Raw genomic sequence first — 54,397 nt, 5'->3', positions numbered from 1 at the left:
ATAAAATTCTGAAGTTATTATTACTTGAGCTGCTTCCTAGAAATGTAGTGGAATCAAAAGTGCAAGATTGATCTTTGAAATGTAACGGAGTGAGTTCAGTAATACGTTTCCCAGACGAATACTCATGTAAAGGTTGGCAAGGAATGTCACTTCAAACACTACACTAGCTATGTTTTGTATGGAGAATATAGGTTGCTGCCTTCAGGAAGGAGATACAGTGTTCCAGCATACAATAAGGTCAGACTGAAGAAGAGGTCGATTCTTTGTCCATCAGTCGACTTTGAGGCTTAACCAGGGGTAGGCTGAGCGGTGGACATTGCTCTTGTCTTTATGTTTTTATGCATGTCATTTAGTTTTTGTTTTCTGTGTTATGTGAAGTGTGTGTATATGTGTTACATACAGGGCTGCTGGGTCGCAAGACAAATTTCAGTGTGAGCTGACAATAAAGTATTATGGTATCGTATTGTAAAGTACAGATACTAAAAAAGATTTACTGAAGTAAATGTACTTAATTACTGTCCACCACCACTGCAAGTTACTTAAAGCCATCATTTGTCACTGTGATGCTCTTATCCAGCTTACATTTAATTTTCACATACCTGGAGGCTCGGACCTTTCAGTTCTCTTCATTTTCTACTTGGGCCATACACTGTTTGTTATGAAATAACATGGAGATTTTTTTTGTTTTTGACGGATTCCTAAGCCAATATTTGATGACCGGCGGTCTCTTCGGTAGGAGACTCAAAGAGACTTCTTTGAGTCTCCTACCGGATACATTGGCATCTTTCCGCTGGTAATCAAATTATTGGCTTAGGAATGCGACAAGAACTAAAAATCTCAATGAATTCAATGCTTCATGGGGCGTGTAATTGATAGAAAATAAGTCATTTTTTGGGTGAACTACTCCTTAACACTCAGGATTTTACAGTGTAGATTGGGGTCCCATATGATTTATTTCTAATCAAATGGGGGTCCATGGCCAAAGTATATTGTATGGTGGTCCTTGAAATATAAAAGGTTGAGAATCACTGGAATAGATCAAAAAGAGGACAAATAGTCAATGCACAGTTCCTTTATTTCTGTTGAGTCTAACTTAAAAGTGTACAATGTGCTGATCCTTTGTTCGTTAACCTGTTGAACTGTAATATATGCTCAATAAATAAACCACTGAATGTATGGCCTTGCTTTTGATAAATCAACAATTTGAAATCTGACTGCACAAATGACCACATGCATTTACATTACATTACATTACAGTCATTTAGCAGACGCTTTTATCCAAAGCGACTTACAGTAAGTGCATTCAACATACAGTAGGTAGGCAAGAAAACTACTAATCACCAGAAGTCTTAAGTGCTCTTAAGAGTCTTCTAAAACAAGCAACTAAGAGCATACTTAGCGCTAAGGTAAAAGTGCAATATATCAGATACCTACTTTCTTGACAGATGAGAAACAGATGAGACAGGAAAATCAAATGGGCAAGAGCTAGAACAAATACAAATAATTGACAACAAGTAGGCAAGGCTAAAAGGAAGGGTCAGGGTAGTGTTTCCTGAAGAGGTGGGTTTTCAGCCTGCGGCGAAAGAATGGCAGTGACATGCATGGTCACAAAGACAAAACAATTGAGTCTTGACTGTGTTTGATTTCAGGCCTGTAGCAAGAAGCATTCCATGTTAGCGCCTCGGGTCCTTTGAGGACAGACCAGCCACTGCCGACTACATTAGCAGTCATTGAGATTAGATGAAATAACTGAGGTTTACAGATTAATGACGTCCGATGCAGGATGTAGTCTTACTCTTTTTGCTTTCCTTTAACCCTACAATTCCCCATTGAACCGCACCGCTTCCAATTTGTGCAGCTGTTTTCAGTTATTTCCATACCTCAGTACCATGAATAATGTGCGTCCCGTACCGGTAATGCCTGGTTTACATGAGTACAGCTCATCTGAAAGATGAGGGATCATCCACTACCATCTCACCATACATAATCAACATTCTCCACAATATACTAGAACCGCTTTTCACCACCAACCAGCAGCACTGCTTTGCACCGCGGGGCCAGAGAAAACACACAGTCTAAAATAATCTACCGTGCATGGAAATGTGTTCTGCAGCTGAAACACTTGTCTCACATCTGGTCTACCATGCATGAACATCCATGAGTAGTGATTTAGGCCCGAGTAGGGATCGAATCCCAGTCTCCCACTCGGCAAACCGAAGCACAACCCACCGCAGAGGGCATGTACCTGTCTAAATACTTCAGAAACGTAAATGAAGTCCACAATCACAACACCAGAGGCAGTTCCACTGATCATGTCCAACCCAGATTTGGCACAAACAAGGGAATGAACTCTTTCTCATGCTATGCAACAAAGATGTGGAGGAATGCCCTACCAAAAGGAGTAAAGGAGTGTAAAACCCTACTCACTTTCAAAACTGCCCTAAAAGAACACCTTCAGGAGGCTGCAATTCCAAACTGGCCCCTGTGAAAGTCTTAACCAAGACTAATACAATTAGGCCAGGATAATATCACTGCAGTGGACATTTTCTTTTTGCAATGGCACATTGGTCTGGTTTCCTGGCTAGTTGTGGCTGGGTCTTGTCTGGGGCACTACATGGATCAGAATCCGTTTTATTGTCACATCACTGGTTACATGTGTAAATCTGTGGGTGAAATTCATTTTTGTGCAAGTCTCCATCATTTAGTTTTTAGGAAAGAAAGAAAAGGGGGGAGAGCAGAAAACAAACAGAAAAAGAAACATGTCAAAGATATGAAATGAGCGATACATTTGGAACTGGAACGCTATAAAGTTACAGTTGGTAGCCTAATGGGTACTCTCTCCTGATTGGCTGAAATTGACAACCCATCTGAAAATGTATTTTCTGTTTATTAAAGATCTGGAGAGACAGGGAGACCTCTGTGATTGAACAAACACTATCAGAATAACATTGCTTCCACCTTTTAACATAATAATACATTTAAAGAGAGTAGCTCTTTCTTTCTTTCTTTCTTTCTTTCTTTCTTTCTTTCTTTCTTTCTTTCTTTCTTTTCTTTCTTTCTTTCTTTCTTTCTTTCTTTCTTTCTTTCTTTCTTCATGAATGAAAACAGAGCCACATGTTACGACTCCGCCTTAAAACGTATTTCAACCAATCGCATGCCAGAAGTAACCCAATGTCACACCGAAGTTGGCAGTCTATCGAATGATATGACTAAACGTCAGACAAATTCATTTTCTCATTGCCTGCACTCCAACAGCGATCGCCTGAGTCACAGGATTCGATAGGTTGTCTATTTCGGTATGACACGAGGCAGGGCAAAACCCCGCCCAGTGTGTAAGAAGTGGAGCAGCTGCAGACATGGCCAGCGTTGCCATGTCCGCTTATTATAAGCGACCTTGGGCTTGTTTTTCTGTAAAGTTGCTTGTAAATATTGGTCGTTACTTTTTAGATTTTGATTACTATTACAAAACATACATTAACCACGCCAGCCCTATATACATTGTGAGCTTGTAGATCTTCTATTTTCAAAATATTTTTAATACATTTCACAAAAACTTGTGAAATGGGACATTCTGAAAAATGAAGCACTTTCTACTTTTGTAGGCCTACTTTAAGTACATTTTGATACCAATACTTTTATACTTTTATTCTCTTCATTACCGGACTTTTAATTGTAACAGAGTATTTCTACATTGCAGTATTGAAACTTTTACTGAAGTTGAAAAAATGTAATACACTTTTTACACCACTGCTTGTTTCTCTCGCAAAACCTGGCAACGCTGTCAGACATGGCTGCCCACAGTGACACAGAGATGGATTCTACAGCAGCATCTCTCCTGGACCTAATGAATGAAGACGCGTTGTGTCCTCGTCATGTTCAGGTGTTGAAGTCCTTCAGAACCTCTCTAAGGGACCAGGAATACAGGTTATTATGTTATTATTTATGAACCATGTTTACTGTCCTTTATCATCCTCCTGGAGCCTGCTGTTAGCGCGTTAGCTCAGCTAGCTTTGGCCGACTAACAACTAACACTATGGTGATGACTAACAACTAACACTACACTATAGTGATGACATATTGCATTTTTCTTCTTTCTTTTTCTTTTTTTATATTAATATTTTTATTATGGAATACCAACAATTTATTTCATATTGTATAATATTTAACATTTTAATAATTTAATATTTGATTTCTTTTCTATTAATATTTGTATTAGGGAATACCAAATATGTATTTAATGTTTTATAACTTTTTATATTTTAATTATTTATTTAATACATTTTACCCCCTTTTTTAATAGATATTTTTTAGGGGAATACCAATGTATTTAATATTTTACAACACGTAATATTTAATATTTAAATTGTATTTTTCTGTTAATATTTTTTATTAGGGAATACGAAAAATGTATTTGATATTTTATAGGAATACCAAATATTTATTTAATATCTTATAAAATGTAATATTTAGTATTTTAAGAATTGACATTTTCTTTTTCTTTTAACCATCATAAACAGTGTTTCGCAGCATACCTTATTAAACATGTTTTGCAAGGTATTTATCTAATCACGTGACAAGAGCTTTGGATTCATTGGTATGGTATCATCTCATCATGTACATGGTGACTTAATGTCATGCAGTGGTGGGAAAAGTACTCCATTTTTTCCTTAAGTAAAAGTATCAATACTGCAATGTAGAAGCACTGTTACTGTACAAGTAAAAGTCCGGAATTCAACATTTTACTTGAGTAAAAGTACAAAAGTATTGGTGTCAAAATGTACTTGAAAAGTAGAAAGTAGTCATTATGCAGAATATCCCCTTTCACAAGTTTAAAAATGTATAACATGTATAGAATGTATAAAAATATATTAGATCGGCTAGTTTCAAATGGCCGAAATATACATGTAGGGAAGTGGTTAATGTATGTTTTGTAATAATAATCAAAATCTACAAAGTAACTAGTAACTAACTTATACGTGTATTTAATATTTAATATGTAGGGAAGTGGTTAATGTATGTGTTGTAATAATAATCAAAATCTACAAAGTAACTAGTAACTAAAGTTTTCAAATAATTGTAGTGGAGTAAAAGTATAATATTTGCCTCTGAGATGTAGTGGAGTAGAAGTAAAAGTACTGAAAATTGGAAATACCCCACTACAGTAAAACATACCTCAACATTGTACTTAAGTACAGTACTTGAGTAAATGTACTCAGTTACTTTACACCACTAGACTAACGTATGGTGGTGACAGTTGGCTGGGCTCATTGCCATGGTGCTTTATTTTTTCTTATCTAATCACGTGACAACAGCTTTAGATTCATTGGTATCATGTCATCATGGTGGCTTAATGTCACCAAACACTATAAACGGCAAATATGTCTTCTTGTAATGCCATTGAAAAGTGTGCGCTTGTTTTACAGTACCGTCTGAAGTTTCAGTACTTTAAAGTACATTATCTTTGTAGCTTTATTGTGATATAATACAAGCACAGTAGCTACAAAGTATGTCATCAATGCTGCTGTGCATATGTCCTCGTATGATAGCCTATACCAGGGGTCTTCAACGTTTTCAGGCCAAGGACCCCCTAGCTGAGAGAGAGATGAAGCAGGGACCCCCTATATCGTATAAAATTGTGTTTCAGATTCAACATGTTTTGTTTACGTGGTCTGCTATTTCTTCCCCTCTACACCTATGCCTTTTTGCCAAAAATAGCAGATCTACAAGCTCACAACGCCTCGCAGCGCGAGGCGTTGTGAGCTTGTAGATCTGCTATTTTTGGCTAAAGTTCTCCTCAGAAAAGGGATGCTAGGTTTCAAGTGGTTAAGGTAAAATAAAAAATCCTACCACAAAAAGATTTGGCGGACCCCTTGTAGTAACTCTGAGGACCCCCTAGGGGTCCCGGACCCCCTGGTGAAGACCCCTGGCCTATACAATAATAACTCTAATATGAATTTGTCTTTTGTTCATTAGTAGTTATATAATTGTCAGACATATCTGTAATATTACGTTTGTTCTCAATAACCTGCATGGTTACTGTGTAACGTTTTCAGTTAAACAAAAGCTGTTTTTTGATATGATCTTTCACTGGCATATTGTTCATAACAACCAACTGGACAACTTCTCTAAACGCAATTCTTTGTCACAAGTGAAGTGTCTGCCCGACACAATGATGCCAAAAATGAGGAAGGTACCTTAAAGGTAATACATTCTGTACCGTTTCTGAAAACGTTGCTGCTTCCCAAAGTATCCTAGACACTAACTATAGGACATTGGTTCAACTTCTCAAAGTGGGGTCCAGCAGATATACAAGCTCATAGCGCGGCACTCGGTGCCTTGCTATGTATGAGCTTGTAGATCTGCTATATTTGAAAAATCGTGAAAACTTGTGAAAATCTTTGAACATATATATGTATGTATGTATGTATATATTTTTTAAAGCGAACATTTGTAACTCAAATCTTCTGGGGGTCCCTGGAACAAAAATATTTTAAGATGGGGGTCCGCGGCTAAATGCATATCATTTTGGGGGTCCTTGACATGAAAACGTTTTGCAGCGGTACTTGGTTTATTTGATCCTTTTTAAATTTTTAACTGAATTCTGTTGCGAAAAGACTCAAAAAATGGATGTCATGTTACACTAAGACTTTAACCCATTGATACCTGGAACGCATCGGTGTCACTTTGATGTCTTTGGCTATTCAAAAATAGCAGATCTACAAGCTCATAGCGCGGCACCGAGTGCCGCGCTAAAAATCGTGAAAATTATTTTTTTATATTTTTTTCTGAAAAATTGTTAGGATTTTGTTTTTTTTTAGACGCTGCCTCAGGTCTTAATGGGTTAAGATGAATAACGTAACACATGTGTGCATGTTTTCAGGGATAAAGTGGATGAGGAGGTGTTTGGCACTCTGTTGAAGATCTTGTCCAGGTTGGACGAGGAGCTCCAGGGTCCAGATGACCAGTCCGTTGTGTTGGTCATTCAGCTCACTGCAGAGTGTTTCAGAGCCCTGAGGAACGCCTGTGTCCAAAGCCAGCGGAACCAAGACCTGCTCCGGTAACGCACTTTACACACAGGCTACACAGTAGATGAAACCCACAGTGTTAATTAAATAACCCATTAAGACCTGAGGCGATTCTTAAAAATGTTTTCTAAATCCTAACAGTTTTTTGAAAAAAAATCTAAAAATATATATTTTTCAAGATTTTTCAAAAATAGCAGATCGACAAGCTCATAGCGCGGCACTCGGTGCCGCGCTATGAGCTTGTATATCTGCTATTTTTGAATAGCCAAAGAAATCTAAAGTGACACAGATGCGTTCCAGGTCTTAACTCATTCAGTGCCCAGCTTATTTATGGAATTTTGGCTCTGAGTGCCACAGCCAAAATTCATTGTAAAAAAAAAGTGCTTAGGAACTGAGATACAGCCTTTTTCAGTAAGAAGTTAAAGGAGACATCCGGGCATTTTAAGTGTTGTCTTTGATGTGTCGCAAAGCACTCACCACGATAGGAAAGCCCATTGAGTTATTCCCAGATTGTCCCCTTCGTCCCGTCTAACGACCCCCACCGTTGGCATAATGGGAGCCCGTGGAAAGAAGAAATTCGCCTATTTTAACAAATGCAAAGTCTGTTTTTTTTCTCCTAGTACTCATTGTGGAGTCTCATGATACCCTAACAGGCGCTGAAAGTCCCGACGAAAGTCCCGAGGAGAAAAAAAACAGACTTTGCATTTGTTAAAATAGGCGAATTTCTGCTTTCCACGGGCTCCCATTATGCCAACGGTGGGGGTCGTTAGACGGGACGAAGGGGACAATCTGGGAATAACTCAATGGGCTTTCCTATCGTGGTGAGTGCTTTGCGACACATCAAAGACAACACTTAAAATGCCCGGATGTCTCCTTTAAACAAAGAGTGAATGGAGCAGCAAATCTTCAAATCATCATATCTTGGGTTCTTTTCTTTTTTTTTGGTGTCTTAGACGTCCAGTGGCACTCAGGGCTTATACGTCCAGTGGCACTGAATGAGTTAATGGGTTAAATAACCCATTTAGACCTGAGGCTAAAAACGCTTTCTAAATCCTGACCCAAGTTTCAAAACTTCAAATATTTATTCAAAAATTACAAAAAAATGATGTTGCTATATACTGTACATACAGTAGCAACAACAACCAGAAAAGGGGTTCCCGGATTGAAAGGTGTAGTTACAGCAGTGGTGGAAAGTAAGTACTGTACTTAAAGGTAGGGTAAGTGATTTGCAGTATTGATACTTTTACTTAAGTAAGAAATGTGACTACTTTTTCCACCACTGAGTTACAGTACGCATAGTGCGAGCCAACGTCTCGTGACCACGGGTGTGGGGGGGGGCGTAGTAGCTGCAGACATACTTGTGGGGGGCAATGTTAAGTCAACCTGTTTTTACCCCACAAAGATGTCCGCCGCTACCAAATTACACTTGTTGACGCCCCCTTCAGGATTTTTGGCACGCTCTATAGGGGTTCCTGGTGTAAATGGGCTAAAATCTGCAAGTGTACAAAGAACATAACCACACGGACCCGTAGGGCTAACACTGACTTTAGTTCAATTAATACTGTAGACTTTACTGGATGGTGAATGCAAAGGATGATGCTGTGCTATTAACCCTTGTAAGACCTGGAACTGTGCCATTTTTAGATTTGAGCTAAAAAGCATTATTTTACACTTTGGGCTATTCAAAAATAGCAGATCTACAAGCTCGTAGCGCGGCACCGAGTGCCGCGCTACGAGCTTGCAGATCTGCTATTTTTGAAAAATCGTGAAAATGTGTGCAAATCTTTGAATATATATATTTTTAAAGCGAACATTTTTAACTCAAATCTTTTGCTTCTAGGGGGTCCCTGGAACAAAATATTTTGATGGGGGTCCGCGGCCAAATACATATAGTTTTGCGGGTCCTTCACATGAAAATGTTTGAGAACCACTGATATAGAAACATACGTTTTTCAGAAAACTGTTGGGATTTAGGAGACATGTAGAATCGGCTTCAGGTCTCAATGGGTTAATAGTCTCTATAGGTTTAGGTCATTTGCACATTCAAATTATGAAGCAATGTTAAGCGAGGGGACAAACTGCGAAAGGTGAAAGAAACGGCAACGGCCCTTATATCTGTATCAGAATGACATCCCAACTCAACCAGATCCTACAGTAAATATGTAAAATGACTTATGTTATGAATGATTCACTGAAGCCATGTCTTGCATTCGGCTTTATACACAGAGTGTTTTCACAATGGTAAAATGTTTGTTCATTTCTATGTATTTTATTAGGGAATACCAAATATTTATTTAATATTTGATCAAATTTGATATTTAGTATTTAAATAATTTAATATTTTCTTTTTTATTGATATTTTATTATGGAATACAAATTTCTATTTAAATATTGTATCAAATTTAATATTCTTTATTTTAATAATTTCAATTATAAAATATCTGAATCTGAATGACATTCCCAACTCGACCAGATCCTACAATAAATGTGTAAAATGACCTTATGTTATGAATGATTCACTGAAGCCATTTCTTGCGTTCCACTTTATTCCTCAGTGTTTTCAGATTATGGCAAAATGTAGCTCTAGCGAATGTCTGGGATGTAAACAAACTAACATGAGAAAACATGTGTCTTTGGTTACAGGGAGCTGGGTTTCATCGAGGCGACCCTTAAAATCCTGAACCTGCTTCTGACCCAGGAGAGCAGCGACGGCCTGTTTGAAAGTGAGTCCTTAATTAGCCTGTGTCTAGCCCTAATAAAAATAGCCGACCTGCATAGACGGCCTATTTTAATGTTTTGGGTTGAATTCTACTCGTCCCGTTCAGCTATTGGTTGTGGAATCCAGTTGCTGGGAAACCTGTCGGTGGGGAACCAGGCGTCCAAAGACCACATCTGGCTGCAGACCTTCCCAGCGGTCCTCCAGTAAGTGCTCCAGTGTTTTTGTGCCATGTTCAGATCAGCAACCTGAATTTATGACTTTATGTACATAAAAAAAAGTTTAATTCAAATCTTGCCCTGATTAATCCATTCAGACCGGAAACGCATCTGTGTAACCACTTAACTCATTGAGTGCCAGAATTTTTTTATTTTTTTAAAAATGTTTGGCAATTCTGGCACTCAATTTTACTACCTATGAGTATGTAAAAGAACAAAAACGAATAAACAAAAAATATTTCTATATTATGTTGTCCCAGTGCCAGAGTTTTTTTCACAGAAAACAAAAAGTGCTTAGGAAGCGAGATACAGCCTTTTTCATTTCTAAGTTAAACAAGGAGTGGATGGAGCTGCAAATCTTCAGATGATGATATCTTGGGTTCTGGACATGTTTTTCAAAAACACGTCAAACACGTCATTGGCACGTTGAGCCATAGCGGTAAAAACACGTGAAACACGTGAATGGCACTCAATGAGTTAAACCATTATTTTATTATACTTTGGCTACTAAAAAAATAGCAGATCTACAAGCTCATAGCGCGGCACCAAGTTCCGCGCTCCCCTTGACTGTTAAGATTTAGAAGACATTTGTAGAATCCCCAGAAGCAAAGATTTGAGTTAAATATATTCACTTTACATCTTATATTCAAAGATGTGCCCACATTTTCACGATTTCCCCCCAAAATAGCAGATCTACAAGCTCATAGCGCGGCACTCGGTGCCGCGCTATGAGCTTGTATATCTTCTATTTTTGAATAGCCCAAAGAAATCTTAAAATGACACACGACATGCGTTCCCTTCCCGATCTTAATGGGTTAACCACTTTCACCCTGGACTCCCTATTGTGGGCATGCAATTATAGGTGATTTTCCTTCCAAAATAGCAGATCTACAAGTTCACGTGTCCACATCATGATACATTGTGAGGTTGTAGGTGGCTATTTGTAAAGTACAGCTCAAGCGGTTAAAGGGCAACCAGTGGTTTGCCTTCATTGTCTTTACAGCGTAGTTCTGCAGGAGTCTATAGCCATCTAGAAATGTGTCTGTGTGTGTCGTTGTGTCTGGAACTAATCTCACAAACCACAGGACTACATTTCCACTCTTATTTCATTTTATTTTAGTCTGAGATCCACATTGGTTATTTTGTTGGTTTTCGTTAATTATAATAACCCTGGTCTTTAAAAATACATATGTATATATTAGTCTGTATGCGTTTTTTATAAGACATGACAAACATCAACAAGACATAACAATAAGACAAACAAACAACAGACTATAATGCATGTTATTGTTAACCCTTTAAGACCGGGAACTCATCTGTGTAATCTTTTAATTTCTTTGGCCATTAAAACAATATCAGATCATACAAGCTCATAGTGAGTGTCGCCCTATGAGCTTGTAGATCTGCTATTTTTTAAGAAAATCGTGAAAATGTGTGCACATTTTTGAATATAATCTTTTTAAAGCAAACATTTGTAACTCAAATGTTTTGCTTCCGGGGGGTTCCCCTGGAAACACAATACTTTACAAATCGGTGCCGCGCTATGAGCTTGTGTATCTGCTATTTTTGAAAGAAATCTTAAAATGACACAGATGGATGTACTGTATAAGTAACAGTTGGACACGTTAACATTGAACCTGTGGTGCACGCATACATGCTATGTGCCCCAAGTTCTCCCACACAACTATCCTTCTTCGTTCTCTACACTGGCTCCCCGTTGCGGCTCGCATTCAGTTTAAAACCCTGGTGCTGGCCTTTCTGGCCCGAGTGCCGCGCTACGAGCTTGTAGATCTGCTATTTTTGAAAATTCGTGAAAATGTGTGCAAATCTTTGAATATATATATTTTTAAAGCGAACATTTTTAACTCAAATCTTTGCTTCTGGTGGTCCCTGGAACAACATATTTTGATGGGGGTCCGCGGCCAAATACATATCATTTTGGGGGTCTTTGACGTGAAAAAGATTGAGCACCACTGATATAGAAACATAGGTTTTTCAGAAAACTGCTGAGATTCAGGAGACATGTAGAATCGGCTTCAGGTCTCAATGGGTTAAGACTTCTGGTGATTAGTAGTTTCGTTCCCTACCTATGTTGAATGCACTTACTGTAAGTCGCTTTGGATAAAAGCGTCTGCTAAATCAGGGGTTCTCAACCTTTTCAGGCCGCGACCCCCAAAATAATGATATTATTTCCCGCGACCCCCCGCGTGCACGCGCGCGGTCCCGTTCGCGCGCGCGAAGGTTATTTAATTATAATAGGTTATTTCATAATTGTTTATTTTCAAAACATTTTTACAAAAAGTGGGTAAATTGAGTAAATTAACTGATAAAACATGAATTAATGATAACATAAAAAAAAATTTTGTAAAAAAAAAAAAAAAAAAAAAAAATTTTTTTTTTTCAAATTCACCCAAAAATCTGGCGACCCCCCCAAATTATTTGGCGACCCCCCTGGGGGTCGCGACCCCCAGGTTGAGAACCACTGTGCTAAATGACTGTAATGTAATGTAATGTGTGTGCAGACAGCTGCTGGGCGTGGCTGATGAGAAGGCGGTGGGCTTCGCCTCCATGGTCATCCACACCTGTCTGGACGAGGCCAAGGTGGAGGAACTCACCCAGACCCACCACCTCCCCCTGGCCCTCAGGGTGATGGAGCTGTGCAGGACCCAACCCGACCTGGACTGGCCGTAAGAGAGAGTGTGTGTGTGTGTGTGTGTGTGTGTGTGTGTGTGTGTGTGTGTGTGTGTGTGTGCGTAAAAAAAAAAGTAAAAGTATCAATACTGCAATGTGGAAATACTCTACAAGTGAAAGGCCTGTGTTCAAAATGTTACTTGAGTAAAAGTACAAAAGTATTGGCATCAAAGTATGCTAAAGTGTTTGAAAATAGCCGATCTACAAGCTCACAACGGGTCGAGATGCGACCCGTTGTGAGCTTGTAGATCGTCTATTTTCAAATAGCCTGAAATTAGGGCTAAAGTGGTTGATGTATGTTTTATACTATAATATTTTTTTGTTTGCAAAGTAACTAATTACTAAAGTTTTCAAATAATTGTAGTGTAGTAAGAGTACTATATTTGCCTCTGAGATGTAGTGGAGTGGAAGTAAAAGTATTAAACATTGGAAATACTCCAGTGAAGTAAAAGTACCTCAAAATTGTAGCAATTGAGTAAATATAACAAATAGCAGATCTACAAGCTCACAGAGTAAAATAGGGCTTGAGTGGGAGAATGTGACTGACTGATTGAACATCGTGTGGTTGCCAGGGTTCTCATCGCTACGCAGCACTTCCTGAAGTCCTCCGCTCTGGTGGAGAGCATGTACACAGGGATGTCCCCTCTGGAGAGGTATGTCCTAATCATGTCCCCCCCCCCACACACACACACACACACACACACCAAATCACAACCAAGAATTTTTGGTTATTATTTTTAACCTTGGGTTTTATGTCTCGTTCTTTCCTTTTGGATGTCATCTCTTCTCTGTGTGTTTTCCATCATCTTGTCAGAGCACCGGGCCAATGCATTTAATGTTAACTCATTCCATGCCTAGAACGTAAAAAAACGTAATTATTTCCAATTACCAATCCTGCCTAGAACGTAAAAAACGTAATTTTTGAAAAAACTTTGATTTTAACCCACTGAGACCTGAAGCCGATTCTACATGTCTCCTAAATCCCAACAGTTTTCTGAAAAACGTATGTTTCTATATCAGTGGTGCTCAATCTTTTTCATGTCAAGGACCCCCAAAATTATATGTGTTTGGCCGCGGGACCCCCATCAAAATATGTTGTTCCAGGGACCCCCCAGAAGCAACGATTTGAGTTAAAAATGTTCGCTTTAGAAATATATTATGTTCAAAGATTTGCACACATGTTCACGATTTTTCAAAAATGCCGCGCTATGAGCTTGTAGATCTGCTATTTTTGAATAGCCAAAAGTGTAAAATAATGCTTTTTAGCTCAAATCTAAAAATGACACAGTTCCAGGTCTCAATGGGTTAAAAGATCTCACCGTCCTTCATCTCTCGCAGTGACACATTTCATTGTAGCACACACCCGGATACGGAAATGACGTCAATCGAAGATTTTCGTTTTCCCGCCTGCTTCCTGTTTAAGTCCCCCTCTAAAACGGCATTATCTCGGCTTTGTATTTCTCCGCCGTGGAACGCTGTTTAGAAACGCTGTTTAGAAACTGCTACTACTGCAAAATGGAATGTCGCCGATTGAAAAATGTCTTCTCTGGGCGGCCACTCACACAACTACCCTGTGTGTCTACAAACAGTTGAACACGCGATCATAAGGGATTTAGCGAGGTCTGTGGCGAGGTGAAAAAAGTAAGTACGTTTTCCGTTCACATGGCGAAACATGGGGACAGAGACTCCGCCCCGATCGGAATGTTTGTTGTCTGAGCGGCGTGCACGGATTGCCGGTGTGTTTAGAAACGATTGGACTTGCGATCGTAATGGGAAAAAAAATTGTGAACATTTTAAAGTTATAAAAAACACTAAATTGCTGGCAGTGGGCAAACACAGCCAGAAATAAGTCTGGCAGAGAATGAGTTAAATTATGAGTTTAGCCTCATTCTACTTGCGTTGTAAATTCTGTTCCAGATAATGGCACGAGCATATAAATGCATTAATCATGTAATAATAATGTTAACAATGTTCTACTCATTTTTTTCGTTTTTTCTTCCATTTGTATGCCTCTCTTTTGTGTTTTTAGCAGTGGTGGAAAACAATAAACCGAAGTAAAAGTATCACTACTGCAACGTATAAATACTCTGTTACAAGGAAAAGTCCGGAATTCAAAATGTACTTGAGTACAAGTGCAAAAGTATTGGTATCAAAATGTACTTAAAGTACCAAAAGGGGAAAGTACTCATTATGCAGAAGATCCCATTTCACAAGTTTTCAAATATACAAATCTTTTGAAAATAGCAGATCTACAAGCTCACAATGCGTCGCATCCTGTACTCTTTAAATTTAATATTTTTCTATGTCAGGGTTACTCTGCTTGAACTGCTGTCGGCCCAGCTAGGAGAGGAGGACACGGAGGAGTGCGGTATCCCCCCTGACGTGGCTCGATTCCTGGCCTGTTGCTTCCAGAAAGGCTGCGGAGCCGTGCTCACACTCGCCTGCGACTCTGCCACCAGTGATGAGGTACTGTATGCTTAAAGGGCTATTTCACCCAAAAGATGACTTATTTTCTATCAATTACACCATTGGTACTCAAAGTGGGGTCCGGGGACCGACCCCCCCCAGGGGTCCTTGGGGAAGGGGGTTCCAGGGGTCCCCAGCAAAAAGTGTTTTAGTGTAACATCACAATAATTTTTTCCTTTTTATACTTGGGCTATTCAAAAATAGCAGATCTACAAGCTACGAGCTTGCAGATCTGCTATTTTTTTTTTTAAATTGAAAATGTGTTCAAACCTTTGAATATATGTATTTTTAAGCGAACATTTGTAACTCAAAACTTTGCTTCTGTGGGTCCCTGGAACAAAATATTTGAGATGGGGGGTCCGCGACCAAATACATAACATTTAGGTGGTCCTTGACATGAAAAAGCTTGAGAACCACTGGCATTCCTAAGACAATAATTTGATGACCCACAAATGTTAGGTCACGGTTAGGCGTAGTTATAATGGGGGGCCGTCGGACCAATAGACCATATTCACACGGCGGCCATATTGCCATCAAGTCAATGAAATGCCACCCCAGTTGCCACAGCAACGCGATGTTAAATTCCAAAATGGCCGCCGTGTGAATATGGACTATTGTACTTTGGACCAATGAATTGTGGGACTAATGGCATGGCATTGGTCAGAGGCAGGGTTTCGCGCACAAATGTAGGCTAAATGTTTCCATTGTACTTCCATTCGTGCTCTGCACTAGAAAATGTACCAGAACACTTTCAAAGAGTTTTTGTACCTCCAGTTAGGCACAGTTTAATACAGCAACACATTTTGCTGTCTTTGAAATCTACCTGCTTGTGTGTCAAAGTGTACTTTACTTTATTTGTTTGTATCGACGGGACGGGGCATATTAATGAACAGTACATAATAGAGAACCGAAGTCTGACGTAATTTACACATCCACCCCCGTTCTGAATCCCCATAGACGTATTTAATATCGCGTCAAATAAGAACTGTGTTCCAAAAATAAACAAATGACCCCGGCGGTTTGACTCTTATGGATATGAAGCATCAACTGACGGTGAAAAAGCGCTAATGTTACTTCTGCCGAATCTATATATACAATTTGAATCCTGCGCCATGTCGGTTGTCAGTATGTACGTACGTTGTATGTGGCCAGTGTGACGTAATCTGACATCACGCCAGTGTGACGTAATCTGACATCACGATGAGACGGTATATGACATCACATCCTACCTATAAATTCTAGGATGCCGTCAGATCGCACCAGTTCGACGGCTTCCATAGTGGGTTTTGGTCATTGGAGAGGTGATGCACGTCACCTCTTTCTGAAGTGGGTACTTTCAAAGCCTGCCGTGGATTTAGGAGAGCACAAAACTCTCTCTCACACTGTGAGGTGCCTGTAAGGTGGCACTGCAAAGTGAACGACGCGTCACGCTAGACGTTCGGGCCGCGTAGCGGCCCGAACGTCTAGTTAGTTACATTTTCGCCAGAAACAGACTGTATCAAATATAAGTACGACCGGGGGGTGAACGAGTGACGTCAGGACTTCTGTACTCTATGTAGCTTAAGTAAAAGTATCCATACTGCAATGTAGAAATACTCTGTTACAAGTAAAAGTCCGGAATAAAAAATGTACTTGAGTAAAAGTACAGAAGTATTGGTATCAAAATGTACTTAAAGCACCAAAAGTAACGGTACTAAAATGTTTGAAAATAGCAGATCTACAAGCTCACAACGCGTCGCGATTCATACATTTTCAAATAGCCTAGGTATAAAATAGGGCTAAAGTGGTTGATGTATGTTTTAAAATGTATTAATTTATACCTGCAAAGTAACTAGTTACTAAAGTTTTCAAATAATTGTAGTGGAGTAAAAGTACGATATTTGCCTCTGAGATGTAGTGGAGTAAAAGTACTGAAAATTGGAAATACTCCAGTAAAGTAAAAGTTACTTACTGTAAGTACAGTACTTGAGTAAGTGAGGATGCTGAAACAGATGTTTAATCATTGGCCTGGGGTTCAGGTCAGCTTCACCCTCCATAGTTTTGACAACCAAGGTTTATTTCGCCTTATTATACACATTGGCTATTCAAAAATAGCAGATCTACAAGCTCATAGCGCGGCACCGAGTGCCGCGCTACGAGCTTGTAGATCTATTTTTGAAAAATGATGAAAATGCATGCAACACGGCTGTGACTGAGTGGTAATGCCCCCATGTGTCCTGCAGGAGGCACTGACGGTGATCAGCCTGTTGGACGTGCTGTGTGAGATGACCTCTGACCGCAGACAGTTCATGTTCCTGCAGGAGCACCCTGACCTGTTGCAGTCCACCGTCGGTATAACGCGCACACACACACACACACACACACACACACACACACACACACACACACACACACACACACACACACACACACTCTGTTTTACATGCACTGCCAGCAGTGTTGATTTTGACAGCAAACTTTGATTTAGTTTTAGTCATAGTCTTTTGAATAAAATTCCATTTAGTTTTAGTCATATTTTAGTCATCTGAAATGTTTTAGTTTTTGTCTAGTTTTAGTCGACTAAATATCATAAGATTAGAGTCGACTAAATCTACAGTCGACTAAAATGTATGCAGGCGGTGCCTTGATGGCGTCTTAATGGCTGATTTTACAGTTGGTTGCGTGCTGAAAATAGCCGATCTACAAGCTCACAATGCGTCGCGAGCTTGTAGATCTGCTATTTTCAGAGCGCAACACCCGAGCGCAAGTCTAGTTTTTATTTGTTGACAAAATTGTCAATATATTTAGTCTTAGTTTTAGTCGTCGTAGCTTCGTTTTATTTTGTTTTTGTTTCGTCAGTGAAAAAAGGTAGTCGACCAACATTTTTCGTCATAGTTTTAGTCGACACTGACTGACAGTAACGTACTGTACTGCACCAAACCATATTGTTGGTTATTGAACGGTTTGTAATGCTTTCTAGCCAGAGATGCGTATGAGTTGTGAACGCTCCTGCCTGTGAACACCATGTGTGTGGATGATGTCCTGTACGGTATAAAGACACCAGCATTAGACTGGTCACTGAATTGTTTTTTTATCCAATCCATAGTTTTCAACCGCTATAAACAACTGGAATGCCTGTGGAGACTTGTGTGAAGAAGTGAAAAGTTCTAAAAAGAAAACCTGGGAAGATTGTAATGCAAGCTCCACTGTGTATCGAAACATCACGCACACACACACACACACACACGCACACGCACACACACACGCACACACACACGCACATCAAAAGTAAATGGTCTCTGTCGGGTGGAAACCTCATATGTCCAAAACTGTTACTTTTCAGGATTCTAATTTAAAAAATGGCAAAAGTAGCAGATCTACAAGCTCAAAACGTGTCGCTTCACACCGCGTTTAGAGCTTGTCGATCTCCTGCTTTTGATGCTTCTGTGTGACGCTGTAGCGCGTACAGTATGATCAAGTAGGGCGAATTCACGAAAAGAAACACAAAGTTAAAATACGGAGATAATGAGAGGTTTCTCCATTCAGCGTGTTTGAGCGTCTCTTCCATCGTGCGGTTCCTTCCAGAGCTCCTGCAGCAGGTCCACGCCTTGGGAAAGGCCAGCAAGAATGTCTTCAGCGCCGCCCAGAACTTCTCCTCCTTCAGCGGCCTGGGCGGAGGAGACGCCGAGTCCTCCCCCATCGTCAGCTTCAAGGCTCACCTCATCAGACTGATCGGAAACCTCTGCCACGGAAACACCGGCAACCAGGACAAGGTCTGTTTCATTTAAGCTCTGAAGAGAAAAGCACTGCATCTCACCAAACTGAAGTCTTTCCACTCTATAATGCCAAAACAGATTCCAAAATGCTGTTGTTTTGAGGAAGGGTGGTCTGCTGTTTAGACTGCTCCACTAATAGGAAAATCACAGCCTTGATTGCCATTTTAATTAATGTGTCCATCATTTTTTTGGAGGGTCCTTGGGCAAGAGCACATCATAAGCCACTCAAGATGAAAGTATTGGCTAAAATCTTTAACCGATTAAGACCCATCATTTCAAGATTTCTTTGGCTATTAAAAAATAGCAGATCTACAAGCTCGTAGCACGGCACTCGATCTGCTTTTTTTTTTTTATCGTGAAAAGTTGTGCAAATCTTGAATATGATTTTTTTTTTTTTTTTAAGCGAAAATCTTTTACCTCAAATATTTGCTTCTGGGAGGTCCCTGGAACAACATATTTTGAGATTGGGGGTCCGCACCCAAGTACATGTCATTTTGGGGGCCCTTGACATGAAAAAGTTTGAGAACAACTGGTTATAGCAACATACGTTTTTCCCCTAGAAGCAAAGATTTGAGTTGAAAATTTTCGCTTTAAAAAAAATACATGATATATTAGAATAAGATTTGCACACATTTTCATGACTAGCAGATCTACAAGCTCGCAGCGTGGCCCTCGGTGCCGCGCTACGAGCTTGTAGATCTGCTATTTTTTCAATAGCCAAAGAAATTGGATAGAGCTTTTTGGGACTGATGCAAATACTGATATTTGAGATTTGGCATATTTGGGATGTTTGGGAATAATGAATAAAGAAAGTATGCTGAAACATTGGCCAATATTCACACACATTTTCAGAAAGATATGTAGCTGTGTGTGATGAGCGTGATTGTCAGGGTTCTATTGGAAACAGAACATGATGTGGCCATTGTTGTTTGTTGGCTTTCCAGCCATGTGTTTCACAAACTATTTGGCAGCTTAGCATGAAGTCAACACTGGACCGCTGTTTGTTCAGCTGTGATGTGCTACTCTGTTAACCCATTAACACCGGGAACGCAACTGTGTGCAACCACTTCAACCATTGTTTTATACTTTGGCTATTCAAAAATGGCAGATCTACAAGCTCATAGTGCGCCATCTGCTATTTTTTTTAAATCGTGAACATTTTTGCAATTCTTTGAATATATACATTTTTGAAGCGATTTTTTTTTTTTACTCAAATCTTTGCTTCTGGGGGGGGGTCCCTGAAACAACATGTTTTGAGATGGGGGTCCGCGGCCAAATACATGTCATTTTGGGGGGCCTTGACATACTTTAAAAAAAAAAACTTTTACGATTTAGAAGACATTTGTAGAATCCCCCAGAAGCAAAGATTTGAGTTACAAATGTTCGCTTTAAAAAATATATGTATCCATAGATTTGCAACAAAAAAAATAGCAGATCTATAAGCTCATAGCGCGGCACCGAGTGCCGCGCTATGAGCTTGTACATCTGCTATTTTTGAATAGATAGATAATGGTTGAAGTGGTCAAAATCTAAAATGAACGATGCTTTCCCGCTCTTCGTGGGTTAAGGTTTTGTGGGGAGGATTGTAAACAGTGGATGCAGAGCGTACTGTGTGCTTGACAAACTATATGATGACAGTGTTCCTTCTTCTTCTCTACCTCCCAAATATTGTGAAATTGAAGCCGTGGGTGTGGCGCGTTTCCTGATGTGGACATATTGTCAGCGGTATTCAGTACAGGCAGGTTTTGATTAATGATGGCAATATCGCATAATCCACAATATCACAACACATGAGCGTGTATATCTCCCATTTTTCGCCGCGGGACGCCGTTGGTGCATAAAATGAGGCATACGATCAAAACCAGTGTTTTTTTTGTGCTGGACTGTCCCTTTTCATTAGGCCCCCAACGTTTTAGTGCGCCGGCGTTACCAGCACCACGGCTTGTGTCGAACTTGCGAACCCCGTCGACTTGTGCTGCTGAAAAACATGAACACATACTGTACCACTCTTAACCCTTTAAGACCGGGAAGACATCGGTGTCATTTTAAGATTTATTTGGCTATTCAAAAATAGCACATCTACAAGCTCATAGCGCGGCACCGAGTGCCGCGCTATGAGCTTGTAGATCTGCTATTTTGCAATATATTGGCAAATATTTGAATATATATATATATATATATATATATATATATATATATATATATATATATATATATATATATATATATATATATGTTATTATTATTATTTTAATTTTTTTAAGAGAACATTTTGAACTCATGTTACAACTTCTGGGGGTCCCTGGAACAAAATGTTTTGCTATGGGGGTCCACGGCCAAATACATATCATTTTGGGTGGTCCTTGACATGAAAACGTTTTTGAACCACTGATATATAGCAACATAGTTTTTTCGGCGATTAAGGAGACATTTGTAGAATCCCCCAGAAGCAAAGATATGAGTTATAAATGTTCGCTTAAAAAATACATATATGACAAGATATTCCGTTGGGGTCCTTGAATTAATGTCATAGACATATATAGTAGCAACCAAACAGTTCAAAAATCAACATAAAAATACAGAGGAAAAAAAAAGCTTGAAAAAATGAATACAAAAAAAGAGGGGGGGGGGACAGTTTCCCTGTCTGTCTACAGGGAAACTGGTACTAGCTCCAATTACCATACTATTAGTATGGGTCTGGCTCTAGTTGTATGTGAAACCCTGAGGGACGTCTAGGAAGACTACAGAACCTGGGTGACCCCCCCCCCCCCCGCAAATTCCAGTCGGTCTCACCTCCAGCAGGCCGCTTCAAACCTTCCCTCTCCTTAATCCGTTGGGATGGCTCCTATAATTAGACATAGTGTAGTGTGTAGTGTGTGTGTGTGTGTGTGTGTGTGTGTGTGTGTGTTTTTGTTGGTGTAGGTTCTTTGCTTTGCGTGCGTTGCATGCATGCTCGCCCCCCCCTGCCTTGCAACACAGAACTTGTGGCTTCTCCAATCGACAGGCGGGGGGGGGTTGGTTATTTGATTTCCCAGCTCACTTCGTCAGCCATTTTAACCCATTTAGACCGGGGAAAGAATCTGTGTCATTTTTAAGATTTCTTTGGGCTAATAAAAAAAATAGCAGATCTACAAGCTCGTAGCGTGGCACTCGTTGTAGATCTGCTATTTTTTTGAAAAATCACTTTTGCACTTTTGCAAATGACTTTCTCATGTCAAAGACCCGCAAAATTCTATCTATTTGACCGCGGACCCCCATCTCATAATATGTTGTTCCAGGGACCCTATTTTTGAATAGCCCAAAGATCTACAAGCTCACAATGCGTCGCATTGTGAGCTTGTAGATCTGCTATTTTCAAATAGCCGAAAAGTGGTTAATTTATGTTTTGTAATAATAATAAAAAATCTACAAAGTAGTTACTTTGTAGATTTTTGACTGACGCGTTCCCCGGCGTTCCCCGGCGTTCCCCGGCTTGAGCGGGTTAAATTCCCTCCAATCACCGGGCCATATTATCAGGAGTTCCTTCTCTTTCACCATCTATCATCGCCTCTCACTGTAACATAAAGCAACCCATTAGATAATAAGCAGGGATGAGAGTGAGACAGCAGGAGACAGCGCGCATCACTGCCTTTCCGCGCAGACCCCAATCCCACTTAATAAAAACAGATCTGAGGAATGCTTGTGGGACGGCCACCCCGGGCTGGCCCTCTCATAATATTTACGGACGCTGATCTGCGGTCTGCCGGTGGTCAGCAATCACCCCCGGATCCGCTTTCAACCATCGAGGATCTCTTCCCGTAAACCCATGTCGTTTTCTGCTGTTCACCTTCGGGACACGTTTGAAATTTAAGACGCGCACGTGTGTGTGTGTGTATATACGATTTGAATTCAGTGTGCCCGTGCCTCCCCCCATACGTGTACACACACACACACACACACACACACACACACACACACACACACACACACACACACACACACACACACACACACACACACTCTGTTATTCATCTCGCTATGGGGTTGGAAGTAATGCAAGCAACTTCAGACAAACAATAATTTTAAACAGCGGAAAAAATGCAGGCTTGGTTGCTTTGCACTCTTTTGAGTGTCTCTCTCTCTCTCTCTCTCTCTCTCTCTCTCTCTCTCTCTCTCTCTCTCTCTCTCTTTCTCTCTCTCTCTCTCTCTAAGGTCCTCTTACCAATACATTCGGTGGGTTAACCACCACATGCAGAGCCGGGGTCCAGACAATAATTAAACCTATAGAATTAGACTTAGGATATAGAGCAGAGCACCCTGTTGTGACGGCCATAAGTACAGTACCAACCAACCCCTAAAAAAAAATCACTGCTGCTTTTCCATGGTGAGGCTGAACCCTGGACAGGGGGCAGCCATCTTTAATTGTTGTCCATGTTGTCGTATTTCAGACCCTCTGGTTGAGGTCCAAAAGTAGAAAGTACTCTTTGAGCCGAATGTCCCATTTCACAAGTTTTCAAATGTATAAATTATTTTGACACTCAGCATCTCTCAGCATCTTTTGCTCACAATGCGTCGCGATGCGACGCATTGTGAGCTTGTAGATCTGCTATTTTCAAATGGCCGAAAAGTGGTTAATTTATGATTTGTAATAATAATAAAAATCTTGTATAAGTGAGTAGAACTGAAAGTACTGAAAATTGGAAATACTCCAGTAAAGAAAAAAAGACCTCAGAATTGTACAGTACGGTACTTGAGTTAATGTACTTAGTTACTTTACACCACTGCTAATTTGGCGGATGCCTGAAAATGCTCACAAATGTTCAAAAATGTAAAAAGAGAACCATCATAATATAGCAAAAATAGCAGATCTTTGCTCGCTCACAACGCGTCCATGTGTTGTGAGCTTGAAGATTTGCTACCTTTTGAAATGTTTTCAAAGTATGATTTAGGCTCAAGTGGTTGAATATATATATTCCCCCCGCTGAGTTCCCCTTAGATCTACAAACCCACCTAAACCTCCTCCAGCATAGTTTCATGTTCTCAGCCTCGTATAACGTACGTGTGATGTGGTTGACGTAGCGTTGCACGGTCCCTGGTCGTAAAGGCATGTCGTATAGTTTAAAGTACCCCCCCATTTCACCACTGGATCATATTCAGGCCCTGTGGTCTCAGGGTGCCGTGAGTGGGCAGTTCTGTGGTTTTGGCCAGCTGAGAGAGCGAATGCTGAGAGTGTCCGCAAGCAGCGTAATGACCCCCCCCCCCCCGTTCCTTATGGATTTAGGTTACATAAGACTGTTAAACTGTATTTACACTGAAGCATTTAGTGGACGGCATTATTCAGCGTGATTCACCCATGAGTGAGCAGGTAGGAGCTGAACATGTTGCTGAAGGAGTTGGGCATGTTGTGAGGTGAGGGGTTGTCTAAGGGTGGTGATTCTCAAACTTTCATGTCAAGGACCCCCCAAAATGATATGTTTTTGGCCGCGGACCCCCTTCTCAAATATTTTGTTCCAGGGACCCCCCCCCCAGAAGCAAAGATTTGAGTTATAAATATTACTTAAACAAGAAGTGAATGGAGCAGCAAATCTTCGGATCACGATATCTTAGGTTCTGAAAATTATTTAAAAAAATATATATATATATATATATATATATATATTTTTTTTAATTTTTAAAAAATAACTCGGGATAACTCGTTCTTGGCGGTATGAAAGTGGTATCTCAGTGGTATTGAAATTAAACGTTTTAGCTGTTTTTCTTAAATGCCCACAAAGGACTGATGCAAATCAAGTTAGTAAATGTAAAGATAATTTATATAACTGTTTGTATAGCTTTATATATTGCAGTAATGGTTGTCACAAAACCCCAAGGCACACTGGACCTTTCTCACGGCACACCAGTGTAAGTGGGGGGTCACTTGTCGTGTCATTTAGAAAGATAATGATCAATGAGTGTTAATTTAACTCAGAGTGTACACATGGATTAAAGTCCTCCGCCACCACCACTGGTTTCTGTCATTTGGATTCCAAGTCAGCATGTCTTCTATGGCAGTAGTTCTCAAACCTTTCCGTGGCCAAGGACCACCACATTGATATATATTTGGCCGCGGACCCCCGTCTGAAAACGTTTTGTGCCAAGGAGGACCCCCAGAAGAGAATATTTGTGTTTAAAATTGTGACACAAAACATTTTCAAACATTTTCAGAAATAGCAGATGTACAAAACTCTGACGCACTGTGAGCTTGTAGATCTGCGCTCAACAACTTTATTTTTCAGTGGTGAGATTGTGTTTAGCTTTAATCCATGTGTACAAGGTAAGGCACACTTTGATGGGAGGATGGTCTTACTATCCAAAGTGCATTAAAACAATACCCAGATTCAGGGTACAGTAGATTATGGCTTATTAGGCCGTCTATGTAGAGATGTCAAAACTCATGATGTGTTTTCTTTGTGTGTGTTTTTTTTGTCCTCAGGTGAGAGAGCTGGAAGGGATAGCACTCATCCTGGACAACTGCAGCATAGACAGCAATAATCCCTGTATCCTTTTTTTGGTCACTGAGCCTGGGGGTGGCGCTCTAACACGAGAGTCTGCTCATGTGAAGAACCTTCACTTCAGAAACAGATATTCCCAAAGGATTTGCAAGGAAGCCTTTTGGATTCCATTCATTTCGGTGCAAAGATCAACTTGCAGAGTCTTGAAACTTGTTTAACCCCTTAAGACCGGGAACGCATCTGTGTCATTTGTAGATTTCTCTGGCTATTGAAAAATAGCAGATCTACAAGCTCTTGTAGATCTGCGATTTTTTGAAAAATCGTGAAAATCTTTGAATATATATATATATATATATATATATTATTTTTTTTAAGCGAACATTTGTAACTCAAATCTTTGCTTCTGGGGGTCCCTGGGCTGGAACTAAATATTTTGACATGGGGGGGTCCGCTGCCAAATGCATATCATTATGGGGGTCCTTGACATGAAAAAGTTGTCAAGAACCACTGATAAAGCAACATGTACTTGTTGTGAGCACATTATTATAGTACTTGGAGGCCAGTCTATGACGTCGGTACTATGACCTCATGTTGATGACAACCGGGATCTCCATATATGGGCATACAAGAGACATACAGACAGGCGGACATATATGGAGATTTATAGATGGTGCCGGACAACTGTAAACATGCATGAAATCTATGAAACTAAGTTGTTTATTTGTTGTTTGTATGTTTATGTACAATATATGACTATGAGAGTAGCGTGTTTGGACATCGGTGTAGTCCTTTAACCACATTCAACCTGGAGTCCCTATTTTGGCCATGTCATTATAGGGGAAAAAATAATAAAATAGGCCTTAAAGGGATAGTTCACCCCCCAAAATGACTTTTTTTTCCTATCAATTAGTCACCCCATGGAGACTTGAATTCATGGATATTTTTTATTTTTTGTCGCGTTCTTAACACATTGATGGCCAAGATCGCATTGATGCGTTCTTTCATTTTTTTTCACAAAAGTTCCACAAGGGGCGACCTAACACGGCTTTGGAATGATCGATCGTCGCTCAGAGAAGTAGAATGTGGATGTGATGTCGTTCCAAAAAAACAGGAAGCCATCCGCTTCCTGTTTGGGATTTTCAGAAAAACAGCTGTAACTCAGTTTCTTTTTTGAACCACTAGTTTTCAGCGGGCCGAAGCCCCAAAATGGCGGATCGCGGTTGGAACGTTGTCGTTCCTATGGATACACAGATCTCTCCGCTAACCCACAGGGACTATTTTGTTTGTGTTTTTGGGACACAATGTCGGTTCCACGGCGTTCCAAATATCATCGGATTTAGGTAATTATACGCTGGCAAAGGGGATAGAAAACTATGTTTAATATCTTGGCAATCAATGTGTTAAGCCAATAATTTGATGACCGGCAGTGGGTCCGGTAGGAGACTCAAAGAGTCTCCTTTGTGTCTCCTACCGGAACCGCTGCCTACCTGTCGGCTGGTCATCAAAATTATTGGCTTAGGAATGTGACAAAAACAAAAAAAATATCTATGAACCACGTCTCCATGGGGTGACTTTATTTTGGGTGAACTATCCCTTTAAGTGGTTAAGGCTTGCTCGCATACTGTATTGGCACAACTACCATTCTAGATTAGCCCCCCTCCCCTCCGCTGTGCCTCTCAGGCCCATCCACCCAACCCACACACACACACACACACACACACACACACACACACACACACACACACACACACACACACACACACACACACACACACACACACACACACACACACGACGAACCCCCCCCCTCCACCCCAGCCCCCTAACCGGGGATCCAACTGCCGGTCTGTATTAGCTAGCTGAGACGAGGGCATCGTGCCAGCCTGTCTTTTCACAGGGAGGATGAGCCATTAATCTGAGCCTGCCTGTGTCCCCATGACCCCCCACCACACACACACACACACACACACACACACACACACACACACACACACACACACACACACACACACACACACACACACACACACACACACACACACACACACACACTCTCTCTGTCTCTCTCAGGAAGTTGTCAGCATCCGTTCCTGTTTGGGAGAAAAGGTGGGAATGAGGATAGAAAAGAAAATAGGCATTCTACAAAATGTCTTCTAAATCAGTTTTTGGAAAAAACATATGTTTCTATGTCGGTGGTTCTCAAACGTTTTCATGTCAAGGACAGCAAAATGTATATGTGTTTGGCCTACGGACCCCCATCTCAAAATGTTTTGTTCCAGGGACCCCACAGAAGCAAAGATTTGAGTTACAAATGTTCGCTTTAAAACAATATATATTCAAAGATTTGCGCACATTTTCACGATTTCTCAAAAACAAAATACACACACACACACACACACACACACTATTTTATCTCTGGCACCCAAAATATAAAAAAAAAAATGCTTTTTAGCTCAAATAAAAAATTCTGAATGTTATTCGGAATTGTACTTAGTTGTATGACGGTTTTCCGTGCCGAAATGAAGCGTGCCGCGCTGTGAGCTATGAGCTCCCAAGACATTTGGCGCTTGATCGTTCGGGCAGTTTGTGAAATTAGCTCCAGACGCACTGACCCGACCCTCTTATAGACGTCTTGACTGCTGCTGACCCCCCCCCCCCCCCCCCCCCCACACACACACACACACACACACAAAACCCAGTTCAAGATAATATCATTGGGCTCGGACCGCTGGGGTAGCGTTCCGGGCACCTAGGCCCTGACAGCGCGTTGTGGGTTCGAGTCCCGATCTTGTCACTCCCCATCTCTCTCTCCAGTTCCTGTCAACTTACTATCCTATCAATAAAGGCATAAAAAAGCCCAAAAATTTATCTTAAAATAAATAAATATATATATACAGTATATATATATATATATATAATTTGAAAGCCAACACATTTGAAACCTTATTTCTTAACACACGCCTCCTCCCCAGTCATCAGCCAGTGGGCCATATTCGCCATCCGGAACCTCCTGGAACAGAACCCCGAGAACCAGCAGCTGGTGTCGGGGCTGGAGCGACGGGGCACGGCCGACTACTCCGCCCTGCTGGACCTGGGCTTCCGGGTGGAGGAGCGGGACGGCGCCCTGCTGCTCAAACCCGTGAAAAAAGACTCCTGAGGAAGCCGTGTCTGGAGCGAACAGGAGAGACCAGGCCCGCTACACGAGCAGGTTCTCTTGGTTAGCGTTAGCTTAGCCTTATGCACTAGTCCCCCTTTCTTTGGTGCCGTGCCCAACTGTCAAATACAGAAGGTCAATTTAGTGCGTTGAATAAACCTTCAGAGCAAGCAAGAAGAGTTGCGAGCCCTACTTTATAGCAGTGGTCTCAAACATGTCACCCCCAAAATGATATGTATTTGGCCACGGACCCCCTTCTCAAATATTTATTTCCAGGCACCCCCAGAAGCAAAGATTTGAGTTACAAATGTCTGCTTAAAAAATACATATATTCAATGGTTTGCACAAATTTTCACGATTTTTCAAAACTAGCAGATCTGCAAGCTCATAGCGCAGCACTCGGTGCCGCACTATGAGCTTGTAGATCTGCTATTTTTGAATAGCCAAAGTGTAAAAGGTTAAAGTTATTGTCACGCTATATTAACTCATTTAGCTGGGGACCCCCTGGTACCCCCTGCTTTATAGATAGCATTAGGTCAATGACTTCATTGGGAGTAAAGTCTATTTGTATTTACACACTGGGAGCGTGATGAAAAAACGATCAGAAAATGCGTTGGCGAATATTTTGCATCAAAATATGCATACTGTAGTCAGATAAAATGTATTAATAATAATCTCGCTTTTTCACCGTGTAAGATTTGTGTTCCGTGTGAATGTAAATAACAAACCTTCGAAAAGATATATTTTCGAAAAAATATTAACAAAAGAAAAGAAAAACACCCTCATGTGTTTAAGGACCTTAAACCAGGGAGATAGGAAAAGCAACGACAATAATGAATCAACATCAAATTATTTAGACATTCTTGGTGTGTGTGTGTTTGTGTAGTGTGTGTGTGTATTTGAGTGGGAGAGAGACCTAGCGCATGTGCAGTGCGTGCATGTGCACATGTACTGTAGCTAAAAAAAAATCATACTAACAAATTACTGATAGTCATGCAGCCTGTGAAGTTAGTTAAAAATCCCTCTTGCCGTTAACCACTTCTAACCTGTCGTCCCTGTTTTGAGCATGAACATTTTCAGACATTTTCAGAAATGGCTGTTTTTGAAATGGGGCTTGAAAGTCTTGACCAGAGGCAAGAGCATTAGTGACCTCTCTTGCTCTCCTACGCTTATACGATGGGGCTAGGGGTGTGTTTGGTATGTAAAACCCACATAGGGTCATCCCCTCGGTACAAACACAAAAGCTGGCTTTGAACAGGGGGTCAAGAGACAAGGAGCTGAGGTTTTGTCTCGACCTAAGCCTGGGAAATGAAGAGCATGGAAAACAAAGCCAGCCCACGCTGTTACCTTTTGATACGGCTGATAAAGTGAGGTCTAATCCCAAAACAACCAAGCACCGCAGTCTCCTGCCTTTTGACCCTTCAGGAATACTGATGAGGTCCTTTAATCCTAGATCTACACACACACACACACACACACACACACACACACACACACACACACACACACACACACACACACACTGTATTTTATCTCTGGCACCCAATTCTACACTGTACAATCCTTAGTAGTATTCATTTAGCACTATCAGAGTTACAGAGTTATCAGTCATTTAGCTGAGGACCCCCTGGATCCTCCTCAGGGAGCCCTGGTGGTCCCCGGACTCCATGTTGAGAGCTGGACTGCACTATGCAGTCACCAACACGACAGTGAATGACCCAAACATGATGTAATCATTCAACCCCAATTGCTAAACATAAACCAAATTGCGTGAGGCACTGCAGAACACAATGGAATGCCATTGTCAGGAGTATGACGGCTTGCGGAACACACGATACTGTCCGGTTCCAATGCCTTCAAACGACTTTGTAAGTGATTACTGATATAGACGGGGTCCTAACTATTCGCTAAACATGATACTGTCACTGATGCAATTGTTCATTTGTAAACAATGCTGGACAACACAAGCTTCCTCTTAAGTCTCACGTGGTGAGGTGAAAAAGTCACTGACCAAACCAAATGTGACGTATTGTAAGTTAGTTATAATTGCATGTTGTTGCCATTATTGTCAGCGTGATGAGTTGAGGTAAACACAGTTCTAACCCAATGCTAACAAACTATGTAGTGAGTGATTACTAGTGAAATATACAGGGTCTTAACCTTTGACTAAAAGCAATACTGATGCCATGCAGTAATGAATACTTATGCTATGCATTTCTTCTTTCCACTCTTAAACTTGGTTCGCAACATGAGCCTTTCACCATAGCACCACTTGCTTTTGCTTTATTTACTTTTAAGAGGATTATGCCTCTTTACGTTAAAAAAGACTGAGATGTAATGTATCCCCCCACCTCAGTTACCAAGAAGTCACTAAGTCCATTCTGACAAATGTGAAATAAAAGAATAGAGAAATGTTGCTTCGTTGCGCAGACCTGAGAAGATGTGAAAGACGCATTACTGTCAATTTTGTTTATGAATATGCGCTTTTTCTCTATCATCCAGCACCCCCTGTGTCTTTGGGTAGTTACAATTAAACTGTATTTAAAGTATAACTAACAAATGAAGAGTAGACCTTATTAGAAGTTTAAATGCACTAGTTTTAGGTTCCATGGACCCATGTAAACGCCTACCAGCTAAGGCCTGGTTTATAGTCGTATAGTTGTACGAAAAAAATCCATCGTACGATGGATAAATAGGCGTACATTTTCCTACTGTTTTTTCCTAATATAGTTGTTTTCATTTTGCTTCTGTTTTGTAACTTAGAAAAGCGCTATAAGTTATTATTATTATTATTATTATGAGACTGTCTGTCTCAATAAACTAACCAAACCTCAAAAGAAAACGCTTAAGGAGAGAGAGTGGCAGATTGCCCATTCTTCTCTTTAAAAAAACCAAAACAAACTATGCATCTCTAAAGCATGGCAGCTCCTGAGTGTGTGTGTGTGTGTGTGTGTGTGTTGGTGCCTGTGTGTGTGCGTGCGCTTTGGTGCGTGCACGCGCAGGTGCTCCATCCGCCGCTCACCGGCGGCGAGTCCCGCACCAGCAGACGGTTTGGAACGCGCACACACACCGACTAACCGCTGTCTGGTGAGTGAATGAGCGGCTGAGTGAGAGCGTGAACCAGACCAGAAGCATTAGTTTGCAGAATGACATCCACCCAAAAAAAGCCCACCCTCCACCCTCCGCCGCCGCCTCCTCCCGTGGCTGGATAAGCCTGAGCGGTCCTGACACCTCAACAATACGGTGCTTTGCGGGGCCTAGCCCACACCCCTCTCCACCCTGTTTGCACTGCCACCCGATTTTTAATGACAAAATGTATTGAAACAATCGCCCTCGACTCTGGGGGCTCAATCCGCCGGCATAGTGAGTTGAGCTTACGCGGTTCCGGTCCCGAGGATTTCAGACAGCTAACAAAACAGGCTGTTACTCGCGCTCGGCTAGCTGGCTGCAATGCTTTTCAAACACCCCCTCCCCGCCTCCCCCCCTCCCCTATGCTGGAAAAAAAAAAGAAAAAAAAAAAAGCTGTCGAGAGTCAGCCAGGCTGAATGAGGTGGCAGAGGCTGACTATTCAACTCCCCCCCCCCGGCAACATCATACCCCCCCCACGTCAAGTCCACATAGGTGCTTCTGTGTCTACCATATCAGCATTTCACCGCCACTAGATGCAGTCAGACAGGCCCCCCCAGCCACGCTGTAAGTGAGTGTTGCCTCATGAGTCCGCTCGCTGTCATCTCCCTTTAACGAAAGCTTGACCAGGTGTAACCAGTCTGTACTGTACACATGCCTCATCTTTGTAAGAAGGTGTTTATAGTCCACTGAATAAAAAGTGTTCCTATGTGTGAGATATGAGATGTCTTGTTGTGTTTTTTCTTCTCGTCTCGTTAAATAAAGGAGGAGGGTTTATCTTTCAAGGGCTTTTAAGCATAATGTGTGAGTAGGTTGGCTAGAGTGTCTTGACTCAAAGACACAAGGCAGGTTATTAATGTTGTTTTGGAGGCCCTAAACATAGGTTGTCCAGTCAGAATCTCTGTCACCCTAACCAGTAAGCCACACTGCTACCCAGTAGAGTTAATAGCAAATGGCACACAAAACCACAGAGACGGAAAAAGGATGCTCAGATTTTATTGGCAACAAAAAAGAAAAAAATACAACTTGTCAATTGTTGTAAAGCGATGCACAGAGTTTGGTTGCGTCACTAAAGATATGACCACTTCAGCACTACTGATCCAGCTTGAAAAATCATTCATGAAATAAGCTTTGAGTTGCAGTTCATTTTCCATGTTAGGACTATGCTTTCAGAAAGCAATGAGCTACTCTTTGTAGTTACTGCAAGCACTAATAAGACAACTGTAAACACTGAATCCCTTACAATCTAAAGTTGCACATTAGTAGTTGTGGAAACACCAGTTGCAACATCTCCGTATAGCATCCATTTATTTACTTGATTTACAACCGTCACAAAATTCTTTCCCGCACTTGATGTTTCACCAACGGTACTCTGGAACCGTTAAGGATCATATCGAGATGGACAATGAGGGCTACTTGTATAGAACACATGGATTATGTACAATTTAGGAACTTCGATCAGAGACAGAAATTCAAAATAATTCGTGGCTCTCAAAAACTGAGTACAATGACAAAAAAAAAGATAAACGATTGTAAATAGCGACCGTCCTTTCCCGACTATAAATGACATAAAGTGCCATATTTACCGCATATAAAAATATACTCTTCAAATTGTTTTGTAAGTTACATAAAGCCTAAATAAACATCTCTGAATACATAAAAGGGTGCTGCCCAAAAATAGTCCGTGGCCTTTAACCCTCTCATACAACCCCCCCCCCCCCCCACCACCACCACCCCACCCCCCCACCCCGCTTCTGCTTGTCTGTGTGGTTAGGGCACATGCCATCAACCCAGGCAGACCTAAACCGCGCTGGAAGGCTTTGTGTAAGCAAGGGCCCGCAATGTGGAATTCCGTGTCTCTGGCGTTCGTGGGAATGTTCGATGTATCTGAACCTGATTCCACCTCTTGTGTGGAGTTCCAATGTGTTTCTCAGAAGTCGAGAGAGCAAGCCCCCCCCCCCCCCTCCCCATCCCCACTCTTCCGAAAAACAAAGCGATGAGCACGGTGAAGGCTGTGCAGCGCTGTTCAAACTGACCTGTTTGAGGCCTAAAATAGCATGTGTGTATGTTTCTGCCTCTATGGTTCTTAGCCTAACAAAGGGTGTGGGCCCATTGTACGTGGTTGCGCATTGGCGTCGTGCACCAAAATTTGCCGATCTACAATCTCACAACGTATCGCGATGCAATGTGTTCTGAGCTTGTAGATCAGCTGTTTTTCGGCATGTGACGCCTAGTATAAATCAGGCTTAATCTTCCATAGGGGGACATGTCAGTGCAGCACTCAATACAACCCATAATGTCTTATGAAAATAGGAAGGTATGCAAGTGCAAAACAACAGAGAACGACTCTATAGCTTAAAATGCTACTGACAATGTGATAAACGTACATGTTAAAATGAAAATAGCAAAAGAGATTTGCAAAAAAAAAAAGCATTTAGTTCAGTGGCTCTAAAGGCGATGCCACACTACTGTAAAAATCGGACACTCCCAGCTTGAAACTTATCAGTAGCAATCGAAGGTTGTGAGGAAAGATAAAAATGTTAACCAGCAATTGAACTTGCCGTCCATACCATAAGACTTAAGTCTGAAAGATATTCTAACATAAATAAATCATTTATTTTCATATTTTCAGTGTTCAAACATAATACAGTGTGAGCGTACAGTAAAATTTGTCCCGCTGTCATGTTCACAGTCCTCAGCGGAAGCCACTTGTGTTGGGGTCTTCTTCATGGCAGTCAAAAGGCACTTCACTTGTGTACCGTTTCCAGTTACCTGTGTTGAACTCAACACTTCTTCTCATCCGCATAAGAACTTGTTTTTACTCTACGAGTGATGTCTTTTGAAGACTGTAACCTACATCCTAAATACAATGCCTACTTTGCCTAGGCGGTTATTTTCTTCCAAAGTGGTTGGAGACAAAAAAAAAAGAGTCAACGACTGATCCTTGCACTTCATACGCACCCTGCAACATGTTGGTGTCACATCGTAGTTTGTCCAGTCAACGCACAAGAAAACATTCTTTGCCTTTTTCTTAAACGTTCTTTCCGACCTCCATATGACATTTCACTTCTGTCTCTCTTTTTCTTTCCTCATAAAATAACTCCAAATAGAATGTCAAAATGTGCAAAATGACGAATCAATTTTTTCCGACTGTCTCTCTTCAACTCCCACCTCCTTGCGGTGTTGCCCTTATCTCTAGTCCCCTGTTCCCTGGTCTCCCCTTGAGCCCCTGCCCATCGCTCGCTCTCCTTTACTTGCAGGTGAACACCTCCGATTTCTCGCTGCAGGTGTTGCACTTGACGAAGCAGCACCACTGGAACTTGCAGTTGCACTGCCAGACGCGCGTGTACTGGTGCGTGTTGTGGCCCCGGCCGCAGCACATCAGGTTGCAGCCGTCCGTGAACGGGGAGGTGCCGTTGCAGAGCCTGCCCTGCGTCCCCGTGCTGCCCGTCACCGCGTCCTCCTCGCAGTAGTTGGGCGAGCGCTCCAGGTACACCAGGTCCGTGTCCGTGGGCTTCTGGTAGCCCCGGGCCTCCTTGAGGCGCAGGAAGTTGGGCTGGCGGAGCCGCGAGGCCCGCACCGGCTCCACCTGCACGGCGTCGCTGTAGCGCTCCTTCAGCAGGTAGCCGATCTCCCGGAACGTGGGCAGAGTGGTCCAGCATGTCTTGGTGGTGCAGGAGCCCGACACGCCGTGGCATTTACACTCTAGCATCATGCGTTCCTCCAGGATCTGAACACACAGAGACAGAGAGGGTTGGAGTGGGTGCACCTAGTGGCTGTGAACCTCACATCTGTAAAGGCATGGTTACCATGGTTAACCACTTAAGCCATTAAGACCTGAGGCCGCGGACCCCCCATCTCAAAATATTTTGTTCCAGGGACCTCCAGATCGAAGCATAGATTTGAGTTACAAATGTTCACGATTTTTCAAAAATAGCAGATCTACAAGCTCGTAGCGCGGCACTCGGTGCCGCGCTACGAGCTTGTAGATCTGCTATTTTTGAATAGCCTAAGAAATCTGAAATGACACAGATGCGTCCCCGGTTTTAATGGGTTAAGCCCTATGTACACTTTGCAGTATGACGATTAGCGGAAATAGATCTACAAGCTCACAACGGGAGTGAGCTTCTTTTAATTTTTTTGTTTAAATAACTGTGGAATGTATAATTTTGGTATACATGATGTCATGCCATTACCAAATGCGGCTGCCAGGTTGAAAGTGGTTAAGTAATCAGTTCCTCATTCGTATGTACCGTACTCTACTTGTTTTGTATTCAAAGCGTAGACCAATGTGGCCTCGCACATCCACAGTACATTCATTGCGATTGTTGTTTTCCATTTCTTTGTTTTTCGTCTGACAGCACTCGGTGCTGCGCTATGAGCTTGTATATCTGCTATTTTTGAATAGCCAAAGTGTAAAAATAATGATTTTCAGCTCAAATCAAAAAGTGACACAGATGTGTTCCAGGTCTCAACCCAACGCAAGCCGGGCACCCTCGTTTTTCATTGCTCTGGTTTTAGCTCTAGGACACCAAGGTATTTTAAAAAACTTTAATCCTGGCATCTCTATTTTGGGACAATTTTCTAAAACAAAAAAAGACAAAAGAAAGGTGGTTTGTGACACGTTGTGAACTTGTAGATCTGCTAATTTGGATTAGGCTAGAACAAAGTATATAGCGCTCAAGTGGTTAAGGACACCAAGATATCTACTGTCATGTGGACTAAGTTCCACATGTATCAGTAGTACACATTTCACATGCCTAAAGTTGATCACAATGCCAACTTTGTGTCAAAAACTTGGGGAAAAAATAACTTATAACCAAAAGACTGTAGCCTATAATTAACTCTACCTTTCTTAAGACCACGTAATGGACAGGAAAACTGACCCGAGCTTTCAATGCAACCGTACGTGTATAAAATTACACCGCGGTTAGAGCAGGATTTATATTTTGATACCTCACAGATAAATCCAGCTGACAAAAGCTACAGGTCACTGCCACACAAGCTCACATTTTAAAGTTGTGACACACTGAGCTTGAAATAGAAAACCGCCAGAAGTTTTGACAGTAGATGCATTATCGCTGCCATTATCTGGGATGTGAAAGGCAATATGATTGCCGAGTGGGCAAGTATATAATCAGAACATGATGTAGCCTAGCGCTGACAGGCGGGGACCGGCATTATCAAATCAGCAACTCTATATCCGCGCTGTCTTCCTCTGCGTTGATATCGGGTTTGGGGGAATTGGCTCGCGATTTCGGTTGGTTCAGCGTGTGCAGTGGTGCAGAAGCAAAGGTTTTGGTGCTGCCACTGAGAGAGGAAGAGAGATAGACTTGCAATAATATCTCGTATCCTGACTTAATGCTTGGTAATTCAATGAATGGAGCGCAGGGCCGTGGCACAACTCCCACTTGGCAGCGGTGACTGGCTGGCCTTGCATTCCTCACGGGCACACATTGAAAACCTCCGCTTTGCACCGGCTTAATTTTATTAACAAATTATGTGTCCGTATGAAGTACCATGATTACTGTTTATTCCCTTGCCTAAACATGAAGAATGGATTTATTAAGCCTAACTAGTTGATGCAACAATTAGTTGTGAAGAAGATTTACTTGTGTGTTTTGAAATACACCAATCCAACCAAAAATAGCAGATCTACAAGCTCACAATGCTGCAACGCGTTATAAGCTTGCAAATCTGTTATTTTCGGTGTACACTACACAATGCACAACCAAATATAGCCTACAATAAATCAACTATTAGCCTACACAGGCGCGGGTAAGTCTTGCAATAGAATAAAATCTATTCAGCCACTTGCAATTTTCGCAGGGTTGCAACATCTATTATAGTATTGATTCCAGAAAATATTATCAATAGCATCTGTAACTACACATTTAACTTAATTGATAATAAGCTGAGCTTTGACTTTAATAGCACTGTGCTGTGCTGTGCTGTGTAAAAAATGCCTTCGGTGTTGACCAGCAGGGTCTGTAAATAATTTGATGACCGGCAGCGGTTCCGGTAGGAGACACAAAGAGTCTCCTTTGTGTCTCCTACCGGAACCGCTGCCTACCGGTCCGCTGGTCATCAAATTATTGGCTTAGGAATGCGACAAAAACAAAAAAATATCCATAAATTCAAGTCTCCATTAGGTGGCTAATCCATAGAAAAAAAGTATTTTTTGGGGTGAACTATCCCTTTAAAGCGGCAATCCATAAGTTTTATGTCCTACCCGGGATTCAAACCTGCTTTCTACCGCTGTTTAAAGAATTGCCACTTGTCCATGGGAGATATTGCACTTCAGGCAGCACTATTACTATGTCATTTTAACCAATCCTTACGCTAAATTGTATAAATACAGGGTGTTATAATGGTGTTTATAATGAGGACATGTGCGGTCTCCCTACTCACTTGATGCAGAGATTGCCCGATCTATTTTCGCACGTCATAAAAACTTTACTAGTGAAGTTTCACGTTGATTTACCGATATATATATATATATATATAAAATGAAAATAGAGCTTTTCTCCATTATTATTCGATTAGCCCATTAAGACCAGGAAGGGAACGGTGTTTAAGATTTCTTTGGCTATTATAAAATAGCAGATATACATAGCGCTGCAGCGAGTGCCACGCTATGAGCTTGTAGATCTGCAAAGAAATATATATTGTTTGTTTTTTTTGCAAATCTTTGAAATAGTTTTTAAGCAAACATTTGTAAAATATGTTGTTCCAGGGACCCCCCAGAAGCAAAGATTTGAGTTTCAAATGTTCGCTTAAAAATATATATATATTCAAAGATTTGCGTCACAACGTTCGGGACGGCAACTAGCTCGCTTTAAGCTCGCTCACTGGTCCCTCGCGTGGCTCCAGTTCGCTTGAGACCTGCGCGCCTCCGCCATGGTCCGAAACCGAAACGGAGCTTTTTAAGTCATCTCCGTCGGTATAGGTCAATATGTCTCGATAACACCCAATGAACGGTCTGATAAACCCGCGGGGTAGGTCAGTATGTCGCCTATACTTCGCCCATTCAATGGTCTGATAAAAAACGTGATAATCTCCCATTCGATGCATCGATAGCATCCCGAACGGGGTGACGACGGACGGGGTCAAGTTTTTTTTTGTTTACCTTCCGCCCCGCCTCGTTGTTGTGCAGGTTCATCAGGCGCCGGGCGTTCTTCTTGATCTCGCGGGCGTCCACGAAGAGGCGGGAGAAGTCCACGCCGTACTTGACGTCGGCCGAGCAGCCGCCCCACTTCCAGCCCTCCTCCTGGTCGTGGTAGCCCTGCTTCTCGCGGTCGCAGCCGCACTGCGACAGGTTGCCCTGGCTGCAGGCCGCGGTCACCGCGTGGGCCACGCCGGCCGCCGTGATGGCATAGGTGAACGCGGCCTCTTTGCTTCCTATAGGAGAGAGGGGGGGGGGACAGAACATGGATCATTCATATCGTCGCTGTCGGCAGCATAGATCAGTGGTTCTCAACCTTTTCAAGCCGCGACCCCCCCAAAATAATCATATTTGAACTGGGGACCCCCCAAAAATAATGATATTTGAACTGGGGACCCCCCAAAAATAATCATATTTGAACTGGGTACCCCCCAAAAATAATCACCAAAAATAATGATATTTGAACTGGGGACCCCCCAAAAATAATCATATTTGAACTGGGTACCCCCCAAAAATAATCATATTTGAACTGGGGACCCCCCAAAAATAATCATATTTGAACTGGGGACCTCCCAAAATAATCAATTTGAGTTGAGGCATTACATTTAGTTTTGACTGTTCCACAGATAAATATTGTGAAAATAGCTGAAATACAAGCACACAAAATTGCCTCTGTCTTATATTATTTGACAATTTGGCCAATGTTTGACCAGTTTTTATAGTATAGTTTGTCGATTACTTTTGATGCAGTAATGGGCTTTTTCTTTTCTATATTTTTTCTCTTATTTTTTTGTCTTAAAAGTCCTTAAATTGTCACTTCACTGTCATCTGGGAGTGGGGACCCCCTCAAAATCATGTGGGGACCCCCCTGGGGGTCCCGACCCACAGGCTGAGAACCACTGGCATAGATATACAAACCTAGATACCTCATTGGCCTCTGCAGTTCATTGGAGCGACCTGTATCGCGGCCGCCATTTTGGAGAAGGCAAGCTTCCTGACTACTAGCCAATCACAGCTCGTCTTTTCCGGGAATCTAGCTGTATAAAAATGTCCTGTTATATTTTTATACAACTAGATTCTGACAAGTCCCGGAAAAGACGCGCTGTGATTGGCCAGTAGTCAGGAAGCTTGCCTTCTCCAAAATGATGGCCGAGATACAGACGCCTCGGAGCCCTGAGGAGGCGTCTACCTTTATATGACTATGGTCGGCAGTGGTGTAAAGTAACTAAGTACATTTACTCAAGTGCTGTACTAAAGTAACATTTTGAGGTGTTTTTTTTACTTTCCAATTTTCTGTACTTTTACTTCCACTCCATTACATCTCAGAGGCAAATATTGTACTTTTACTCCACTACAATTATTTGAAAACTTTCTTTACTTGGTTACCTTTTAGATTTAGATTTGTATCACTAAACATACATTAAGCACTTAAGCTCTATATATATTTCGGCAATTTGAAAATAGACGAAATGCTATTTTCAAAAGATTTTTATACATTTGGAAAACTTGAATGAGACATTCAAGTTATGAGTACTTTCTACTTTTGGTACTTTAAGTACATTTTGATGCCAATACTTTTGTACTTTTACTCAAGTAAAGTGCGAATTCCAGACTTGAAAATGTAGTACTGTATATATATATATATATATGTACATATATATATATATATATATATATACAAAGATTTGCACCCATTTTCACTATTTTCTTTTTTCAAAAATAGCAGATCTACAAGCTCATAGCGTGGCACTCATGTTTATAAAACCCAAGTAACCACTTTCACTCTCAAAAAGTTTAAATCCAGAAAATGGCACATCTATAAGCTCACGTAAGCTTTTAGATCAGCATTTTGTTTGCGGTTTTTTTTTGTTGGCGCAACTCTCTTTTGTGACAAAGTAGGGCATTCATTTATTAAAAACAAAGTTGAAATATGTAGATACAAGGGTTCTTCCCAACAGCTACATAGTTTCTTTTTAGTTCTTTTTTTTACTGCGTTCTTGGGAAATCATTGCCAGACATTCCCAAAGGGACAATATTTTGTCAAACGTTGCATGGAATGGTTTTGGAACTTGGTGGTTCACCACAGCCCTGTATACTTTGTTGTACGACAAATAGCAAAAATAGACGATCTACAAGCTCACAACACGTTGCAAATCAAAAGTTTTGATTTGAATCCGGTGAACTTTTGTGAAAAGTTTTGAAAATGTCTTGCCTGTATGGCTTAAAATAGGGACACCAGGTTGAAAGTGGTTAATAGAGATTAGAATGTACCTTGCAGAACTTTTGCAAGATAGATGCAGGGTAGTTTCCTAAGCACTGACTGCTGTAATTATTCCAGCTGCAAGTTTGACTTAATTTGGACAAGTGTGTTGTTGTGGATTATTAAAGTTTTATGTCCTTGTCCGACGAAGAGAGCTAATTGTAAGTGTTAAGGCCTTTGCAGACAGGGCACAAACAGCTACCACTCAGTCAAGAGGGAATGGCCAGCGAATATGTAAGGCTTATGAGCTTCCGGCAGGGCTTGTGAGCCTGTTGGTGACAATGTAGTGACAGCACTTCCAACCACTGCAGATGTGCTAGTTATATTCTATTAACATACTCTACCAGGTATACTCTTGGTTGCTTGTTTTTGCAGAAAATGCACTTAAGACTTCTGGTGATTAGTAGTTTTCGTTCCCTACCTATGTTGAATGCACTTATTGTAAGTCACTTTGGATAAAAGCGTCTGCTAAATGACTGTAATATAATAATGTAATGTACCATACAGATTGGTAAAAACAACATTTTATTCATTCAAATAAGTTCTGGATTGCAGCTTTAAAATCCCATTGTTGCTATACTGCCACAATGGCACTTTTTTGCTTCTTATTAAATCTGCTGTGTTGTCTGAGGAAATATAACATTGTGAAAGAAATGGAGAATTTAAAAGTAATCAAGCTTTCTAAATCAACATGAAGGGGAAAGTTTAGAGCTACTGCTCTGGGTTAGCCTGGGGAAAACCACAATGGAATCTTTGTAAAATACAAAAATATCAAGCTGACTTTAGGAGTTAAACAATTCAACAAGTGTTTAGCCATGTGTTTAGCCTATTGTGCCTTGCTGGTAATACTTGATCTAACCCAGCAGGCATTCCCTGTTTGCGGGCAAAGAGAGACTATGGCAAGGATTTAAAACGTCTTTCCATTTCTCAGAAGCTTCAGTCCAAGTGGGGAGGCACAAGTGACATCTACTGGTAGACCAGAGAAGTCTTGAGTGAATCCACACTGCCAGCGGTGGAAAGTAACTAAGTGCATTTACTCAAGTACTGTACTTTTAAGTACAATTTTGAGGCACTTTTACTTAACTTGAGCATTTCAATTTTTTTGATAATTTATAGTTTTTACTCCACTACATTTCAGAGGGGAAATATTGTACTTTTTTTACACCACTACAATTATTTTAATGCTTGTAAAAGTATTTTTATATTGTGACTATAGTACTATATTATTGTATAATATAGTATTTTTTATCATTTGAAAACAAGTCCACTAGGACTTTTTTGTGTAAATCCTTTTAGACCAAGTGTATGACTGTACTCGTGCTGTTTGCATTTATGTCTAATAAAGTATTCAATCAATTCAATCAATCAATGATATTGCTACTTTTACTTAAGCAACACATTTGAGTACTTCTTCCACTACTGCATACTGCTCCGACAGCAGTAGAACTACTGTATCACAGTTGAGCCTCTGATGCAGACCAAGTGTCTGACAGACTCTTTTTTAAAACAATTTGAACCCTGACGTCCCTATTTGAGGCAAAGATTTGGCACAAGTCCTCACGTTTTTTTAAGATTTTCAAAATAGCCGATCTACAAGCTCACACCAAGTTGCGATACAAGTCATTGTGAGCTTGAAGATCGGCTGTTTTGGAATAGGCGAAGCATAAAATAGGGCTTAAGTGGTACAGTCCAACATCATTATTGCAAGTGATACTGCTATGTTGAATGCTGAAATAATTTGTGGCCGGGCTTGACTGGGATGTTCCCCATTGTGAGGTTCACAAGTCACCATTTGGGTTTCAAAATAAACACATTTATATACTTATTTATGGCATAGAGAGGAAATGCAATCATTGGCATTGCTTTTGGGCAGTGCAATCGGATATCCTCCGTCCCCAATCAAGATAATGCCGGGCCTGCGATCTTCTCAACGGCCCCCGAGTATTAATGCATGGCGTCTCTGGTAGAGGCGATTGTGATGGCAGCCTTCCAACCTGACAAACTCACTCCCGAGAAACTGTTGGACCCGCAGTCCCCCAAGCCCCCCCCCCATCCATAACTCTTAACAAACTCTGAAGTCTTCTCTCAACAGACTAAATCTGCGGCCCATTCGGAAATATTGCGGAAATATTGTATAGTGAGCGTTTTTCAAGGCATCGGGCCCTCTGCTATGGCCAGACAGCCATCTCCCGGCAATATGATTTGTTTTGATTGTACAGCGCTGCATGCAGGGTTCCATTGTTGCCATCCAGCTGCTGTAGCTGACTTCAATTAGTGGTTAGAATGAATCTCCCTGGTCTTTCTCAATACTTAATGAGTTCACAGGCCCGGCAGGTCAATCAAGTGAAGCGGTAAAGACACGGAGAGAGAGTCGAGGGGGTGAGGGGGGCAGAAGTTTCCTTTTTTTTTTGTTGAAAGGGACACAAATGAGAAGAGGAGCCAACGTTGCTCATTATTGATCATCGATTCATCAAGCGAGACAGATTGAGGTCACAGATTGAGACGTTAAGCCATTAAGACCTGAGACCGATTCTACAAAATGTCTTCTAAAACCTAACAGGTTTTTTTTTAAACCTATGTTGCTAGTGGTTCTCAAACGTTTTCATGTCAAGGACCCCCAAAATGATATGTATTTGGCCGCAGACCCCCATCTCAAAATATGTTGTTCCAGGGACCCCCCAGAAGCAAAGATTTGAGTTAAAAATGTTTTCTTTAAAATATATATATATTCAAAGATTTTTCAAAAATAACAGATCTACAAGCTCGAGCTTGTAGATCTGCTATTTTTGAATAGCCAAAGAAATCTAAAGTGACACAGATGCGTTCCCGGTCATAATGGCTTAAACACCACTGTGATTTTACATTGTTAGTGGCTCGTGTAGCAGTTACTAGACGAGATTGAAATGAGATTTACTGGTCTGGAATGTTCCCCGCAATGCCAATGTCAAGCCTACTACATGGATGAGTGTCTCTATTAGCCCTTCCACACACACCGCGGGAGAACGAGATACGTTTCTTCCGACAGAAAGGCATAAAGTTATCCAGCCGTCTGTCTCTGACTCCCGTCAAAGGGGGGAAGTGATTGTTCCCAGTGCAGCTGGATTAAACGCAGTTCCAAACCCACAGCGGACCGCAACAAAACATGTCAGCCTGACAGAAAGACACTTTATATAAGAGGGTCCACGTTAGGAGCCGAGCGGAAGGCTTCTGTGAGACAAACTTATCTGGCGAGGAGGAATGTTGAGAGTACGCGTACGTTTTTGGGGGTGTTTACAAATCGCTCGGCTTTGATTGGCAGGCTCTCCACCGATGGCATGCTCAGATAGGCCTTCTGCCATCTTTCGTGTTGGGGGCAGTTTTGCTTTTGCTTTTTCACATTGAATTTTAAGCCAGAACCGCCGTGACAGTGGGTTGTCACAAATGAGAGGTGACAATGAAGCCACATGGAGCAGATAATAGATTTAAACGCCTTCAGGACACGGGCAACAAGGCTTCGAGTTTCAACATGTTCCTGTCAGTAACACGTGGAGGCAGTTCGTTGTGGTTATCGCCAGTGGGAAGTGGAACTGCTGTGCTTTCAATTAAAGTTTTCACCACCCATCTGAAAGGCAATTTCGTCAAACCTAAGTTGAACTGTACGCAGAGGGAAGTGGAGCAGTACCTTTGACCAAACGTTCTAGAACAGTATGAGTGGAATTTTTCAGACGTATCAACTTTACACCACAACATTTTTATCAACAAAAATAAAAAATAAATGGTAGCTCTACAAGCTCACAGGTGTGACACGTTGTTAGCTTGTAGATCTGCTGTTTTTGAAATGGGGCTTAACTACATGTAGCCTAGCATCCCTATTCTGGGGGGGAACATTTTGGTGAAAAAAGCTCACAATGTGTCCCAACACCAAGCGTTGTGAGCTTATAGATCGGCTATTTTTTCGCCGAAGATATTTCGTTTAAAGTGCCAGGGGCTCCCTTACAAGATTTATATTGCGAAAATGTTTCAAAAAGACTCCAAATTTAGAAAATAGCAGCTCTACAAGCTCACAACACGTCGCATCGCACCGCGTTGTGAGCTTGTTGATCTGCTATTTTCAAAAGTGGTTAAACTGATTTTGATGCTATATCAACACATTTAGCTGGGGACCTCCTGGAACCCCCTCAAGGACATCTGGGGGTCCCTGGACCCCACTTTGAGAACCAGTGATGTGCAGTAAAGTGCAATACATGCTCCTTCCGAAGTTTTCAGAAAGGGAGGTGATATAACTACACATTGACGTCATTCGAACTCCTGCACCCCCCCATATGTCCCGCCTCTCCGAACCAGTTCTGAAAGCCCGTCCAAAACGGCGGGTTTTTATTCTGACGTTGGAAGGAGCATGGTGAACGGGGTGTTACCGCCCTATATCTTCGCCTCTGGGCCGGTCTCTCAGAGAAGTAAGGACAGGTAAATCCTTCTGTTATTTAGTACCGTGTAGGTGCAAGGACTGACGTTTCGACGCAAGGTGCATGTCCGTAAGTCATTCATATCTCATTTGTCCTAAAGTGGGACCTTTTTAGAGCTTTGTAAGGTGGTATAATGACTATGATTTTCACCTGTGAGTTCTACTTTGATGACAGCAATCAAGTGTATTCGGGTGTACATGTTCCCTTGGACAGTTACATCGAGAATCAAAACTGTTCAGATAACTCCTCGCTACAATCCCTCTAGACATACTTGCCAAATGACACCCCTTCTCTTGAGGTTTTGTTAAAGAAAATACAAAGGAAAATATTTTTTTTCTTTTTTTTTTGTTTCTTTTTTTTTTGCTGACAACAGCCAGTGTCAAACTGACTGACCTACTCTCAGCTCTTGTCCAAAGACGGTCCTTTCTCCAAGGGCAGAGCAGTTCCACCGGCCGTAGCGGAACTGGTACTGGCACTCGTTGATGCCCAACTGGGCCCCTTCGCCGATGACGATGATGGCGTCAGGGCGGGTCTGGCAGAGGGCTCTCTGACGGGGGGCCAGCCCCGGAATCTTGTTGCAAATGATGTTAGCCCCCAAAGCTACTACAGAGGACAGCGCCCTACAGGCGGGGGGGGGGGAGAGAGAGAGAGGGAGAGAACAGGAGAAACAAAGCCACATCAAAAGACGAGTTTCATTGACTGTCACACGGCGAGAGACCGAAAAGCGTTCAGATGTATAGAGGGAGTCGGTTGGGGCATCAGACGTAGTGTAAGTGACCGCCCCGCAAAGCGAGACACAGAAAGAGACCGTTGTCTTGCATTTTGATAAGAGTCTATACAATACTATCTGGAAACCAGGAGGAGAGACATGAGGAGACGGAGAGAACGGCAATTAAACTTGGAATGCGTACAACCTGATACCGTCTCACAAAGGTTCCTTTAGAGTGAAATAGAGAGACAGTTTTGACATAAAGACACGGTAATCGGCATGGATTGAACTCTTGACTCACCAAACACAAATCTTACCAACCAGCGGGAAACTAAGGGTTTTGTCCACCGGCCGCAGTGACCGGTGCGTCTGGACATTCGCCAGCCGCTTTCAATCGTTTACCATGATCTCAGTTTTCTCAGGTTAGGACAAAAACCTGATCATGATTGGCTAATGGGCTTATCTGTGGTGCATGTGGTGACAGCTACTTGTAACCACATGGGCCGTTAAAGGTCCATCTGGTTGCATTTGTACCCTATTTAGCACTGAGGACTTTACTGTGTAATTTAATTTACCAGGCTTTGGCTGGTGAGTGGTGTTGAATTCAACCGCTGGACAGAAAGGATTTCTTCAGTCAGAATTCAAAGCTGTATACTTTGATGTAAAGAACAGTTATGTCATCATGACCTACAGACAGACACTGTCTGTTCTTCATGACAACAGCCAGTCTGTGGATCTGAAAATGTAAAGACATTATGTGATCAAATAAACATAGGAGGAGCAGGGGGAGGGACTTTAAAACCACCCCCCAGACCACACAATGGGTGGACTAATCTAATTGACTTTAATAAAAACATGAAAGAAAACAATAGTTATAGGATGTGGGTCCAACTCACTCCAAACCATCTCCTTGTGCCTCTCTCTCTCTCTCTCTCTCTCTCTCTCTCTCTCTCTCTCTCTCTCTCTCTCTCTCTCTGTTACAGAAAACATGACCAACCACAGCTATTTTAAGGCCCTGGGCCTTGCCCTTGTTATTATGAATGAAATGCATGTATGGTGCAGCAATCATCCCCTCTCTCTCCAGAGAGGGTCTGGGTCTTTTAATGTCATAAGAAAAGAGCTCATTACATAGGCCTGTTCTCATATAAGACATAGCACGAAAGGAGGCCATAATGCAACGGGGGACATTTTACTCCTTTCCATATGCAGCTTCCAATTATAACGCTTTCCTGACGAGGTGCGCCTGTGACAAAGCGGTTGTGTTGTAATGCGCAAATCCCTAAGATCGGGTTATCTCATCAAATGCACCCACAATGCATGTAGCATGTATAGTATATAGTTTAGTTTAGTTAAGTTTAGTTAGTATAGTATAGTATAGGGGTCTTCAACAGGGGGTCCGGGACCCCTAGGTGGTCCTCAGAGCTACTACAGGGGGTCCGCCAAATCTTTGTGTGTGATAGGATTTTGTTTTTTTACATTAACCACTTGAACCCTAGAATTCCTTTTCTGAGGGGAACATTAGCCGAAAATAGCAGATCTAGGCTATTTTTGGCAAAGAGGCTATAGGTGTAGAGGGAAAAAAGAGCAGACTATGTAAAAAAAATAAAAAAAAATAATCTGAAACACAATTTTATACAATATTGAGGTGGGGGGTCCCTGCTTCATCTCTCTCTCAGCTAGGGGGTCCTTGGCCTGAAAACGTTGAAGACCCCTGGTATAGGGGGAAATCATGATCATGAATTGCTATCTACTCAATCAGCTGGGTTGAGCTGAAACCGAATTTCAAGCAAGTAGGTCAATATTATATTACCTAATTATCATAACCAAGCTGTTTAACCACTTAACCCCCATATGGGTAACCGGAGTCACTCAGGGCTCAATACTACTGTCTTTTCTGTTTTCTGTTATTGTGGGGAAAGCCTTCGCTGAAAATAGCCAATCGGCAAGTTTGCGCCCGTTGCAAGCTTGTCGATCGGTTATTTTCAGCGGAAGCTTTCCACCACAATACCGATGCTGGGGTTTAAATGTTTAATGATAATATACCAACTATAAGTTATGAACACCCTGAACAATAGGTTAGAAGAAGGGGGAAAAAAGCCCAATTAATCCAACAGGACAGCATTAATTCCCAACACTTTTAATAATGACATTGGGGAAGCATTCTATGCCCCAGCTATAGTAACTACTGTTTACTGTACATTTTCCTTCTTGAGTAACACTCATTTATATGATGTTTTTGTATAGTATTGTATATTGTTGTTTGTCATTAAATGTTTCGATGAATTGAACACACATGGACCCCAATGGAAACAAGCCATATAGTGCTTTCTTGGGTTTAATCCTTTTAGCATCCTTATGTATTGAACTGTACTTTCTGTGCTTTTTTCTGCAAACTGTTAATAAACTATTCAATCAATCAATCACCCCGAATAGACTATTAATTAAAAAATAAAACACTCTTAATGTGTGTTATGGGTCCACGTGGTTACATTTAGTTACTAGTGCACTGCTTGAGTAAAATGATAGCATATATAGGACACTATTTAACAGGATTGTGCTTTCTGCAAGAGTAGCCTATACCAACTCAATCAACCGCCCGATTACGCACCAATTTACAGGTGCAAAGGTCGGGTCACTTCAACTTGTATTTTGCTTAAGCACTTGAATTCTATATATACAGTATAGCCTAGTACAGTGTTTCTCTAACAGTGGGTCGGGGGCTATTATTTGTGTGGGTCGCGGACACATTTTTATGGGTCGCAAGTGACATTTCCTATTTGTTTTTTAATCATTATTTCAAAAGAAAAAAATCCCCAAAACAAATTCCAAGAAATTTCAAAAGAAAATTCCACAAAATCTAAGAAAGTCCATACATTTGAAGAAATAACTTTTAAGAAGTAGTGGGGAAAATAGTCGATCTACAAGCTCACAACTTGTGGCATTGCAAGGCATTGTGACCTTGTAGATCTGCTATTTTCACTATAGTTTGGGTCCCTAATTTCTCTTTTGGGTCTGGAGCTCAAAAGGTATATCTATGGTAGATACAGTAGGATGTAATAATCAGTGGTGGAAAGTAACTAAGTACATTTACTTAAGTACTGTACTTAAGTACAATTGTGAGGTATTTGTACTTTACTTGAGTTTTTCCAATTTCCAATACTTTTACCTTTACTCCACTACATCTCAGAGGCAAATATTGTACTTTTACTTCCACTGCAATTATTTGAGAACTTTAGTTACTAGTTACTTCTCAGATATAAATTATGATATAATAAAACATACATTAACCACTTTTAGCCCTATTTTATACATTTTGATGCCAACACTTTTGTACTTTTACTCAAGTACATTTTGAATTCTGGACTTTTACTTGTAACAGAGTATTTTTATATTGCAGTATTGGTACTTTTACATTTGAGCACTTTTTCCACCACTGGTAGGATGTAATAATGATGATGATAGGCGTGGATCAACCTACAGGTAGCTACCGCTGGTGAGGATGAGGAAGATCTGCGGGTAGTAGACGGACAGCAGCGCACTGCGAGACGACACGATCAGCATGGTGGCACATTGAACACACAGCGGAAAACAGACGAAATGTGAAGAAAATATATCCTTTTCTTCTTTTGTGTATTTGTTGTTGTTTTTTTAAAGTCCGTGAGTAAGTGAGTGAGTATATATATCACGCGGCGTGGTGATGCTCGCTGTTTCTTATCCCGATCCTCTTGTTGTTCCCTGGAGGAGAAGCTCTTTAGTTGTCCTCCTGCTGCTCTGCTGATGGAGCGTCGGTGCGTAACGGCAGCAGCAGCTCCGAGCGCCCCTGATGTCCATGTGCCGAGAGGACTGATCTGACCGGCCAGGCGGTCACTGCACTGGCCCTGTGTGTGTGTGTGTGTGGGGGGGGGGGGGGGGGGGGGACTGGGGGACGTGCGCCGCCGCCACCTGGGCTGATGAGGAGGGGGAGGGGGGGGGGGGGGGGTACTTGTTCCGGATGTCAGTCAGGGATGATGTGCTGGTGGCTCTCATCTCAGCCAAAAAAGAGAGAGCTGTTCTGTGATTGGCTGGGGCTGGTGGTGGGAGACAAGTGTGGGATCACAGTCTGGCCAGCCCACACCCCGGGATGGGACTGGTGTGTATGGATGGATGAGTCTGCACCCCCCCCCCCTCTACACACACACACACACACACGCACACGCACACGCACACGGCACGCACGCACGCACGCACGCACGCGCACACACACACACACACACACACACACACACACACACACACACACACACACACACACACACACACACACACACACACACACACACACACACACACATCCTCAAACTCCATCCCCACCCCAAACCTCCAACTAACTCCACCCGTTGCATGCTCTCTCTCTCTCTCTCTCTCTCTCTTTCTCTCTCTCTCTCTCTCTCTCTCTCTGTCTCTCTCTGTCTCATTCTCACTCACTCACGCCCGCCCGCCCGCACGCACGCACGCACGCACGCACGCACGCACGCACGCACGCACGCACGCACGCACACACACACACACACACACACACACACACACACACACACACACACACACACACACACGGTGACCTGGGTGACCCCAAGTCCACCAACACGCTGTCTCCTCTGCCTTGATGTAAATAAAGGAATTACTTTAGGCTACAGTTAACTGTATTATATAGTAGGCTAGTAATACATACATTACATAATTGATCACATACAGCAGTTTATTGTTTTATGATGAAGTGTAGGAGGAGTTTGGAGAAGCGTTGAGCACTGTCTACTTTGGGTGGTTCATGTTTTCAGCTATAACGCAAATCATAAATCACAGGTATATATTTTTCTTTGCCAGCTGTACATGTAACTGTTATTATTTTATTTATTAATATTTGCCTCTGAGATGTAGTGGAGTAGAAGTAAAAGTATTGGAAATTGGAAATACTCAAGTAAAGTACAGATACCTCAAAATTTTACTTAAGTAAATGTACTTAGTTACTTTCCATCACTGTATTTAGCCTCCTGGGATTTCATTGGACGGCACCGCCACCAGCATTTTATATATATGAATGTTATGCTAATTAAAATAGGAATTAATCATGTAATGCTGTTGGCAAAAAGGTTTACAAGTTGAGGTGATTTCACATACTTTGTAAGTGAACTGTAAGTGATCAAAACAAAGCATAAAGCCAGTGGTGTAAAGTAACTAAGTACATTTACTTAAGTACTGTACTTCAGTACAATTCTGATGTATTTGTACTTTACTTGAGTATGTCCAATTTCCAATACTTTTACTTCTACTCCACTACATCTCAGAGGCAAATATTGTACCTTTACTCGACTACAATTATTTACTTTTCAGATATAAATGATGACATTATGAAACATACATTAACCACTATAGCCCTATTTTATACCTAGGCTATTTGAAAATAGCCGATCTACAAGCTCACAACGCGTCGCATCGCGACGCGTTGTGAACTTGTAGATTTGCTATTTTCAAACATTTTACTACTTTTACTTTTGGTACTTTAAGTACATTTTGATGCCAATACTTTTGTACTTTTACTCAAGTAGATTTTGAATTCTGGACTTTTACTTGTAACAGAGTATTTCTATTTTTGCAGTATTGGTACTTTTACTTAAGTAAAGAAGTTGAGTACTTTTTCCACCACTGCAAGCTACTTTTACCCCCCCCCTCTCTCCATCTCTTTGGTGAACAGAAGATATGTTTTGACAATTTCAGCCAATCAGGAAAATACAATTTTGTATGCTCATGTCTTTGTGTCATCACTTACAATGTCACTGGTTTGTACTGTATCCTAGTGAGTTCTCTCTCCTGATTGGATACAATTACAAATGTTCGCTTTAAAAAAATATAATATTCAAAGATTTGCAGACATTTTCACGATTTTTCAAAAATAGCAGATCTACAAGCTCATAGCGCGGCACTCGGTACCGCGATATGAGCTTGTATATCTGCTAATTTTGAATAGCCAACGTATACACGGTTAAAGTGGTTAAAATCATTGTGATGCTTGTGTAGCCAGTCAGAGTTGAGCCTCAGGGGCCACCGTAGGACAGATGCACTGTTACTTCCTCATTTGCCAATCAGTGGGGGTATTTAAAGGCCCTGCAGTCTACCAGCAGTCTGCTTTGTGGTTGGTGGCTGCAGGTCTTGCGACCTGGGTCTTATGTGTTGTGTGTTTTATTCTTTCCCCTGGCTGGGTGAGTAACACTGCATTTATGTTTTTATTGTTACAATGAAAATGCTGGTTTAGTATTTTAATCATTTATTGTTACTACCCAGGTTGAGGCCATGGTGCTTGAGGCCCGACGTGACGAGTACATGTGCCGTGAGGGGATAATAGGAAAGAACACTGACAATCCAAGGTATACAAACAAATTATGTTTATTTGATTTATTGTATTTTGTTTGTACAGTATGGTGTACTAAATGTTGTCGTTTCCACTCCCTGTAGTTAACACCACTGCTGTTTTGTTTTAGCTGAGTTTTATTGTTTGTTTTTATTGAGCCTTTTCTTTTGTACTGATATATGTTTTGTTTTGTTCCCCCCCAAACACTGTGACGAGCGTTGCTGCTATCCGGAGTCAGCCGAGGTGTACAGCCGACCGTTGCAGGGGGTCACGTAGGATCACTGTAGCCCACGACCCTAATAAGGTTTGCTAGTGTAGTGTGAACGCGAGCACCTCTTTGCACGGTGTCGCTCCTTCCTCCTTGCATGCTGTGTGCTTTATGTGTGTGTGCTTAGTCTTTTGGTCATCTGTTGGCCGAAGGTTAGCCTACCCTTTTAGCTTCGCTGCCTTAGCTTAGCCCCCCCCTGTTTAATGGTTGACTGTTGCTTACTGGCCCATTGGCCCCGGATATAGCATGTTCATCTTATTGTTGTGAGTGGCTATCAATATTCAGCATTATTGTATAGTCCTACTGTGATTACATGTTGTTTAGGAATTTGTTATACTGCTTTATATTTTGTAATTAGGCTTTTAATACACAGTTGTACTATTTATATTGAAGTATGTTCATGTCCTACACAAATAAACTTCCTGTTTGGGGGAAACTCATGTCTCAGTCCTCATTGGCGAACTTGCTGTTGGGGAACCCGATTTAAAGGTGGTATATTTAATTTCCTTGGTTAACCATCACCAAGGTGGCGTAGTCTTACATTGTAACAATTATAGTAAATTCCTTGCTCGACACCCGGTTACACTTGCAATATTGGTACTTTTACTTAAGTAAAGAATTTGAGTACTTTTTCCACCACTGACTCTGTTAGTATCATTGGCAACACCTGTGAAATTCTTCACACTGGCTGCTGTGCATAGAGCCTATTTAGTCCAGGGGCCAAGTCCAACACAACACTGTTATTTTCACAAATTGGTACCACCTGAGGTGGCCGTAAAGTTTTTGTATTTTTGTATTCCTACATGTCTCTAGTTTATATTTTGGTATGATACATCTTCCAATTCAGTAGCTTAATGGCAGTTATCACTACTGTACCTACAGGCTAATGTATCCGGTAGGAGACACAAAGTAGAATCTTTGTGTCTCCTACCGGAAATACACCCGGGCATCAAATTATTGCGACAAAAAAACAAATATATCCATGTATTCAAGGCTTCATGGGGTGTGCAATTGATAACTTCTCAGATTTTTGGTGTTTGCAAAAAGACTGCTTTCCATAAGCTTGTAAAAGTTGACCCTCCTTCGGTCTAGTGCGGTCATAGCTGAATGGGTAGAGAGTCCCCCTGGGAAACGTAAAGGAGGAGTTCACCCAAAAAATGATTTATTTTCTATCAATTGCACACCCCATGAAGCCTTGAATACATGGATATATTTGTTTTTTTGTCGCAATAATTTGATGCCCGGGTGTATTTCCGGTAGGAGACACAAAGATTCTACTTTGTGTCTCCTACCGGATACATTAGCCGGTTTAGAGTGATTACTGTCATTAAGCTACTGAATTGGAAGATGTATCATACCAAAATTTAAACTAGAGACATGTAGGAATACGAAAATACCAAAAATGTACGGCCACCTTAGGTGGTACCAAAATCTGGCTTGGCCCCAGGACTAATTATAAGATGTGTGCACTCTGGGGGGAATGCACATTAAGTAGATGGATCTCTCTTCTCTATTCTGTACACAGACACACCTTCAGCAGTACGCCCTCA

The 54,397-nt window shown here is 41.5% G+C and overlaps 2 protein-coding genes across 2 annotated transcripts; one reads left to right on the top strand and one right to left on the bottom strand.

Annotated features, from left to right (window-relative positions):
• The first annotated feature begins 3,795 nt into the window (after positions 1 to 3,795).
• atxn10 (ataxin 10) lies at positions 3,796 to 29,994 on the top strand. Its single transcript, XM_084050271.1, has 11 exons — positions 3,796 to 3,924; positions 6,881 to 7,057; positions 9,669 to 9,748; positions 9,851 to 9,947; positions 12,482 to 12,646; positions 13,223 to 13,303; positions 14,960 to 15,116; positions 17,339 to 17,447; positions 18,681 to 18,868; positions 25,323 to 25,386; positions 28,314 to 29,994. The coding sequence occupies exons 1-11, from the start codon at positions 3,812 to 3,814 to the stop codon at positions 28,496 to 28,498; spliced, it is 1,416 nt and encodes a 471-aa protein (XP_083906397.1). The 5' UTR covers positions 3,796 to 3,811; the 3' UTR covers positions 28,499 to 29,994.
• Positions 29,995 to 34,871: 4,877 nt separating this feature from the next.
• On the bottom strand, positions 34,872 to 49,767 carry wnt7ba (wingless-type MMTV integration site family, member 7Ba; the record flags this gene model as incomplete). The annotated part of the gene is made up of 4 exons (XM_084049746.1): positions 49,676 to 49,767; positions 45,882 to 46,108; positions 38,751 to 39,022; positions 34,872 to 35,351 (listed from the first exon to the last, which is right to left on the bottom strand). The coding sequence occupies exons 1-4, from the start codon at positions 49,756 to 49,758 to the stop codon at positions 34,872 to 34,874; spliced, it is 1,062 nt and encodes a 353-aa protein (XP_083905872.1). The 5' UTR covers positions 49,759 to 49,767.
• Between the last annotated feature and the right edge of the window lie 4,630 nt (positions 49,768 to 54,397).

The sequence above is a fragment of the Gymnoscopelus microlampas genome (genome assembly GCF_963454915.1).
Source record: "Gymnoscopelus microlampas genome assembly, chromosome: 23".
NCBI lineage: Eukaryota > Metazoa > Chordata > Actinopteri > Myctophiformes > Myctophidae > Gymnoscopelus > Gymnoscopelus microlampas.
Note: the sequence above shows the minus strand (reverse complement) of the source record. Positions and strands in the feature narration are given on the sequence as shown.

Coding starts and splice junctions, on each gene's coding strand:
- atxn10 (XM_084050271.1), top strand. CDS start 3,812: ATGGATTCTACAGCAGCATCTCTCCTGGACCTAATGAATGAAGACGCG. Junction 13,304..14,959: donor GGGATGTCCCCTCTGGAGAG/GTATGTCCTAAT, acceptor TTTCTATGTCAG/GGTTACTCTGCTTGAACTGC. Junction 17,448..18,680: donor CCTGTTGCAGTCCACCGTCG/GTATAACGCGCA, acceptor GGTTCCTTCCAG/AGCTCCTGCAGCAGGTCCAC.